The following is a 71,507-nucleotide window of genomic DNA, read 5'->3' as shown; positions in this document are numbered from 1 at the left end:
CCGACGTGCCGCCACCCGTAAATACCCACACTGCCTTGCGCACCGGAACTCCCGCTTCATACCCGAAACGCGAGCAAGCTCTTCCGGTTGAAAACCCAACTAATGTAACACCATTACATCTCCCTTTCCCACAAGAAAAGTAATAAAGTAAAAACAACAAACTAATGTAATACCATCACATGTCTGCAATGTAATTAGATCATCACAACAATAAAATAGAACGGCACACGGTAGAGCACATACCTCCGGCAGGTGAACAGTTTCTTCTGTATCCCACTGAAAGGCCGGATCTGGATTCGGACCTGAACCAAAATCGAATCGGCTTGTTCTTGTCACATATCCAACTCATATAGCCTACCTAGTTTATTCATAACTCGAACATAACGTTTTACCTCCGCCACAAAAGGTGGATGGAGGTTATGTTTTCTCCCCTGTCTGTCTGTCTGTCTGTCCGATTGTGAACAAGATATCTCAAGAAGTTGCGGATGGATTCGGACTACATTTGGCAGAGAGGTAGTGCATGTGACAAGGACGAAATGATTAGATTTTGGTGAAGATCCAGATTCGGATCCGGCTACTGGAATTTTCGAAGTGATTCTTCACCATTGAGTGATTGGGCCAACCAGGTGGAGGTGTGCTCTCTACTGAGTGCCGTTCTAGTTTAAATATCGTTTTGTAGGAGCTGTGCTCCAACGTAAATCGGAAGAATGGACGCGACAAAAAGCTGGAATTCGTCCGAGTTTCTTTATTGTGTCAAATCAACTCGGGTACTCTGAAAAGCCCGTTTATCGGGCGGCAATATATATATACACATTATCCCGGAGCGTTTGCCCGGGAAAGGCGAGACCGGGCGTGCCCGGGCGTCCTGGGCGAACCCTGGAAAGGCGAGTCTGGACATGCCCGGGCGTCCTGGACGAGGCCTGGCAAGTCGAGAGCGGGCATGCCCGGGCGTCCTGGACGAGCCATGGAAAGGCGAGGCTGGGCGTGCCCGGGCGTTCTGGGCGAACCCTGGAAAGGCGAGTCTGGACATGCCCGGGCGTCCTGGACGAGGCCTGGCAAGTCGAGAGCGGGCATGCCCAGGCGTCCTGGACGAGCCCTGGAAAGGCGAGGCTGGGCGTGCCTGGGCGTCCTGGGCGAGCCCGGCATGGTGATCGCTCCGCGTCCTCGGTAGGTGCAAGGCGATTGTGTATACCCAGCGGTAGCCGCTACAGTTTTATATATCATTTTTGACCATAACTCTCAATGGTAAAGAATCACTTTAAAAATTCTCCAAGCTGGATCCAGAACCGGATCTTCACCAAAATTGAATATTGATTCTTCCTTGTCACACACACACAACCTGTCCAACAAGTTTTGTGTAAATCCATCCATCATTTTTTGAGATATCCTACTATATGTTGGTTTTGGCCCTATCTCCCAATGGTGAAGAATCACTTAAGAAAAAATTTCTCATATTGGAATCCATATTCAGATCTTCACCAAAATCGTATCTATTTGTCCTTGTCGGACACCCAACTGATCCACCAAGTTGGTTGTTGGGTTTTTTTTGGTTTTGGTTTTTGTATACAAGATCGAGGCTCATGTAAGAGCTAACATTAATCACATAAAAACAAACTGACACCATAAAACATATGATAAAGGGAGCGGGAGACAAGATCGGGAGAGAGAGGGAAGCACACAATAGACACAGGGCCATAGGGTGGATATCTATTATTTTTTTTGATTTCATGACCTGAACCTAGGGATTTGGCAAGAAGGGTGTGGGATGAAGCCTTATGACCTCCAAAACATCTTGTTTTTTTTCACAAGCGATATCGTGGTACGTTACCGAGAACCGCTGCCCCAAAACACCAGTATACACCAATTGTATGTTACATTTGAAATACCCATTTACACAGTAAAAAAAACAACACAAACTATATGATGTCATGTTCACATTGGTCTTGGCAGCAATATTTATTAATTCAGACCCCCAAAAGTAGTAAAAATGTTGTTTTAACGACTTGGTAAAATAACATGCTGTTGATGCATTTATCAGAAAGTCATGTTTTTGGACCTTAAAACCTGCATAATTTTAAATTTTTGTGCAATATTTGTGATTGGTGTTGCTACTACGATCCATGGTGGTTTACCAATGCTATTTTGAAACTGTTAATAGGTCCAATAAGTGTGTAAGGGGTGATATTTTAACCCATCAAAGACAATTACGCGGCATACAAGCGAACCAGTGCGCATTGACGTCATGATAAACTCGAGATGGGCTAGAGAAGCTCCACCGTCTCAATATATGAACTCCAGAAGCGAAATGTTGGTTTGGTGTCACTTGCTTCTAAGAATTTGTCAAAGGAGGTTTTGAAGTCTTTGAACTTGTCACTGTTGAGAATGACATGGTAGTTTGGATGTGGGAAAGCTTCAGCTGAGTTTGACAAAAGTTCCTTCACTCTACCCGCTTCATGTTCTGGAATAGATTCAAAATATGCATCCAGGAGCATCTGCTGCATCGCGTCTGACATCAGCTTATGGGCTCAAACTGCCCTGTTGTAATGCTTGCCGCTGAACACTCCATTCACAGACCCCACTGCAACAATCTCTGACTCAACCAGGATGTCTTGGAGACCACCATCTCGAAATCTCTTTCCAATACAGCCAAGAAAGGACATTGCAGTGTGGAATGCCCCAAGTCGAATTACCAGTCTCTTCATGAATTGTGCATTCTTCCATCTAATGAGCTGTGCCTTGCAATAGATGGCTTGGTCAACGACAATGACGACTGTGAAGGAGCCGGGGCTCCCACGTCGATCGGAAGAATGGACGCGACAAAAAGCTAGAATTCATCTGAGTTGCTTTAATGAAATCAAACACTCAGGCACTCTGAAAAACCGTTTATCAGTCAGCAATATATATCTATTCCGCCAGGGGGTTTGCCCAGGCCCGGCGCCAGGGGGCGTGGCCCAGCGTCCTGGCTGCGGCCTGGCAAGTTGAGGGCGAGCCTGGGCGTCCTGGACGAGCCCGGCATGGTGATCGCTCCGCGTCCTTGATAGGTGCAAGGCGATTGTGAAAACTCAGCGGCAGCCGCTACACACGTCCCCCCAGAATCGACTTGCACCGGCAGGGTCAATTTGAGGGGGGTCCTGATTACCCGGCCGAAGCGACCCCTGGCGGGTCGTGGGAGGGGGTCCGGTGAGGTGGTGGGCGGTCGAGTGGGGGGCACCGTGGATGGGGGACGGCCTCGCCGCGGCGGAAGGGCCACCCGTGGTGGGTGGTCGACGTCCACGTGCGCCGGCTTGAGGCGGTCCACAGCAATCCGGTCCGACCTGCCGCCGATGTCGATGACGAACGACTTGTCGTCCCGTCGCAGCACCCGGAAGGGCCCGTCGTACGGCGGCTGGAGTGGCCACCGATGTGCGTCGTGACGCACAAAAACATACTCCGCTGTGCGGAGTGCTGGGGGGACGTAGGACTCGGGGTCACCGTGGTGGGATGTTGGCACGGGGGCAAACCGTCGGGCGGCCTCCTGGAGGTCCGAGCGCTGGTGAGCTGCGGACCAGGGACTGGTAGCGTCGGGCACAAATTCGCCCGGGACGCGTAGCACCTGGCCATAGACAAGCTCGGCGGTGGATGCCTGGAGGTCCTCCTTGGGGGCCGTGCGAAGGCCCAAAAGGACCCACGGCAGCCGGTCGGCCCACCCGACGTCTTGAAGGCCGGCCATGAGCGCGGCCTTCATGGAGCGGTGGAATCGCTCGCACAACCCGTTTGCTTGGGGGTGGTAGGCCGTAGTACGGTGGAGCTTGATCCCCAGGTTGCGGGCAACCGCGCCCCACAGCTCGGAGGTGAACTGTGGACCGCGGTCTGACGAGATGTCCGCCGGTGCGCCGAAGCGGGCGACCCAGGTGGCGATGAAAGCCTGCGCCACGTCGGCGGTGGTGGTGGAGACGAGGGGAACGGCCTCCGGCCACCTGGTGGTCCTGTCCACCATGGTGAGCAGGTGTGTGAACCCCCGTGACGGGGGGAGGGGGCCCACCAGATCCACGTTGACGTGGTCGAAACGTCGTTCGGGCACGGTGAAAGGTGCCAGCGGGGCCTGGGTGTGTCGGTGGACCTTGGCCCGTTGGCAGGCCGTGCAGGCGCTGGTCCAATCGCGGACGTCCCGACGAAGGCCGTGCCAGACGAAACGCGCCGACACCAGCTTCTGGGAAGCTTTCCGGCCCGGGTGGGAAAGGCCGTGGAGGGAGGCGAAGATGCGGCGTTGCCAGGCGACGGGCACGATGGGGCGAGGCTGGCCTTGGGAGACGTCGCAGAGCAGGACAGTGTCCGCGCAGGGGATGTCGGCCAGGCGGAGGCCCGTGTCCGCCGCCCGGAGGGCTTGCACCGTGGTGTCGGTGGTTTGGTCCGCCGCCATAAGCGCAAAATCCACGCCCAGGTGGACCGCGTTCGCGCTGGCCCGGGAAAGACAGTCGGCCACGGCGTTGTTTTTGCCGGCGACGTGCCGGATGTCCGTGGTAAACTCCGACACGGCGGAGAGGTGGCGCTGTTGGCGGGCCGACCATGGCTCCGTGACCTTGGCCATGGCGTAAACCAACGGCTTGTGGTCGACGAACGCCGTGAAAGGTCGGCCCTCCAGGAGGTGGCGGAAATGGCGGACGGCCAGGTGTAGACCGAGGAGCTCCCGGTCAAACGTGCTGTATTTGAGCTCGTTCGGCCGGAGCTGCCGGCTGAAAAAAGCGAGTGGCTGCCAAACCCCGTTCACCCATTGCTCATGTACGGCGCCGACCGCGTAGTCGGAGGCATCCGTGGTGAGGGCGATGGGAGCGTTGAGCACCGGGTGAGCGAGCAGTGTTGCGTCGGCGAGGGCCCGCTTTGAGCCTTGGAAGGCCGCATCCATTGCTGCGGACCAGGCGATGTCGTGCTTGGCCGGCATGCCCCGGAGGGCTTCGTAGAGGGGCCGCATGAGCTGAGCAGCGCGGGGCACGAAGCGGTGATAAAAATTCACCATTCCCAGGAATTCCTGCAGGGCCTTTATGGTGCGGGGACGCGGGAACGTGGTGATGGCCTCGACCTTGGTTGGCAGCGGCACGGCCCCGTTCTTGGTGATGTGATGGCCCAAAAAATCAACGGCCGTCGTGCCGAAGTGGCATTTGGCCGGGTTGACGATGAGGCCGTGCTCGCTGAGGCGCTCGAACAGTGTCCGGAGGTGGAGGAGGTGCTCGGCCCGGGACGTGCTGGCGACGAGGATGTCGTCCAGGTAAACGAAAAGGAACGGCAGGTCACGCAGCACGCCGTCCATCAAGCGCTGGAACGCCTGAGCCGCTTTCTTGAGACCAAACGGCATCCGCAAGAATTCGAATAAGCCGAACGGCGTGATGACTGCCGTTTTAGGGACGTCGGCCGCCCTGACAGGTACCTGGTGATATCCCCGTATGAGGTCAATTTTCGAAAAAATGACCCGTCCCGCCAGACGGGCGGAGAAGTCTTGGATATGCGGGATCGGGTACCTGTCGGGGGTGGTAGCGTCATTGAGACGGCGGTAGTCGCCACACGGGCGCCATCCACCCCCCGGCTTTGGCACGATGTGCAGTGGCGAGGCCCACGCGCTATCGGAGCGCCGCACGATGCCGAGGTGCTCCAACGCGTCGAATTCGGCCTTCGCTACGGCGAGCTTGGCTGGGTCGAGGCGGCGGGCCCTGGCGTAGACCGGCGGGCCCGTGGTTGGTATGTGGTGCTCGATCCCATGCCGTACTGCGACGGCCGAAAACGTCGGCCGCGTGAGGGCCGGGAACTCCGTGAGCAGGCGAGCAAACTCGTTCGCCGCCGGGACGGCGCATGCCAGCTCGGTCGGCGCGGAGCTGCTCAATGTGCATACCAGGGAGCTGAAGGTTTCAGCGTTGATTAAACGACGCCGTTGGACGTCCACCAGCAGTCCGTGTGCGCAGAGGAAGTCGGCGCCTAGCAGAGCCACGGGCACGTTGGCGGTTACAAACGTCCAAGCAAAGCGTTGGCCGCCGAAGCAGAGGGTGACGTTGCGCGGGCCGAAGGTGCGGATAGTCGATCCGTTGGCCGCAACTAAGGAGGGGCCGCAAACCGCGGATTGCCTGTCCTGGTCAGAGGCGGGTATGACGCTCAGTTGGGCGCCGGTGTCGCACAGGAAGCGCCGTCCGGACGCTTTATCCGTGATGAACAGTAAGTTGCCCGTGTGGCCGGCGCTCATGGCTGGTAATGAACGCCGGCCCGGCCGTTTCCCGGCCTGCCGAAGGTGCACGGGGGTCGGCATGTCCGGGCCTTCTGTCCGAACCTGGCATGATAGTAACACCACGCTTGGTCAGGTGGAGGCCTCGGTCGTCGTGCCGGAGCTGGTTGGCTCGGTAGAGCGGCCGCCAATGGCGTCGGCAGTTCGGCCGTCGACCGTGCCGGGTGCTCGGGCGCCCTGGGTGTTGCGTCGGACGGCGGTGGGTCCCATGTCGCCGCTACGATGCGCTGTCCTGCGGCGGAGATCTTGTCGGCTTCTCTGGCAAGGGCCCGGGGATCTGTGATCGTCGTGCTTGCCAGGGCGAGGCGTACCGGGTTAGGCAGCTGACGGAAGAACAGCTCCCGGAACAGGAATGCCGGAGAGTGCTCGCCGAGCAGTGAAAGCATGTAGTCCATGCGCTCGGAAGGGCGCGTGTCGCCGAGCTCAGGCAGATCGAGCAGGCGCCGTGCGCGTTCCGCCGATGGGAGGGCGAAAGCATCGAGGAGCAGCTTCTTAATCGCGCCGTATTTGTCAGCGGCTGGCGGGCTTTCGAGGAGGCTCAGGGCGCGGGCCGCGGTAACCGACCCGAGCGCAGCTACCACATGGTGGAAGCGGGTGTCGTCGGCCGTGATGCCTCGCAGGGCGAACAGGGACTCCGCCTGTGCGAACCAAACCGCCGCGTGAGCCTCCCAGAAGGTAGCCAGTTTAAGGGCGACTGCCGTGTCCATGTCGATAGGTCACCAATGAAGGAGCCGGGGCTCCCACGTCGATCGGAAGAATGGACGCGACAAAAAGCTAGAATTCATCTGAGTTGCTTTAATGAAATCAAACACTCAGGCACTCTGAAAAACCGTTTATCAGTCAGCAATATATATCTATTCCGCCAGGGGGTTTGCCCAGGCCCGGCGCCAGGGGGCGTGGCCCAGCGTCCTGGCTGCGGCCTGGCAAGTTGAGGGCGAGCCTGGGCGTCCTGGACGAGCCCGGCATGGTGATCGCTCCGCGTCCTTGATAGGTGCAAGGCGATTGTGAAAACTCAGCGGCAGCCGCTACAACTGCTTCCAACTGTAACTTGTCGGCGATCTGAACACTTCTCTGCAGTATTGTTAGTACCGTATTCATTTCAGTCGGAGTGGCATCAATGACAGGGAGATACCCTATCACGCTCTTTGGTGGAACTTCAACACAAGACAGTAGTTGGTTGAATCCTGTCCAAGATGGCAGAGTCCCGTCAATGTTGTACTTGGTGATGTGGTATGCTAGGTCTATCGTCTTAGGGTGCTGGAGTAATGGGAAGTACGTTGCTCGATCCAATGGAACGCTGGTTGCGAATGGAGCGGGTCCTTCGTTTTTCCCTCCATAATATGTGGCAAGGTTCACTGCAGGTGGCTGCATCGATCTCTCCCGCGTCCTCTTAACTGTAGTGACTGGTGCTGGTTGTACTACTTCATGGGATTGACTTGGTCGCTGTATTATAATCCCATTGGTATTGTGCGTTGTTCCGCGCCCAGACAATGTCTCCTCCCCGAAGTCATTATTGTCCCATACGAGTGTGACATGCTTGCCCACCTGAATGATTGATGGAAGAGCATCCTCTCCACGATGTAGTTCTTGGTTAGCCAGTGCAGTGTCATGATTTAAGACGACAGAGTTTGAGACGCAGTAACCAAACCCATTCAGTAGGCTGATTAATTGGGCTGAACCTGAGAGATGACGTACTGTCATTGCAAGTGACAAATGTTTGGGCATCTGTTTCCTTCCCTTTGATTGGAGGTATATGATGTCCTGTGCAATTGTGAGAATTCTTCTATGTATTGTAGATTCTATCTTTACAAACTCATCAGAATCAGGTTCGTCTGACACTCCCACCATCCATGCAATAAAGTTATAGAGACAGGCAGGTACAATTGCTTCTGCGGCATTTGTTGTCAGGTGCTCAGAGGTTGGGGGCCATGGCATATTTGGCTTGATCTCATCTATTGCATTTCTCAATTGTAGCGCAGTGAAGTAGTGTTCTCTAAGGTTATTCTCAGTATACCCAGGTTGCTTTGGTGGGGTTGGTTCAGAGTCGGATGTTTGTTCTGTCTCTGTTGTGTCATCACCTGAACCATGCATGGTTTCTTGCAACACTTTCTTTTCTTCAACCAGCACTTCAGTGGAGATGTCAGTATCATACACAAGGTGTCCTTGGCAGCACATATACGGGGTTAGAAAGCATAGTTGTGGAAATGTTTTCATCAGTCTTGTCTTGAGAAAGCCACTTTTGTAGTTTGATTCTATTCCATGTGTTGCTTTGATTTGTTTCATGAACATGTCATTAAGTCGTTTCAGTCTGTAGATTTCCTTGTTGTCTATTATAAGATCCTTGACTGTTGCACAAAATAATGTGTATGCTTCTGAGTAGTTGGAGTCTCCTTGTTGCTCTGCATTAGGTGTTGTTGCTAGCTTGCCTAAATACCGGGTATACTCCTTGTAGCAGCGACCATGGTATTTTACCTCTATCGCAACACAATCGCTGTCTTGAATTTGAAGCAGCAGGTTTGTATTGTTGTTGTCTTTAGCGGCTTGCTGCAGTCTTGGTGCCTCAATTGTTGAGCACCTTGTTAGAGGCTCTTTTCTTCGGCCCCTTTTGCCTGTATTGATTGTTCTCTCTTTCTGACAAAGGATGCATATATTAGGCAACACATATTGGGATCTGGCTGAACATTTGGGCTTGCCTAAGCTGGAGCGTAGAGCACGTTTCTTGACTGGTTGTGGGCCTTTATGCACCTTGTCAATGTTGACGTTGATGTCATTGCATGTTGAAGCTGCAATAAATACACATAAAAGAAAACAATTAAAATTATGTGAGTTAAAAATGTCTAGACCTCAAGTCATGGTTAGCCCGACTAGATTCCCTCCCCCCCACCCCCCCCCCCCCCTTCCTCAGACTTCCTTTTAAAAATTTATTTGTTTCACCTCGGCCCTACCTCCTTGCATAAATATTGGACAGTTCCTTCAATTCAAAATCGTTCGACTACACACAAAATCATTTTACATATACCTCACAAAAAAAAAAATCAAACTAAGTTTTGAAGCATTGTCATGATTTATTATTCAAGTTATTCAACCTACCAGTATTGGCTGCATTTTCTTCTCTCTTTTTCATGCTGCTTTGCACCCTGCTCACTCGTTGTTTATCGGTAAATCGTGAATAACACACTTGATGAAACGCTGCATCATGCGGTATAGCTATAGCAGGTATTGTTACCATACTGTTGCCACGTTCGCCGAATTCGTCACCGTGGTTCTTCACGAAATTTCTCGCAATTTCAGCTTGATCACCTTCTAAATTCTGCCACGTAAGAACAAATTGCAAATATCGCGGCCATGTTATATCACTAAAAGGTATTAAACTTGATCTTTTGGCCGGAGAAATGCACATATAACAGCGTTTCTCGCTCCCACCCTCGTCACCGTCGCTGCTACTGGAGGCCGCCATTTTGTTTACTCACAGCCGGAAGCCCAGACATCGTTCGTAGCGCGAATAAGCGCGATCCTCATTGGTCAATACATCGAAATGCGTTCGAGGCTAAACGGAGATTTTGGAAATAAAATTATACATTTCAACATTATATTACAGACTAACGTACCAGAATCTGACTTGTGAAAAGTCATGAACATTATTTCTTAATTTTTTCTATATTATCATGCCAATTTGATGCCCACCCGATTTTCAGGTCACGAAATGAAATGAAAAATTGGAACACCTGGCAGTCTACAAGTACAACAGCAGAGAACAGGGTCATCGGGAGATCTGTGGGAGGGAGAGCGCTTGGGGGGAGTGGGAATGGGAAGGATAACACATGTAAAGAGGACGGGGGGGGGGGGGGGGGGGTGGGAGAGGTAAAAAAAAACACATGGACACTGCTTGGTGTTGGTATTTCAAAAAAGTGGATCTGGGGTGAATTAACGGGGGTAGAAAAGATCAAGGTTTTGGATGGGGCAAGACAAGAGATGGTGGTAACAGTGGTTTTAATGACCTGGAGGGAAGAGTGGGATTGAAGAGAGTGAGGGAGTTTGTTCCAGAGGCGGGAGAAAAGACGAATGAAAGAGTGAAGGTGAGCAGAGAGTCTTGATTTTGGCAGTTTAACCATAAGATGGTTGCTGGCAGATCTTGTGCGTCCTGTAGGAATATTTGGGGGACAGAGCACAAAGAGAGCTGGGGGGGAGGAGGCAGGCCGGAGAGGAGTCAGTAGAAGACAGAAAGACCACGAACCTGCCTGTGGTGAGTGAGTGAAAGGCCCTCGGATTTAGCTTCATCGCAGGAGATTCCAATGATTCTGAAAGCTTTGGTTTCAACAGCATGAAGACGACCTAGGTGTGAGGCAGGAGCACCGGCCCAGACGGGGGAACAGTATTCCATTGAGCTGCGGATGAAAGCCTTGTATGTGGTGAGGAGCTCAGGTGTACCAAGGAAGGACTTCGCACGACGGAGGATGCACAGTGGGTGCCTGGCTTTGGAGGCCAGCTTGGAAATGTGGTTTTCCCAGGAAAGATCATAGCAGAAAGTGAGACCCAAAAGTTTGAGTGACAGAACTTCATGGAGAGGATTGTTCAGAAAGCAGATGGGAGGGTTGTCCAGTCGGTCTTTTCGGAGAGACATAGTGGGAGTGGGAGATTTGTCAGGATTGAAAGACATGATCCACTTGTTTGACCAGTTTGTGATTTTGTCCAGGTCTGCAAAGAGTGAGGCGGCTGCAGACTGCCGATCTGAGGGATGAGTTATGGAGCAGCAGAGCATGGAGTCACCAGCAAAGAGATAGAGAGGATTTTCCAAGAGAGTCAGAGAGATCATTGATGAAGACCAGAAATAGCACAGGGCCCAGAACACTACCTTGGGGGAACTCCAGCCAGAACAGGAAGGGGAGATGAGAGAAACCCATTCAGGGCCACACGTTGACTATAACCAGAAAGGAAGTCCGCAAGCCATGCATGCAGATTTCCATGGATAACATAGGAGGAGATTTTGGTGAGCAGAGCTGGGTGCCAGACCATATCAGAGGCACGTGATATGTCAAGGGAGACAGCTCTGATTTCTTGTTTGACATTGAGGACCTCCATCCATTGTTGAGACAGCAGAAGCAACATGTCCAGAGTAGAGTGACCTGGTCTGAAACCAAATTGATGATCGAAGATCAAGCCATCAGAGAAGAGGAAGGATTTGATATCCGAAGTCGTGGATTCCATGACTTTGCTGATAAGTGGGAGCAGGCTGATTGGTCTGTAGTTGCAAGGATCTGTTTTTGCACCTTTTTTGTGTAAAGCGGTAATGTTTGCTGATTTTGAAGATGCTGGCAGATGACCTTGAGTAAAAGAGAGGGTGAAAAGAACAGAGAGAGGGTGAGATAAAGCGGCAGAGCAGGATTTTCGGACACGTGGGCTGATGCCGTCTGGTCCAGTTGCAGAATCAGAGTCGAGGTTTGACAAAAACTCCTCCACCTTGTCAGGAGAGAAGGACACAGAGTCCAGGAGCAGTTTGGTTCGACTGGGTAAGGTGGGAACAGAGAGAGATGGGTTTGGGACACAAGATTTTGAGGCAAACACAGAGTTGAGGCATCCGGCTTTGTAACGTGCGGTGTCAACTGTGTCGCCATTTGAGGTAAGGGAGGGTATGGAGGGGGAACAAACACCAGAAACGGATTTGACCAGCCGCCACCAGAATTTGGAGGAAGGAGACAGGTTTGAGAGTTCATTCTTGAGTGCGGAGAGGTAGTGCTTCCTGGCACTCCTGAGGGTAGACACACACTTGTTCCGAGCTTGGTGGAAGGAACTGAGATTGCCTTCAGTTGGATTTGCCTTCCAAGAGGCAAAGGCAAGTTGTTTCAGAGCAACTGCCTCACCACAAAACTCAGTGTACCATGGACGGGAGGAAGGGTAAGACAACTGAAGACGAGATGGGATAAATCTGTGCATGAGAGAGAGCAGTTTGCTTTGGAAGAATTCCCAGGAAGAATTAATGTCAGAGGCAGTAGAGATGGGAGACCAGTCCAGATGATTGATGGCTGCTTGCAGACTGTGCCAGTCAGCCTGAGTGAAATGCCAGACTCGTCGGCGCTGAAGAGGCTCTCTGAGAATGGCCAGAGAGATGTCCACTTTAACAAGCACATGATCAGAAGAACCGATTGGAGCAGAAGAAGAGCAGCAGACATTTGCAGGGAAGTTTGTCATAATCAAGTCTAGAAGAGGAGATGCTCCATTGACTGAAATCCGGTTCGGGAAATTGACAGATTGTGTCAGTCCCAATGATTCGCAGAAGTCCTTTGCTGAGGTGCCCTGGCTGGTAATAGAGGAACCCACACCCAGCCAGCTGGCATGATGACAGTTGAACTCGCCACATATGAGGAAGAGAGAGTTGGGATGAGTTGATAGAAGTTGGTCCATATTGTCAGACAGCGAAATGTAAATGGAGTCATCACTGTTTGGAGGACGGTACAGAACACATATGAACAAAAGGTGGGAGTGGAGAGGAAGCCGTAGCCATAGGTACTCCTGGGGGTGGGGTGGAGAGAGGGCAGTGCAAGGAGAGTGAGGAAGAGAGTTTTTGATAAAGATAGCCACCCCAACACCAGGACGAGGCCCAGGTCTATCATACCAGAGGAGGGAGTAACCAGGAAGAGATATTAAGGAATCAGGGACATCCTGAAGGAGAAAGTTTCTGTTAATCATACCCCTTTCGATAAACTCTATTATTTTTATTTTTAACATATGAGATATTTTTAGTGTTAGTTTTCTTTTTACATTTGAGACAATAACTTATGAGAAAGTTATGAGAAACTATTTATGAGAAATATTAACAGACTTACACGGAGAAAATGTTTCTTTTGATTTTTCTATCACCGTTTGTAATATAGCCTTTAATATTGTTGCGGTTGTGGGAATAAAGGATAACCCCCCTCGTAGGTAGTTGCACCACAACATGTAGCTTCGCTTTAGTTAAGTTATTTCCTTATTAAATGTAAGCATAGTCCTTTCCTGTGTTAGTATGCGTTGAGCAGGCCAGTGAGTTAGGTGTTCTTTGGGCTAGAATGCCACGTGCTAGGCCTGGAACAAGTCTGGCAGGCTGAAGGGAGGAGCTGCAGGGGAGTTGCCGGTAAGCGGCGAGCAGCCAATCGGAGCTCAAGGGGAGTGGCCAACAACAGCAGCCAGAGGAGGGGCTTGGAACATTCGGGTAAGACTGGGAGAGGCGATATAAGACCCCGCCCCGAGCCCCCGAGTCAGTCACCCCGAGAGAGCGTTGTGAGTGTGCCCCAGTGAGTCAGAGAGAGAGAGTGCCCCAGTGAATGAGTCAGAGTGAGAAAGAGACGTTGTAGTCACGAGTGAAGGCAATCGGTGGCTTGTTATAGCTCTCTCTGTGCACGAACTATCCCTGTGCCCTGCGCTCTGCGGCTGTGAATAACGCGCTTGTGCAGGCGATCCATCCCGGGGCCACAGACGCACGATCTCCCTGCCTGCGCTCCCAGCACACGTGCCGCGAACATCCCGATAGCCACGCCCGGGAGCTGTCCGGAGTGAATGGTGCCAAGGCGCGTTTGGAGCGCGAACTTGTCCTTCCTTCTTTTCCCTGCGTGAGTGAGTGGGCCCTTGTCCGGGTGTTATGGATTCGGCACTAATTATTGTTGTTATTATTATTATTGTTGGTTCTAAGTATTATGGTTATTGTGGTTTAAGGGAAAGGGTTATTTTGGTTAAAAGGTTTAAAAGCGCTCATGATAAAAATGATACCGGAAATCGGATAGTGCAACGGAAGAGGGCGAGCGAAGAAGAAGAGGGCATGAGGCATAGGTGAAATGACGTGTTTTGTGAAAGCTCCGTACCTAGCGTGGTTGAGCGTACATGGCGAGTGAACTTTGAGTCCTTGAAAGGAATCTCGTGCGATTGTTGTTATCGCTGGAGTTGTGGAAAAGCCTGCGAAGCCAGGTACAGGTGTGAGATTCCGGAGAATCTTCGCCTAGAGGCTGCGGCTCGAGGAAGAGCCGTCCGACATTTCGGGGACCTCGCGCGTCGTTCGCGGAACCTTGTTTAGCCGCGTCCACTGGTCCCGCCCTCCGGTGGTTTGCCGAGGATGTGTGTGTGCGACAGCGGCTTTTGAAGAATATGGTGCGGTTCCGCGACTGCACAGTGTATGTGCACGTTTGGATCGCGGTTGATTGCCACCATTGTTGTACGGTTCTTCTTGTGTGCTTTTAATATATTATTTGTTCGTTGACAACGATTGGTGTGGTTTCCTTATTGATTTGATTGTTTCATTTGATGGTTTCATTAGTGATTGTTTTGACACTGAATAACTATTCTTTCTGCCGTGACTCCTCTCGGGGTTCGGTGGTATACCGAGACCAGAATGTCGGGGAGGAACACGTAACAGAAATTGGGGGCTCGTCCAATTGACTCGTGGGCTCGAAATTGGGTCTGCGTCCGGGATATACAATTCCCTAAATTTAGTCCGGGAAAGAATTCCCTAACATTCCCAGAATTCCCAAATTTGGAACTTTTTCCAACATTCCCAAATTTTCCAAAAAAATAAAAATAAAAAAATACTTTTTTTTTTGAGATTTCTTGTGTGAAGGTTAACAGGTGTTAACAATAGTCACCATGGAGTTTGACGCAGGGAAGTTTGCAGCGACCCCTAGTGAGGCACAGTTTTTGTTTTTTGTTTTTTTTGTATACAAGATCGAGGCTCGTGAAAGAGCGAACATTAATCACACAGAAAGACAAACCGACACATAAAACATATAACATCGGGAGCGGTAGACAAGATGGGGAGAGAGGGGGAAGGACACAAACACAACATTTGAGAGCAGGGACCGAGAGACATGGAGACATCGAGAGATCTGAGAGAGGGCGAGGGCTTTGGGGGGGGGGCATGGGAAGGGGGCGGTGGGAGAGGTATAAAACATATGGACACTGCCAGGACTTCCAGGAAAGAAGTTGGAATTTCAAACAAGGTGGATCTGGGGTGAATTAGCGGGGGTAGAAAAGATCAAGGTTTTGGATGGGGGAAGATAAGAGATGGTGGTGAACAGCTGTTTTAAAGACCTGGAGGGAGGAGTAGGATTGAAGGGAGTGAGGGAGTTTGTTCCAGAGGCGGGAGAAAAGAGGAATGAAAGAGTGAAGGTGAGCAGAGAGCCGAGATTTCGGCAGTTTAACCATCAGAGGGTTGCTGGCAGATCTTGTGCGACCTGTAGGAATATTTGGGGGACAGAGCACAGAGAGAGCTGGGGGTGCAAGGCCGGAGAGGAGTCGGTAGAAGACAGAAAGACCACCTACCTGCCTGCGGTGAGTGATTGAAAGGCCTTCAGAGATAGCTTCATCGCGGGAGATTCCAATAATTCTGAAAGCTTTGGTTTCAACAGCGTGAAGCCGAGCTAGGTGTGAGGCAGGAGCACCGGCCCATAGGGGAGAACAGTATTCCATTGAGCTGCGGATGAAAGCCTTGTATGTGGTGAGGAGCTCAGGTGTGCCGAGGAAGGACTTCGCACGACGGAGGATGCCCAGTCGGCGACTGGCTTTGGAGACCAGCTTGGAAATGTGGTTTTCCCAAAAAGGATCATGGCAGATAGTGAGACCCAAAAGCTTGAGCGACAGAAATTCTTGGAGAGGATTGTTGAGAAAGTAGATGGGAGGGTTGTCCAGTCGATCTTTTCGGAGAGACATAGTAAGAGTGTGAGATTTGTCAGGATTGAAAGACATGTTCCACTTGTTTGACCAGCCTGTGATTTTGTCCAAGTCTTCAGAGAGTGAGGAGGCTGCAGACTGCCGATCTGAGGGAAGAGGAATGGAGCGGCAGAGAGTGGAGTCATCAGCAAAGAGATAGAGAGGATTTTCAAGAGAGTCAGAGAGATCATTGATGAAGACCAGAAAAAGCACGGGGCCCAGAACACTGCCTTGGGGAACTCCAGCCTGAACAGGAAGAGGAGATGAGAGAAACCCATTCAGGGCCACACGTTGACGACGACTAGAGAGGAAGTCCGCCAGCCATGCGTGGAGATTTCCATGGATACCAAAGGAGGAGAGTTTGGTGAGCAGAGCGGGGTGCCAGACCGTGTCGAAGGCACGTGATATGTCGAGGGAGACAGCTCTAATTTCCTGTTTGGCATTGAGGACCTCCATCCATTGTTGAGACAGCAGAAGCAGCATGTCCAGAGTAGAGTGACCTGGTCTGAAACCAAATTGATGATCAGAGATCAAGCCATTGGAGAAGAGGAAAGATTTCATATCCGAAGCAATGATGGATTCCATGACTTTGCTGATAATTGGGAGAAGGCTGATTGGTCTGTAGTTGCTAGGATCTGTTTTTGCACCTTTTTGTGTAAAGCGGTGATGTTGGCTGATTTCCAAGCAGATGGCAGTTGACCTTGAGCAAAAGAGAGGGTGAAGAGAACAGAGAGAGGGTGAGATAGAGCGGCAGAGCAGGATTTTAGGACCCGTGGGCTGATGCCGTCGGGTCCAGTTGCAGAATCAGAGTCGAGGGTTGACAGAAACTTTTCCACCTTGTCAGGAGGAAAGGACACGGAGTCCAGGAGCAGCAGGGTACGACTGGGTATGGTGGGCACAGAGAGGGATGGGTTTGGGACACAAGATTTAGAGGCAAACACAGAGTTGAGGCATTCAGCTTTTTCATGTGCGGAGTCAGCTGTGTAGCCGTTTGAGGTAAGGGAGGGGATGGAGGGGGAACAAACACCAGAAACGGATTTGACCAGACGCCACCAGGATTTGGAAGAGGGAGACAGATGAGAGAGTTCGGTCTTGAGAACGGAGAGATATTGTTTCCTGGCTCTCCTGAGGTTGGACACACACTTGTTTCGGGCTTTGTGAAAGGAAATGAGATTTCCTTCCGTTGGATTTGCTTTCCAGGAGACGAAGGCAAGTTGTTTCTGGGCAACAGCCTCACCACAAGATTCCGTGTACCATGGACGGGAGGAAGGGTATGACAACTGAAGACGAGATGGGATAAATCTGTGCATGAGAGAGAGCAATTTACTTTGGAAGAATTCCCAGGATGAGTTGATGTCAGAGGTGGTAGAGATGGGAGACCAGTCCAGATGATTGATGGCTGCTTGAAGACCGTGCCAGTTGGCCTGAGTGAAATGCCAGACTCGTCGACGCTGAGCAGGCTCCCTGAGGATGGTCAGACAGATGTCCACTTTAACAAGGACATGATCAGATGATCCGATTGGAGCAGAAGAAGAGCAGCAGACATTTTCAGGGAAGTTAGTCATAACCAAGTCCAGAAGAGAAGATGTTCCGTTGACTGAGATCCGGGTCGGGAAATTGACAGATTGTGTCAGTCCCAGTGAGTCGCAGAAGTCCTTTGCTGAGGAGCCATGGCTGGTGAGAGAGGTACCCACACCCAGCCAACTGGCATGATGACAGTTGAAATCACCACATATGAGGTAGAGAGAGTTGGGATAAGTAGATAGAAGTTGGTCCATATTATCAGACAGCGAGATGTAGATGGAGTCATCACTGTTTGGTGGACGGTACAACACACATATGAACAAGAGGTGGGAGCGAAGGGGAAGCCGTAGCCAGAGGTATTCCTGGGGGTGAGGTGGAGAGAGTGCAGTGCAGGGCGAGTGAGGAAGAGAGTTTTTGATAAAGATAGCAACCCCGCCTCCAGGACGAGGCTCAGGTCTATCATACCGGAGGAGGGAGTAGCCCGGGAGAGATACTAAGGAATCAGAGACATCATAAAGGAGGAAAGTTTCTGTTAAGCAGATCACGTCTGGTTTGACAGAAGCAACCTGTATGGAGAGATCAGTTAAGTTTGAACGAAGGCCCCGGATGTTTGAGGTCCATACCGTTAATGAAGAGGAAGGGGGAGCATCAGATACAGAACAGGGGGGAGGAGGGGTAGGGTAAGATGTGGAAGAGGTGGAAGAGGTAGGGAGAGCTGTTGAAGGTGTGTCAGAGATTTCAGAATAGCTCGGAGAAAGGGAAGGATGGGGCGGACAAAATGTTTGATGGTGATTGGGTGAGGCACAATGAGGTGTTATTTGAGGAGGGGGAAGAGCGAGGCAGAAGGTTGGGGGAGATGGAGGTGAGAGTTGGAAGGGGGAAGAAGCGGGGAGGACGCTTTGAGGAGGGGGAGTGAGAGGGGGGAAATTGAGAAGCAATGAGGGTGGGCAGATTTGAAGGGGAGGGGTGAGGGGGGAGTTTGGGAGGGAAGGGACAAGGGGAGGGATTTGAAAGGGATGGGATATGGGGGAGATTTGGAGGGGAGGGGTGAGGCAGGAGTCTAGGAGGGGAGGGGCGAGGGGGCGTCTTGGCGGGGAGGGGTGAGGGGGTAGTTTAGGAGGGAGGGGGCAAGGGGGGAGATTTGAAAGGGATGGGTGATGGGGAAGATTTGGAGGGGAGGGGTGATGGGGAAGATTTGGAGGGGAGGGGTTATGGGGAAGATTTGGAGGGGAGGGGTGAGATTGGATTTTAGAAAGTGTACGATTTATGGGAAACGAACATTTATTGCAAAATGAGTTTCTTGTGACCTTCGAGTTAAAAATACGTTTAAGGACGCTGGATGGAGGATGGAGTGCAGGAGAGTTTAGGGAATGTAGAAAAAAGGCACTATAGGAGATGGATATTTTTTTTGGGATGAATTGATTTGGTGAGCAAGTCGAAAGCAGCCTTTTAAAGAAGAAGAAGAAAAAGGTGTTATAAAATATGACGGAATACATAACTTGAGGGGAAAGTGTAAACATTGAAGGTTAATAATGGTGAAAACTATCTGGGGAAATGGGGGAGAAACACGTGGTCGAAGAACGAACGAACGAATAAGAATGAATAAACGAATGAGAACAGAGAAGGAAATTTTTTTTTTTTTTTGAGTTGAGATTTACACAAGGAAGTAGGCTATGGGTGAAAAGACTGGGAATACAGAGAACGAAAGTTATTGGATCACAAACGACGGACCGCTGAGAGAAAAACAAAGCCTCATGGTTGTACAGTGTGCACTGTACAAGGCCTCAAGACACGACACGAATTAACACGATTTTCAATACAGGTATGAAAGATTTGCACCGAAAAATCTTCGTCGGGACAAAATATACGTACAACACCATAAATAAATACAGTTTTAACGAAAATACAAATGGGAACAATCACTTAACTTCGATTTCAAATCGTTCGCGACGCGGCAAAGGCCTTGCTCGCGACATGGCAAACAGACGATCAATTTATGAAAGATAAACACCGAGAAACAACCAAAGTTGCACACAATAACTTCACACACCGAAAGATAACTACAGTTTCGACAAAATACAATTGTGAACAGACTTAACTTCGAAAAACGTGGAGACCGTGTGGAGCTTCGAAAATCCCTCCCACCGTCTCCCCAACTTGTGACAGTTCAGAGCATTATTAAGATCGGAACTCTTTAAATTGGCCAAACATTTTAGCTTGGAGGTCCGAAGTAATATGAAGAAGGCAGAGATGCAGACAGTGGTGATACAATCTCTGGTGGGATTAGGAACACTAGGGCATTGCCCGTACGTGGGTGCCCGTTCCTTGCCAAAAAAAAAAAAAAAACGCTACCCGTACGCTCTACCCCGCCCGTACGCCCGTAAACAAAAAAAACAACGCTCTTCGCTTCCGCCCTTCGCTCTGACTGAATTGGGAGAAATAATGCGCATAAGAAATCGAATTACGAACCGTAATGGCGGTCAGCTCGTAACGCGCTCAGCTCCGCTCGCTCTCACATCGGCCACGCCTACGCAACAAAGCGTTCTGTGATTGGCTGCCGGAAATGAAGTCCGGAAGTTCGCAAATCGCAGTTACGATGAATCGTTTTAATTTAATCGCAGTTTGAATTCGTTTTAAAACATAGTTTAACGCCAACATAGTTTTCCAACGTGAAATAAATGAATACGCTCTCAAATGTGCCATCCGAGGCAGAGTGTGTCCGCCACGTTCGGCACACGCGATAGTTCGCTGCTCTCTGATTGGTTGAATCGTTTTTTTGGACATAGCTCGGTAAGTAATTGTCCGATTAATATGAAACCTTGAAAAGGCACATCCTCGGGTCCCCAGCAATATACCTGGCAAGTTAAAAGTATATCGGACCCGTGGTTGTCGAGAAACAGCGGTCACAGACAAACGTACAAACGTACAAACGTACAGAGATTACTGGAATTATAGATAGATGGACAGGGGTAGCCTTGGATTGGTTACCGGAGGAACAAGAAGATGTGGAGCTCCGGAAACTGCAGATGCAATTGCAGAGTCAGGAAAGGGTAGAAAAGGAAAAAGCAGAGGAAAGGAGAGCTACAAGAGAACTCGAGGAAAGAAGAGCAGCACAGGAAAGCGAACTTGAGGAAGGAAGAGCAGCACAGGAAAGAGAACTCGAGGAAAGAAAAGCAGAGGAAAGGAGAGTTGAAAGGGAACTCCAGGAAAGGTTAGAAAGGATGAAAGCAGAGGAAAGGAGAGTTGCAAGGGAACTCGAAGCAGAGCTGAAAAAATCTGAAAGGGAGTTAAAGGCACACGAAATGGCGCTCCAGCAGGAAATTAAAGCCAAGGAGCTGGATTTAATGAGAGAACAGGGAGAGGTACCATCCATACTGACTGGTTCGACAACTAGTCAGAACACCTGGGATGTTGGCAGACATGTGAGGCTGGTTCCACCCTTCAATGAAAAGGAGGTAGCCAATTTTTTTGCACACTTTGAGAAAGTAGCTCGACTGCTAAAATGGCCTGAGGAGTCCTGGACCATATTAGTGCAAAGTGTTCAGGTGGGTAAAGCTCAAGAGATTTATTCGGCTTTACCGATTGACCAATGTGTAGATTATGAGATAGTGAAGAAAAACATTCTCAAAGCCTATGAATTGGTCCCGGGAGCTTACCGGAAAAAATTCCGGAATGCCAGGAGAAGGGAGAGTGAGACCCATGTGGAGTTTGCCAGAATGAAAGAAACCATGTACACTGGAACATTCGATGGAGCACCGGCACCGGGTGTGGGCACCAGGTGTGCATAGGTGGTGTGATTCAAAAGGGGTTCGGAAAGACTTTGAACTATTGCGACAATTGATCCTGGTGGAGGAATTCCAACAGTGTGTCCACGAGGACATTAAAGTACATCTGGAGGAAAGGAAAGTACCAAAGTTGTATGAGGCAGCAACCATGGCAGATGACTATGCCTTAACCCACAGGATGGGGTTCCACAAACCTAATTTCTCGCCTAGACCTAGCCAGGGGAGCTATGGTACATCAGGGGCAGAGAACGAAAATTCATGGGGCTGCCTCGAGATGAATATGAGGACCAGTCTGATACCACGACTTCTAGGAAATTTTTTTTTTTGTTTGTTTTTTTTGTTTTAGGAATCCGAATTTTAGGAATCCGAAGACAGCAGTTCCAAGGGAGACTTATTCCCCGGGGGGCTCGAGACAAACCACGAGGTTCTCCTCCGGGCCTACTTGCGCTTTTAGCCAAAAAACCTGGACACTTTATGTCCCACTGTTATGCGCTGGGAAAGGAAAATCAGGAATGGAGTTCGACCAGTACAACTCCGAATGCAATGGCCAATGTGAGAAATCGCCCTCAAAAGGGTTACCAACCATTTATTTCAGAGGGGTTGGTGTCACTGGGTGGAGACCCGACTAATCGGAGACCTGTTAGGGTATTGAGGGACACCGGAGCACATCAATCATTAATGCTTGAAGGCATCTTGCCATTGTCAGAAGAGATGGCAACTGGTGATATAGTTCGTTTACAGGGGATTGGTGGCTGTGTTAGAGCTCCACTTCATGCCATCCATTTGGAGTCCGATGTGGTGTCAGGACCGGTCACCGTAGGTTTACAAGCCACTCTCCTGTAGAGGGAGTATCTGTTGTTATCGGGAACGATTTGGCCGGTGGCCAAGTTTACGGTAACCAGATGGTTGTTAAAAAGCCCAGTAGGGAAAATAACACCAGCCCAGTTAGGGATGGCGACAAATTTAGCAAGTTATTTGTAGGTGGACTGAACTTCAAAACAAAGGAAGATGTTCTGGAGTCTGCCTTCAGCAAATATGGACCGCTTTTGGAAGTGCTGCTGATAAAAGACAGGGAAACACAAAAGTCAAGAGGGTTTGGCTTTGTCACGTTTGAAAACTCAAAAGATGCCAGAGATGCAGAAAAGGATCTGAATAGCAAGGAGTTTGAGGGTCGGACCATAACAGTAGGGAAGGCATTTCATAGGTGTCGTGGGGGCTACAGAAGAGGACAACGGAGTCGTAGTTTTGTTGGTGGCCGCAATCGATATTACTATGGAGGCTTCCAGAGTTATGGCAGCTCCTGAAGGAAGGATTATCAGAGCAGTGGCCGAGAAGGAGACCGCTATTCATGTGACTACAGTGACAATTGGTCCAACCATGATTGTTAGGAAAGTTAGAAAGAGCTGAAGCACTGAATGCAGCGGAGCAGCCGAGCCAAGATTCCTACACGGATTAACCGTGAACTCCACGTTCCTAAAGGCATCCATGTAGTGAATACCTCTCAGGCCTCACCACCCAACCATCATGGAACCTGGCTTTCAGCTCGGCCTCCCGGGAAAAGTGTTGTAGTTTTGCTTGACTTGGGATTTTGATTACTACCCCTTAACCTTCATTCAAAAGAAACGACACTTAGTGTAATGTGTCGTTTCTCATTAGTTAGTTTCTCATTAGTTTCTCATTAGCTCATTAGTGTAATTGGAAGATGGGGAGCACGAGTTTCAGAAGGGAGTAGATAGCTTAGATGATGCTATGTGTTTGGAGTGAGAGTGCTGAAATGAGGAATTGGTATGGAAGTTCTTTGTGGCGAGCATGATGATTGGCATGATATCTAGTGAATGGTCCTGGAGGAGAGGAGGGTGCAAGTGCCACCAGGTGTGTGGGCACCAGGTGTGCAAGTGCAATACAGGTGTGTGGAGAATGGTTGCATGGAATAAATGGTCTGGAGTAAATGGAGTATGGAGTGGATGGTGTGGAGTGAGTAGTGTGGAATACATGGAGTGGAATGGTTGGTGCGAAAGGAGTGGATGGGGAAGGATGGACCCTCCACGAATACCCGGGGAGGGTAGTTTAAAAGTAGGTAGAGGGAGTAGGTAAATTGTGGTTGGATATTGGCATCTGTGGTGTGGGTAGTTGCACAGGAGTGTTGTGTTGGGGTGCATTAGTGTGAGTAAATTGGCTGGGCGTGTGGCCTGTTAGTGTGTGTGATTAAATGGGCACTCCGCTACTGTTAGTCTGTCGGCCAGGTGAGGCTGCAGATAGGCTCTGGAAGCCAGTAGTTGTTCAATGGGGCCCGAGGATCCGGAGGACGGACCCGGGTAGCCCGACGCCAGAGAGGGCGGTAGGGGGTGAGAGTGCCAGAGGGCCTTCCACAGGTAGGTTAGGGTAAGGAGCAGGTAAGCTCAGGAGACAACTGCAGTGGCCGAGGTGTGCAGGTGAGCGGACCTGCTGGGAGCGCCACATGACCCAGCCCTGAAATTGTGCGAGGGCACAGGGAGTAGGATCGGGGGAGTGAGACCCCAAATTGGTGAGCACCACGGTATGTTCAATGGGAGTTCGGTTCTTAGAACCCCATAGTGTAAAATGGCCAATGGTTTGGCAGGGAAAGTACCTGGGTAGTGTAAAGTGTGTTAAAGTCATTTAGAGCATAGTTACGATTGAAAGTCTCTTCGCACCATCCGCATCCACTCACTAAGGTGACAGACTCCACACCACCGTTTTTTGCAAATGTCTGGTATGTAAGACGCATCATGACGTGGGGGTGACATTGTGCTGATATTCCATCTCTTCTTCCTTGGGAGGGATTGATGATGAATTGATTAATGGCAAATTTGGGTTTAGAGGGATCAATGACGAATTTGGTGTTGGGGAGATATGGGAAAGGCAGGACGTTAGCGACGGATTTGTAAATTGTGTAAATACGGGGTAGGGGCAAGGTTAGATTAGGTGATGGGGGGGGGGGGCGGGGGGTGGCGACGTACGCTAGGGATGAGCTTTCTCCGCTCGTTCTCCAGTGCACCTCACTCTGCATTGCCTTGTTTTGCTGTGTACCCTTGCGATCTTGTCCCGCTGCTTGCTTGTCCTCCTTCCCCCACTCACGGATTTGTTTCTTTTGGGCCCGGGGGGAGTGCGCAGGTGTCCGCAGTTGTGTGCCCGCACCCTCGCTGCTGCCTGCCTGGACCGGTACCCCACTTATGGACCGCACGTTGTTGTGGCCGAGCACCACTGTATGGACCACAGGTCTCTGGCCGATCACCACATTCATGGACCCCACATTTTGGGGCCTGGCACCTCTGCTGGGGACCCGCCATTGTGGCCAGGGAGATCTTGCTTGCGGACCACGGTAAAGGTGGCACCTAAGCCATGCAGGTAGACCATCCTTAGTTGGCCCCTGCTGGCCATAATTTTAAAAAGTGGACGCGTTTTGTGCCCTTTTATTACCAACTAGGCAGCAAGCAAGAAGTCATCAGGAACATCGGCCCAGCAGCCAAGAACATCGGCCCAGCAGAGAAGACGTCGCAAGTCGTCTGCTGATTATTATTGAAATGTGATGACTGTGCACCGGATGGTGCTTTTCGTGTTATGGTGCTTTGGGTGCTTTGTGCATATTGGTGCTTTGGTGCTTATTGGTGCTGGTGGTATCGGTGCAGTGCAGTGTATGCCTTTCCTCTTCTCAAAAGATCTTCTTTTTGTTTCCCAAAAGACAGGTCCTGGGTTCGCGTGTAAATACCAAATAGTGTCTTTGTAAATAATGCTCCCCACCGTCAATGTGTAGTTTGAGAATTAATTCCGTGATTCGGTTATCCTGTGGGCGTGATTCAGTTAGATAGAATGCAACGCAGCAGGCGGGACATCCTTAGTTGTTTTAAAATGTCGCACTCAGGGTGAAGTTAATAGTAGAGGGTTACCACACCTGAGTGTCACACTAAGTTAAAGTTCTGTCGGGCCGGGACGGCCCTGGAGGTAATGAGGGTGCAGTGTTGTGGTTTTTAGAACCCTCCACTTTGTAAATATTGTAATATCCCTTCTAAATAATCCCCTGTAAATATTCCCATTTTTGTGAAAGGTCAAAGGTCGCACCCTAGTTAGGCCACAAGCAACACGTAGCACACCATAGGATCTTCTTTAGTTATTTCATTAGTATGTGTTTCGGGTATGGATCTGCTCCCAATAGTTTGACTCTGCATTGCATTAATCAAATAACCTAGGCCCTTTCAATTACCCCCAATCTCTCTCTTTCCAAAGTGCCAGTAGCACCTACAGATGGGGTTTGTCCCTCCCAATGCCCCACGTGATTTTATTAGCAGCGTTTGCTGCATTCAAACGCCATTGAACACAAGGTCGGCTCGAGGAAAGAAGAGGTGGAGCCATGGGAAGAGGTGTGGCCTCGCCCACGAGCCGTCGAGGGTGGAGCCAGTGAGTCCTCGCTGACCAATCGGGGCTGAGGTAAGCTCACTGATAGGCGTGGCTCGATGAAGCGCGGATGGATTTTCGAAGCGCGTTATAAAAACGCAAGCGGGAGGACTGCTTGAGGAGACTGCGTGGAGACGTCTGATTGCAACATTGAGGAGACGAGATCTGATCTGCGCGAGGGTACCCTCTGATACGGACGTTGGGAGAGAGAGAGTTGGCAAGCATATTATGGACGCGGCATCCCAGTCCCTCGCATATCTATAAGGTCCGGTCGTGCGCCAACGACACCAGCTGCCTGCCATTCTTCACGGCGGACCCGGAGCCTGGAACCATCTGCTGGACCCTTCTCTTCCTTCCCACCACCACCACCACCTTTTCATGTAAGTGTGTTTGTTCTGTCCTGGGAGTGATATATAAGACTGTATAAGGCTGCCCTGTGTTACTGCTTCTTCCTCTTCAACTGTACATTCCCTTTCATTTCTTCCTTGGTTTTGGTTTTGTACATAATTAATAAACCTGTGTTCTTCCTTCTTATTCTTTGGGTTTCCTCTCATCCGGTCGCTTTAGTGATTTCTCCATTGATATACGTGGCACGATTTGGCCAACGCTCGGAATCGGGTTAGTCTTTTGTTAACGGCCCGAGTCGCAGCTTGCTTCGGTCGGCGTATCCATTAATGCTGCGGCTCGGGTGGAAATTATCTCCTCGCTCCCGGCCGGTCTTAGTACGCAGGTATTTGGGACTTCATTGACTAATGACCCTGGCTACTGCCGACCGGGAGTGACGTCATAATTTCTAGGATCGGAGACGGCCAGCTTAATAGACGAGGGGATTAACCCCCCCTCGGTAAGGGGAGCGCCATAAGCCGAGATCCGCAACAATATATTGTTGCGGTTTTGTAAATAAAGGCAACCACCCCTTCCCCCATAGTTAGTTACACCACAACATGTAGTCTCACATAGTTAGTTATTTCTTATTAAATGTGAAGTATAGTCTCCTTCCTGGTGTTAGTATATGTTGAGGCAGGCAGGATAATGGTAGGCCTCATTGCAGCCTAAAGTGCCTTGTCATGGGCCTAGGCCAGGCCTTGCAGGCCCGAAGGAGGAGCTAAAGGGCGTGGCCAATGAGCAGCGAGCAGCCAATGGGAGCTGAAGGGAGTGGCCGAGGGTGACCAATAAGGGGCTGTCACGACACGTGACCCCAGGCGGCCAATGGAGGCCCGTGGAACATTCAAGTGGGGTTTCGGGGGGGGGGGCTATAAAACCCGGCCCGGACTCCCCGCTCTCTCTTTTGCTGGGCTCCTGAGATATGCTGAGCTTCTTCTTGCCGGGTTCCTGCTAGCCTCTCCCTCTGTCGCGAGCTTTTTGCCAGAACGCTATACTCTCCCTCGCTCGCTTGGCTCCTGCAGGCTGAGATACGCTCCTCGGGTTCCTGCTATGTGCACGTCCTTGATCAACGCCCCGGCCGCGAACATCTCCGGCTGTGGTGTTCTGGGGTGGAGCGATCCTTGGGGGGTTTCCATCCAACGAGCCCATCCAAGCAAGCTGCACGAAGTGGCTGCGCTTTGTGCGCATTACCCTCTTCCTTCCCTTCCCCAAACGAATGGTAGCCCTTGTCTGGGAACCTAGGTAAGGTAACTAAGATTCTCTGCTTTGTCCCTTTTCTGTGAATACTGTGCATTGTGAATAAATCCTGTGTTTGGTTTCCAACCTGGCCGTCATCGTCCTTTCTACATTGGCCTAGCATTGCCCCGAATTAAAACCGCTCGATCAGGTTCGATAGTGTTAACGGCATGAGTTACGCGATGCACAACTGCTCGGGCATCCAGTATTAGCGTGCCCCGTGCGGGGTTCAATCCCCGTTCTCACAGCTGCGTGTGTCGAAGGTACTCGGGTCGTGACCATTAACCCTTCCGCGCGTAGCTGCGGGCTCGGCGGCTGGAATTGCTTGGCAATCCGTCCACCACAAATGTAGTGTGGTTGGCGGCCTCGTGAACTCGGAGTCCGAGGGGGAGCAGGGCTTAACCCCCCTTAGTACGTCGACGAACCCGAGATCCGCAACAAAATTGTTGTCAAGGAGTGGGATAGAACCCTGGAAAAAAAATTGGTGTCGGGAGCGAGATTTGGACCTGGAGTGCGCTTCACATATTCGAAATTACGAGCGAGTGGAAATTTAGTTCAAAAACAATTTTTTTGGAATTCGGGCAATGGCAGGCCAAGACGACCAGGTGTCAGTGGGAATAGAAAATGTGGACGAATTAATGACCCAGGACCAGCAGGAACAATTGGATGGGGGAGTTGATGAGGGTGCAGCAGGAGGGTGAGAAAATGGCGGTGCTTCGCACGCGGCGGCGGAGGCCGAGCCGAGCCCGTTCAAATTTCAAGTCAATCGGATGAAAATTGAGGATTTTAGAAATCTGCAAAAGTGGTTGACCTTTGGCCTATGTTGACCTTCTGGCCTAAGCTAATCTCAAAAATAGTTGGTGGTTGAATTCAGTTAACTGATATGTAAATCCCATTCAAATTTCAAGTGAATCGGATGAAAATTTAGGATTTTAGAAATTTGAAATGGTTGTTGACCTTTGACCGATAGTGATCTCAAAAATAGTTGGTGGTTGAATTCAGTGAGCGATATGCAAATCCTCTTCAAATTTCAAGTCAATCGGATGAAAATTGAGGATTTTAGAAGAAAAAAAAGTGGTTGACCTTTGGCCTACGTTGACCTTTTGGCCTACGCTGATATCAAACATAGTTGGTGGTTGAATTCAGTAAACCGATATGTAAATCCTATTCAAATTTCAAGTGAATCGGATGAAAATTGAGGATTTTAGAAATCTGAAAAAGTGGTTGACCGTTGGCCTATGTTGACCTTTTGGCCTAAGCTAATCTCAAAAATAGTTGGTGATTGAATTCAGTTAACTGATATGTAAATCCCATTCAAATTTCAAGTGAATCGGATGAAAATTTAGGATTTTAGAAATTTGAAATTGTTGTTGACCTTTGACCTGCGGTGATGTCAAAAATAGTGGGTGGTTGAATTGAGTAAGCCGATATGTAAATCCTATTCAAATTTCAAGTCAATCGGATGAAAATTGAGGATTTTAGAAATCTGAAAAAGTGGTTGACCTTTGGTCTATGTTGACCTTTTGGCCTAAGCTAATCTCAAAAATAGTTGGTGGTTGAATTCGCTGAGCGATATGCAAATCCTCTTCAAATTTCAAGTGAATCGGATGAAAATTGAGGATTTTAGAAATCTGAAAAAACTGGTTGTCCTTTGGCCTACGTTGACCTTTGACCCCAAAAAATATAATGGATTTTGTCGGACCACGAACTCTACCATTTGGTAAAGTTTCATCAAGATCGGTTTAAAATTGTCCTGTCCGCAAGTGAGCGGACAGACAAACAAACACACATACACACACACACACACACACACACACACACACACACACACACACACACACACACACACACACACACACACACACACACACAAACACACACAAACACACACACACACAAACACACACACACACACACACACACACACACACACAAACCAGAGCAATCAATAAACTTGCAAAAAATGTGGTTTTTTTTCCAAGTAACAAACAGACAAACAAACTGGTTGAATACCAGGGGCTATTAAAGTTGCCTCCGAATGTTTTTCCTCGACGCCATGTGTTGTTCCACCCAAAGTACATCAATTCAGCTCAATTCAGAGTGCCTTTCATTGTGTGAGCAGCAAGCACGACGAACCTTCCCAGGCCCGCCCACCAGAAAGTGACGTGTGTGGTGAAATTGTATCCCAGTTGCGACCCAGGCGCCATTACCGCTTCTATCCACTACGTGGCTATTACTAGTACCAACTGCAAAGCCGCAATGAGCCGGCGAGGCCAAAGCCTCTTGCCACTATTTTACCCATCACCATGGCATCAGTAGGTTAGGTAGTTGGTAGTAGGTAGGTGTAGTAGGTACCGTACCTGGTAAGACTTGGTAAAAGAGAAGAGCAGACAGTCCTCCCCAATACCTGCATACAATAAATGTCACAAGAAGCTTAAGGAAGTAACTATACGATGTGCTAGCTTAAGGCCTATTTTAAGAAATTTTAACTGGGCTTAACATACGTTTTCACAGTAGCCCAGCAGATATGTGAAAAAATTGTGCTTTTGGTGATACAAGCATGAAATTTTGAACACTGATAGAGCATACTACTAGGAAGATTTTTGGATATAGGGGCATTCAAACCTTTTCCTAGGGACAAAATGGCGGCCATTTTAAAAATGGCCGTTTACGGATAATAAGATACACAGTACCGATGTCTATAAAACTAGATTTACTTATTGCTCAAGCACACCTATGATGTTTTTTTCACGTAAACAGGTTGTAAGATCATAATTAAATGTCAACAAACTCACATAACATTTATTTGGTCCTTATTCTTTACAAAAATAATTACTTTTTGAGCTATTTTGAGCAAACTCCAGAAACACAATGGAAATGAAGTGAAAATGCCACATTAACGCTGTGGAAGTGACTTTCACTATAAAACAGTCTACAAAACAGTCTTCCACATGTTTGTGTATATGTAACAGGTGTGTTATTCCTCCTGTATACTATCGTGTGCACTCCCCTGCACAGTGACACAGAGCTGAGCACTGGAGTGCGGCCTTAACACACTTGCACTGTTTCCTGCAACCCTTCTTGCATCCACATCTAATCAATTGTCGGCATGCCTCAGTTGCCTCTGTGAGGGTTGTCCAATATATCCCCCAGCCGTTATTACTCTGTTTCCAACCCCATTCACTTGGCGATGGGAGCTCAGGTGCGCAAATCATCATCTGGCCCCAACAAAAGCCGGCTTGGTAGGCAGCTCTCTTGATGTGTTGTCTGAGGGCTTCTTGCGTTGGTGGGATAGCCTCTATTGATCTACCAGTCTGGGTGAAGAGATGCTTGCGGGCATCGTTAACATGTTCCTGGCTGCTTGTTCGATCGTAGAGCAGAACAACAAAATGCTCCAGTGGATCCATGTTGTCATTTGCGGTTGAAATGGTTGGTGTGGCAGCCAGTGCGCAGAAAGCTGAGGTGACCTCATCATAGGCTTTCCATGTTTCCCATGCTGTTTTCTTCCCCCTTCCGCCGAAGCAGGACACGGTGTCACACCCAGTGAAGGCGTGGAAGAATGGCAACCCTCGGCACTTGTTTGGTCCCAGTGCCACAGCCATCTCGTGAGCTGCCAAGTGCCTGAAATTCTTCCCTGTGCCAAAAGCAACCCAGAGTTCATCGATGTCAAGATATCCAGTTGCTGCCACTGCAAGGATCAAAACATCTGTGTCCACTGTGCGGATTGACACCTTGGTATAGCCCTGTCTGACTGCATCTTGGACATGGAGTAGTATCCTTGTATCTGCCTCCTCGTGACTACACGGGGAAAGACCAGTAACATCTCGTGGCTGTGTACAAAAAACTTCTTTGTGGTTTGTGGTGACGATTTGCTTGTCAGTCTCAATGTTTGCTATCCTCGTTGCTAGAAAGTCAAACAACTCCACCTTGTTCTCGTCTATGCGAAGGAAGGCCTGCCAGTTTCGAGGGATGGAACTAGATGGCTCAACTCGTCTCCTGGTGCCTTTACCCCTCGTCTTCCTGGTGTCGGCTTTCAAACTGTCTGGGAAATATTCATCCCAGATAATATCAACCCTGCTCTTATTTTGTATCTGAGATGTGATGTATGGCAAGAATACTAGTGATGCATACTCAGAGAAGGTCTTCGCATTACAAGGCGCCAGCATGTTCACGATGGCTGCTCCATCCAGGATCATGACTTCAACAGGGGGGCTTACATCATCATTTTCCCGTGAGGTGATCAGATCTTCTAAGCACCCAACCAGATCAGACTTGGTTCCAAGCCGGATTTTGCCCATTTGTGACAATGCAGGGGGACAAGCTTGGTTTTCATGTGCAAAGAATTCATCAAGATCTCCATTCTGTGTCTGGGATGCAATAAACAGCCTGGAGAACAGAACGCAGTCATTCTTCAGAGATACCACCTTCAACTCTGTTCTTGACTTCTCTCTGACTGGGGGTCGGCTGAAGAGAGGGAGATTGTTTCTTTTTATTGGGTCAGTGATAGGCTTTGTCTGATGTACAAGCCTCTCGTTCACATATGTGTCATACTGTTCTTTTCCCAGCTTCTCGATCTGGTAAAGGGTGTTGATGACTGCTGGGTCTGCCAGGTCTCTGCTGATCATAGAAGAGAGGCAGCAATGAAGTTAAGGCCACACTACACTCTGGTTCTTCTGGAATAGACTGCTTGCTGGCATGGTATCCAGCCCATGATACTGTCTCGTCTCCCTTAAGTGGTGTGTCAGATAGCACTGTCTTCTCCATCTGCTCCAGCCACCTGTCAAAATGCAAGATAATGAACACAATTAAGAACAAACAAGTCCACACAAGTTAACAAGTCTTGGTTATTTAGGTACACATATAACTGTCCACAGTTCAAACACAATAATCAGTTACCTGTACTCAATCTGCATTGCATCAGGGATGAGTTGGCAGTTGCTTTTGTTGGGACCCGCTAGCTTGGGTACAGGTGGGTCACATTTACCCAGAACAACAGGAGGTACGATGGTGTATGACTGTGGCAGGTGTGCATATGTTGTTGATGTGTCATCTGGGTTTACCCGTTGAACTCCACGGCTATCGCTATTTGGGTGCTGGAAAAGTGAAATGCCAGTGCCATGGAAGGAGTCGTGGGCACTTGTTGAACTGGGGTTATGATCAATGTTATCCACTGCCCCAGTTGTGAAGAGGTCACTTTTTAGCTCAGGGGGGCAAACTGTACCCTCATTTTGGAAGAAACGGCAGATTCTGTTCCCCAAGTCCGTGGAGATGCTAAGCACCCTGTCATAGGAGATCGAGAGACCCAGGTTGAACATAGTATCAACCAGGTCTCTTTTTCGAGTCTTTGTGTGGATAAGGGTGCCCAGGTACACAGGCAGGGGAGTCTCCCGATTGTGACTGTGCCTCGTGGACGTGGTAGTACTGCTACTCTCTCTGCGGCGTGAGTAACTGTTGAACATAAGGAGTTGTGAGATTGTGAGAGTAGGTGTTGATACCGACGAGTGGCTTGACTGCTCTTGGATGTTAGGACCATTCAAGATCATAGAAACTAGTGATACAAGCGAATTAGGTACCGAATGTTCTTGGCAGTGGGCTTCAAATGAACCACTAAATGTTGAGTTCATTTTCAACATGTCTCTACGAACTATATTTGCGGCTCTAGCAAGACAAACTCCATCACTGTCAGTGTCGTGATCACATGCCTTCTGAAGGGCTGAGCCAACATCCTGGTTGAAAGCAAGCAGAATATCTCGACCGGACATGTGCTCCTCTAGGTCTGGAAAATATGTCATGATTCGATCTTTGAGTTTGGTGGAGTGGACACGCCTGGTCAAGACTGTTCCAAGCTGTTCCAGCCTGGTGGTGTATAGTCTTGCTAGGTCTACCAGCTTGAACACTGGTGTCACAAGAGCATCTGTGCGGGCATCATCGATGTAGGACACTAGCTCTCCAAGTGCTATACCGTGATTGATATAATCTTGTTCATTCAGTGTTGTGCTTGTGGCCCTTGCTTTGTTATAAAGTGACCTCAGACACTTCACGTGGTACTGTGCATCTTGTGCTATAAGGTCACCTGCACTCAGTTTAGCAAGAAGTGCCTGATCTCCTAGTTTCAGGGCAGCTGTCCTGACATGTTTATCGAGGTCGAAGGTGGAAGCTTTTCGCAGAGAATTAGTACCCGCTGGTTTGTCACAAAAGAAACACTTTTCAGGCTGTGGCTGTGTGTGGTCTACATGTACTCTGTGACGGGTGTACTTTCTTGAGACACTTGCGGTTTCTTCACTAGACGTTTCTCTTTTTTGTGCCCGATGCAGTTCAGTTTTGTTGTATTTCAGTCTGCATGAATCATGCCACTTAGCCTTGTGGCTCTGGAAGGTTGACTGGATACCTTCACCATCGTCCAGGCGGGACAGTTCTAGAGATTTTGGCAGGCAGCCCATCTGGCTGAAGGTGAGGAGATAATCTGCAAGAGTTTGGTATCCGGACCCTGTGGTTCGCTTGGAATCAGCTGGACAGGCAAGGGCCTCATCGGTGACCTCCTGACATAACACACACTTCTCCCAATCTGTCAGATAAGGCATGTTTGTTCCAGATGTACTAGGGCTTTGGGGGTCTAATAGCTTGAAATTTTTGTTGGCCATTGTCAATTAAGCATTATCCACCACCACCATCCAATCAATATACAAATTGGGAACCAAATCTAGGTAGCTACTACAGTCAATGAGCGAAGGTGCAGTGCAGTCGAGTTATCATCTGAAAAAGAAATACATACATTATTATCATAAATATAGTAATTCGCTTTCGTAACTTTTCACTAGCCTTGCATTGTTCCTTATAGTCACCTAGTCTATGATAGGAAAGTTCATAAAGCTACATCAAAGTTGTTCATATAAAGGTATTGAACCAAAATTACACCCAGGAGAAATCAGATAGTCATGCAAAGTTAAATAATTATTTAACGGTTGCTGTTAACGGTTAACGGTTAACGGTTAACGGTTAAAATAATTAACGGTTGCCATTCATTATAATTAAACCGCTAGACCAGTCCTGTCTATTGCAATGGTAAACCATTTGTTCTGCCCCTTATAGGCCACCGTAGATTCCAATTTTGAACCCAGTATGAAGGTATTGCATAGCATGTACATGACAATTTATAATATGCTCATTACATTGTGTTTCAATAGCAGCACAAATGACAAGTCTGAAATAATAGGTAAATATGTCCTTCTTAGCCGCCATTTTGGGCCAAGGAGAAATCTGGAATGCCCCTACATCCAAATTTCACTGTAAGGGTATGCCCTAACTGTGTGCCAAGTTTCATGCTTGTATCATCAAAGGCACAATTCTACCACAATTCTTCACATATCTGCCGGACTACAGTATGTGTGTAGTCTTCTAACTTCAGTCGCTGTCAGGGCTGGTTCTCTCCGGGCACTGCGGCTTCCTCCACCAGAAGACGTTAGCTTGCAGTGATTAATTCGGTGAATTCCATCTCAACTTCGGATATTTCCGGCCGTGAAAAACTATCCGTATTTCTAAACTAAATATGTAAACCGCTTATACCGTATTTCTGGCCGTGAAAAACGATCCCATACGGCCTCGAGATTTCTAAAAAATAATTCTTCGTCAATTTTAGAATATTTGACGCCGTTTTCACCCTCCGAAACGCATAACAAGCTTTAAAAAAATATTTTTTCAAATGCTCGAATCTCATTGGTTGTGGTGTTTGGTGACGTTTTTCGTTGAAGATAACGAGGTTGGTCTTAACGTATTTTAACTACAAATTAGAGGTTCATTAGATGGTGAATCAAAGAAAGACGGGTGAAACAAAGTCCTATTGAACTTTTTCGCAATTGTTTTATGCAAACTTCCGCATCCCGTCGATGGCGGCCTCCAGTGCGTGATTTGGTTTTAGAAATATTTTTTCAAATGCTCGACTCTCATTGGGTCCGGTGTTTGGTGACGCGTTTCGTTGAAGATAACCAGGCCCGTGCGACCCGAGGTTGGTCTTAAAGTATTTTAATAATAAATTGGAGGTGCATAGGATTGTGAATCAAACAATGACGGGTGAAAGAAACTCCTATTGAACGTTTTCAATTTGTTATGCATACTTCCGCATCCGCAAGATGGCGGCCTCCAATGCGTTTCGGAATTCTCAAGCCAAGGCATAATCAGGTTTTCAACATAATTCGTACGCGTTCATTGACAACACCGGCTTCGCCGGCTATAAGAACTTCGATCCGAGACGTGAAGCGGTCCTGAGACATTTATCATGCTTTATTCACGCGTATGCTTAGAATGGTAAGGGAACTACTTTTCATGTCGCTTGCTCGCGTGCTTGATTATGAATATCTTTCTTGCTCTGTTCGATACAGATTAAATTCACCTTCTGAGACCCCGTTGTGGATCTGATTATTTTACAACAACGTCACATCCGTATCCGCTTGTTATATGTTTTCGAGGGTGGGGCGTAGCTGTCGCATGCATCACAGCGCCAGCATGTCGTGCCACCCAACATGGCACCCGGGGTCACAGCGGTGTGTTTTGTGAATGGCAACGAATCCCAATGATCATTCTATGTCTTTTCAGTTCGGTGGTGAAACGATATAAAGTTTGCCGGAAGTTTTCACTTCCTGCCTAATTGGTCGAGTTGTGGCATATATAGAGCCCCAGGGCTCTGAAAACGCCATTTAAACGATTAAAAAGAAAAAAACAAGAGCAATTTGATTCGATTTGTAAAGACAAACGGGTGTCTGGTGGGATGGTATTTGGAGGTTGGTGTTTGGGGTTTTTGTGTGGTGTTTATAAAACATGATTGATTGTGTTTGTAGCTCCGATAACTTACCGCTGTCCATACTTGTTTGGCTTGGGGATTTAGCGCTGTCGGGTCCGCGGTCCGAGATGGACGACACGGACATTGATTATTCTGTGCATGAAGCTTGGAACGAAGCGACGAACGTGTACATTTTGGCCATCCTGGTGAGCTTCGGCCTTCTGATGTACGCGCGAAGGTATGTATGTACACGCACGTACCATGGACATGGCGTGCAGTGGAGCGGGTTGGGAGTACATGTACGATGGAGGGGGTTGTGGGTAGCCTACATGTACAATGAAGGGTGTTGTGGGTAGCCTACATGTACAATGAAGGGGGTTGTGGGTAGCCTACATGTACGATGAAGGGTGTTGTGGGTACATGCACGATGAAGGGGGTTGTGGGTACACGTACGATGAACGGGGTTGTGGGTAGCCTACATGTACGATGAAGGGGGTTGTGGGTACATGTACGATGAAGGGTGTTGTGGGTACATGTACGATGAAGGGCGTTGTGGGTACATGTACGATGAACGGGGTTGTGGGTAGCCTACATGTACGATGAAGGGGGTTGTGGGTACATGTACGATGAAGGGGGTTGTGGGTACATGTACGATGAAGGGGGTTGTGGGTACATGTACGATGAAGGGGGTTGTGGGTACATGTACGACGAAGGGGGTTGTGGGTACATGGAGGGGGTTGTGGGTAGCCTACATGTACGATGAAGGGGGTTGTGGGTACATGTACGATGAAGGGGGTTGTGGGTACATGTACGATGAAGGGGGTTGTGGGTACATGTACGATGAAGGGGGTTGTGGGTACCTGTTCGATGAAGGGGGGTTGTGGGTACCTGTTCGATGAAGGGGGGTTGTGGGTACACGTACTATGGAGGGGGTTGGGGGTACACGTACGACGGAGGCGGTTGGGGGTACACGTACGACTGAGGGGGTTGGGGGTACACGTACGACGGAGGCGGTTGGGGGTACACGTACGACTGAGGGGGTTGGGGGGTACACGTACGACTGAGGGGGTTGGGGGGTACACGTACTATGGAGGGGGTTGGGGGGTACACGTACTATGGAGGGGTTGGGGGGTACACGTACTATGGAGGGGGTTGGGGGTACACGTTCTATGGAGGGGGTTGCGTGTACACGTACTATGGAGGGGGTTGGGGGTACACGTACTATGGAGGGGGTTGGGGGTACACGTACTATGGAGGGGGTTGGGGGTACACGTACTATGGAGGGGGTTGGGGGTACACGTACTATGGAGGGGGTTGGGGTACACGTACTATGGAGGGGGTTGGGGTACATGTACTATGGAGGGGGTTGGGGGTACACGCACGTCGGAGGGGGTTGGGGGTACATGCACGACGGAGGGGGTTGGGGGTACACACACGACGGAGGGGGTTGGGGGTACACACACGATGGAGGGGGTTGGGGGTACATGCTTGACGGAGGGGTTTGGGGGTACACGCACGACGGAGGGGGTTGGGGGTACACGCACGACGGAGGGGGTTGGAGGTACACGCACGACGGAGGGGGTTGGAGGTACACGCACGACGGAGGGGGTTGGGGGTACACGCATGACGGAGGGGGTTTGGGGTACACGTATGACGGAGGGGGTTGGAGGTACACGCACAACGGAGGGGGTTGGGGTACACGCACGATGGAGGGGGTTGGGGGTACATGCTTGACGGAGGGGGTTGGGGGTACATGCTTGACGGAGGGGGTTGGGGGTACACGTACGATGGAGGGGGTTGGGGTACACGTACGACTGAGGGGGTTGGGGGGTACACGTACTATGGAGGGGGTTGGGGGGTGCACGTTCTATGGAGGGGGTTGGGGGTAAACGTACGATGGACAGGGTTGGGGGTACACATACGATGGAGGGGGTTGGGGGTACACGTACGATGGACGGGGTTGGGGGTACACGTACGTTGGAGGGGGTTGGGGGTACACGTACGATGGAGGGGGTTGGGGGTACACGTACGATGGAGGGGGTTGGGGGTACACGTACGATGGAGGGGGTTGGGTGTACACGTACGATGGAGGTGGTTGGGGGTACACGTACAACGGAGGGGGTTGAGGGGGGTCCACGTCTGACTGAGTAGGTTGGGGGTACATGTACGACGGAGGGGGTTGTGGGTACATGTACGACGGAGGGGGTTGTGGGTACATGTATGACGGAGGGGGTTGTGGGTACATGTACGACGGAGGGGGTTGTGGGTACATGTACGACGGAGGGGGTTGTGGGTACATGTACGACGGAGGGGGTTGTGGGTACATGTACGACGGAGGGGGTTGTGGGTACATGTACGACGGAGGGGGTTGGGGTACACGTACGATGGAGGGGTTTGGGGTACACGTACTATGGAGAGGGTTGGGGGGGTACACGTACGACGGAGTGGGTTGGGGTACACGTACGACAGGGGGTTGGGGTACACGTACGACAGGGGGTTGGGGTACACGTACGACAGGGGGTTGGGGTACACGTACGACAGGGGGTTGGGGTACACGTACGACAGGGGGTTGGGGTACACGTACGACAGGGGGTTGGGGTACACGTACGACAGGGGGTTGGGGTACACGTACGACAGGGGGTTGGGGTACACGTACGACAGGGGGTTGGGGTACACGTACGACAGGGGGTTGGGGTACACGTACGACAGGGGGTTGGGGTACACGTACGACAGGGGGTTGGGGTACACGTACGACTGAGGGGGTTGCGGGGTACACGTACTATGGAAGGGGTTGGGGGGGTACACGTACAATCTTTTTTTTTTTTCTTTTTTTTTTTTTTTGTGTACTGAATCGAGGCTCGTGAAAGAGCTAACATTTGCTTCACAAACAAATCAACCAGACAAACAAAACGCACAGAAAGAGGGAGCGGAAGACAAGGTGGGGAGAGAAGGGGAAGCACACAAACACAACATTTGAGAGCAGGGAGATGTGTGGAAGGGAGAGGGCTTGGGGGGAGGAGGCGTGGGAAGGGGGGGGGGGGGGAAGGGGGTTGCGGGTACACGTACTATGGAGGGGGTTGCGGATATACGTACTATGGAGGGGGTTGCGGGTACACATACTATGGAGGGGTTGCGTGTACATGTACTATGGAGGGGGTTGCGGGTACACGTACTATGGAGGGGGTTGTTGGTACACGTACTATGGAGGGGGTTGGGGTGTACACATACTATGGAGGGGGTTGGGGTGTACACATACTATGGAGGGGGTTGGGGTGTACACGTACTATGGAGGGGGTTGGGGTACATGTACTATGGAGGGGGTTGGGGGTACACGTACGACGGAGGGGGTTGGGGGTACACGTACGACGGAGGGGGTTGGGGGGGTACATGTATGATGGAGGGGGTTGGGGGGGTACATGTATGACGGAGGGGGTTGGGGGTACACGCACGACTGAGGGGTTTGGGGGTACATGCACGACGGAGGGGTTTGGGGGTACGCGCACGACGGAGGGGTTTGGGGGTACGCGCACGACGGAGGGGGTTGGGGGTACGCGCACGATCGAGGGGGTTGGGGGTACATGCTCGACGGAGGGGGTTGGGGGTACACGCACGTCGGAGGGGGTTGGGGGTACGCGCATGATGGAGGGGGTTGGGGGTACACGCATGACGGAGAGGGTTGGGGGTACACGTACGACGGAGGTGGTTGGGGGTACATGTACGAAGGAGGGGGTTGGGGGTACACGTACGACGGAGGGGGTTGGGGTGTACACGTACGACGGTGGGGGTTGGGGGTACACGTATGATGGAGGGGGTTTGGGGGTACACGTACGACGGAGGGGGTTGGGGGTACACGTACGACGGAGGGCATTGGGGGTATACGTGCAGTCTTGGGCACAAATATTGGCACCCTTGCACTTTTTTCAAATACAGACTTGGCATTTAATATGGAATTTTTTTTTTCTCTTGACTTGGGTTTACTTTCTGAACTCAGTATATCAATATGGTGAGTTTCTTTTACGCTTCAGTGATGTCTTTGTTGAAAGAACCATATCACTGATTGTCTTTCGCAGCAAGAAGTCAATAACAGGATTATATCACAGGTGGCGTGACAAAATGTAAGGACAGGTACATTTGATGATTGGCTTCACAATCGGGTATATAAGGGTTGTTGCGTTCTGTATTAGTGGAAAACGACTGCTGCACGTCCACAAAAGTTATTGCCGCTTCCTCTGGAGATGGTCCGTCAACTTGACAATGCTGTTTGTCATGGAGTGGTGGCTTTACGAAATTCTGGCATGAAACAGCATGCTATTGCTCGGCAGTATGGCATCACTCAAGGTCAGGTGTCAAAGATCCTGAAACGAAATGCTCAGAGGGGTGTCCCTACTCCAATACCGAGGCCAGGACGTCCACGCAGAACCACAAGGAGAGATGATCGCCAGCTGCACCGGTTAATCTGCAATGGCCGAACCAAGTCAGCTAATCGGCTGAGGGCAGAGTGGCAGCAACTGACAAATGTGCCTGTATCCAGAAGGCCAGTCAACCAACGACTGGTTCAAGGAGGCTATCGTGCCAGGCGTCCTCTGAGAAAGCCATGCCTGACCAGACAACACAGCCAGCGCCGAATGCAGTGGGCCAGAGAGCACCGTCAATGGCAGCCAGGAAACTGGAATCACGTGACCTTCAGTGACGAGGCTAGATTTCTGGTCTATGGTCAAGATGGCCGCGTCAGAGTGCACATACAAGTGCATGAAGCCCACAACGAAGAACGTATAGTGCCAAGAGTCCAAGCTGGAGGTGGTGGGGTGACCGTTTGTGCTGCTTTTCATGCAGGGAGCAAAACTGACCTGGTTGTTCTGAATGGAAACCTGAACCAGTTCAAGTACAGGGTCATTCTGGAAGAAACATTGCTTCCATTTGCTCGTGCAGCCTTTCGAGGAAACTTTGTCTTCCAAGATGACAATGCACGGCCTCATCGTGCTCGCATGATCCAACACTTTCTTGCTGACCATGGTGTAGAGCAGCGTTTCTCAACCTTTGATGGCCCATGGCCCCCCTACTGAGTCGCTTAACATTCATGGCCCCCTGCCCTTCAATAAAAGATGCAGATTTCGTTTTATGAAATTTATTTACTCAGTCTTAAAAGATAAATCAAAGTAAACATTTTTCTAAGCAATACAATCAATGAGACACTTGCTGTTGGGCTTGTCTGACGAGGCCTCTTATGTCCGGCTCCGTCTTGGACACAGCAAGGCGAATATCGTTCCCAACGTCAAGACGGTTTCTGGACTTCGTTTTAATGGTCGCAAGGTCAGAAAATCCAGATTCGCAAAGATATGTTGTGGCGAATTGAATGAGCATTACGGATGCCTTCTTGCTGAGTAGTGGATACGCATCCTGAACAGACAACCAGAAGGTGGAGAGGTCTTCTTTGTTACTGAAGACCAGCTTCATTGCTTTTGAAACCTTCAACTCTGCCAGCTCCTCTGCTTCGTCTTCAGTAGGTTCAGTTTTGGCGTTGAACGGGTCTTTGTGCCACGGAACATCCAACGGTGCATCGTCGAAATACGATTTGAACTCAGCGGAGAGATTGTCGAGATGTCTAGTGATGCAATCTTTGATGCTGACGGGAAGCTCAATCCTCTGCATCTGCAGGAGCTCGTCCAAGAAAGGAAACGAGGCAGTGGACCCGGCCTTGATTCGTGCCTGCCAGACTTCCATTCTAGCAGACAGTCCGGCAAGCTTGTCTTGAACGTCACTGACTGTCACATCACGGCCTTGCAAGGACTGGTTCATTTCGTTGTCGGCCGAATATATCGGCCAGGTAGGCGAGCATCATGACGAACTCTTCATTGTCGAAGTGGACATGGAGGTTGTTTTCGTTGTCTCGCAGGAAGATTTCCACCTCAACCCGGAGTTCATACAGCCGAGAGAGGCATTTCCCCCTCGATAGCCAACGGACTTTGGTGTGGAACAGAAGTCCAACATGTTCCGCTCCCATTTCGTTGGCCAGGAGTTGGAAGAGCCGATGATTTTTGGCCTTCGCACGAATGAAGTTGATCACTTTGACCGCGACGTCCATGACTTCCAGCAAACGAGGCGGAAGAGTCTTTGACGCAAGAGCGTATCGGTGTAGTGAACAGTGGGAGGACGTCACATGGGGCCATTCGTTCTTCACAAGCGTGACGAACCCTCCTCTGACGCCGACCATCGCTGGGGCACCATCAGTACAAATGTGCTTGAAATTCTGCCAACCGAGTCCGTCAGCTTCAAAAAAAGAGTCCACAATAGCTTTGATATCTGCCGCTGTCGTTGTGGTTGGTAGGGTATTGCAGAACAAGAACTCTTCCTTCATCTTTCCCTTTCTCTCGTAGCGAGCGAAGGCGATCAACTGGCTCTCCAGGGCGGTGTCGGTAGACTCGTCTAATTGAAGGCTAGCCTGGAGCGTGCTTTGTTTGATTTCGGAGCAAACTTGACGGCACACATCAGCAGCCATGTCGTCAATCCGTCGTCGGATCGTGTCATTAGAGAGCGAAACTTGCTGGATCTTCTTTTTCGCCTCTGGTCCGATCATCAATTCCACCATTTTCTCTGTACATGGCTTGATAAGGTCCTCAGCAATAGTGTGCGGCTTCTTGCACTTCGCAATTCGGTATGCCACTTCGTAGCTGGATTGAAGAGCAGGTTTTTCTTCTGGCCGGAATCCAAATTTGGGAAGTGTCGCTTCACGGTCATATCGTGATCGTTTCGCAGACAGAGCGTCGATATTATCTTCCTTCCTTCCGGGATGCATCTTGTCACGATGGTTTGAAAGTTTGGAAGGACGTAGTGACGCATTTGACATCACGACCGAGCAGTGCAGACATTGCGCGCAGTCCACGCCATCTCGACTGACATTCGTGAATCCAAACTTGACATAGCTGTCATTCCATTTTCGAGCCTTCGACATCTGAGAAAAAAATTGCAAATACGAATTAATTACTTTTGTAACGGTAATACAGTAAGGTTGAAAATTAGGTTTAGAAAAGTGCTCTGGAGGGAAGGAGAAGAAAGGAAGTAGAGATGTAAAGAAGCAGAAAGAGATGGAGAGAAACTCATCTACCCTTTTTTAGAGAAGGTTAAACTCATCTACCCTTTTTACTTTGACACTATGATCGGAGACTCGTCACCTTAATTGTACATTACAAGCTTCTGCATTCTGAATCGCAGTTTTTCGGCGTCTGCTCGTGGCCCCCCGGTCGAAGGCCCATGGCCTTCAATCATCAATGTTCTGTCCCAAGCTTTTGGCAGTTTCTGCTATAACAAAAACGGCTTTGCGGTCTGACACTTTTGTGCGATCTAGAGCGGCTGCGAGTTCTTCAGTAACGACAGTTTTTCGCCCCGTCTTTCTTTTTCGTGTCTGAAATGTGATGCCTCCAGCAGCTCCCTCACTTGCATTGTCCCCAGTTTCCATCTTTTCACTATCTTCTGCTGAGCTGTTTTCAGATTCAGAACCAGATGAAATCAGTTCAGCTGTAGAAGCTGCTAACTGTTTCATTTGCTCCATTCGCTGTCGCCTGGCAAGCATTTCCTCCTCTCTTTTGGACGCCGTTTTCTCCTTCGCAGCAAGCTTTACATCTACTCCAGCCAGCGACCCCCTTCTTCCCTTTTCTCGCTGGGCTAACAAGAAATCCTTGTCTTCTTGTAATACTGACGTATTGGTCAGAGCATCAGCGTGAGCGACATCAAAAAGGTCTTCAAGCCTGGAAACAAAAGCCGACTCTCTCGCGAGTTGAGTTGGTGACGTTCGCGCTTTGTTCTTTTTCAGAAGACGCCATTTTTCAAATGTCTGCTCAAGCTTGGTTTGGCAGTTTTGATGAGCTCTCATCGGGATTCTAGCTTTCTTCCAAAAGTTAGCTATTTCCATGATGGTAACATCCGACGATTGTCTTACGGTCTCCTTCAGATCGAGATGGTGATGTAGGAAGAATCCAAGAGCCATACGCAATGATGGCAACTTGCTGCCACTTAATTCAGTCACAGAGTCGCCAAGGAGATACAACTTGGTTTGAGATCTTGTTGCTTTTTCCACAGATGACATTTTCAATCAGATATGAATCTGAAAGAAATAGAACATAGCATTAAGAAATTAAGAATCAAGAAAATTCAAACAGTTCTATTAATAACTGAGCAGTGAGCACAATGCCTCAAGCAATTACACAAACATACTGCTGCAACAGTGTTGCAGCTGTTGCTTAGTCAGCATAGTCAGTCCATTGAGTCCAAACAGTAAACAAGTCTGAACATGTCTGGAATATAAATTCATGGAAAATTTGCATCATCAATTTATCAGCAAAACAATGGGATTCGGATGATTGGTTGGATAATAGATATGAACCAGTTGAACCACAATGATTATGCTTCTATAATCTGTGATAATATTATACCATGTTTATACACCCATTGTGTCTGTGATTCTCTGCAAAGCCTGTGATAACTTCGTTTTTATTTTCAAATAATGTTCTGTGATACACCTATGTACAGTGTTTACTTTTAGATACTATGGTGATAAGCGTTCCCAGGTCAGCGCTACATCTCATTTTAGCATTTATTGTCTAGCAGACTCAAGCTCAACGAACATTTTACTCTTTTATTATAACAGATATTGTGTATGTACAATGTACATATTTCTACTGTAATTATTTATTTAATGGAGCACAGAGTTTTATAACTTAAAGGTTTTATCTGTGTTCCCAGTAATTAATTTTACCACAATGATTGCATGTTGTGTGTATGATGATAGGAGAGAGTGTCAATTTACTTAGTAGTTAAAATTGGGTTCTTAATTTATCAACAGAATTAATCTATTATCAGTAGTATGCGAAATAAAAGGGCGGCCGCAGATTTGGGGTATCAGAAACTTTACCATCATTGAGCTACCCCTAAATATTGTTCAATTGTGCTCATATTTTGCCTGAATTTTTATTTCATATATAGGAACAAATTGCGAGGGTAAGAAGATCATATTTCAAAAGTTCAAAAATAAGCTCCACCCTGACGTACACGTTGAGGCATGCTGTTCACGAGATTTGCCAAGGATTGGACAGGAATTGCTTGCCATGCAGTGAAAATAGCCTGCTGCAGAGGTGGGCTGCTGGTCCAAGTTGTCGATTTGACACGTTAATTCTGCCCACAAGTTCTCTATCGGATTCATATCCGGGGACATGGCAGGCCACTCCATATGCTCGACACCACGGACAGCAAGAAAATGTTGGATCATGCGAGCACGATGAGGCCGTGCATTGTCATCTTGGAAGACAAAGTTTCCTCGAAAGGCTGCACGAGCAAATTGAAGCAATGTTTCTTCCAGAATGGCCCTGTACCTGAACTGGTTCAGGTTTCCATTCAGAACAACCAGGTCCGTTTTGCCCCCTGTATGAAAAACAGCCCAAACGGTCACCCCACCACCTCCAGCTTGGACTCTTGGCACAATACAATCTTCGTTGTAGGCTTCATGCACTTGTCTGCACACTCGGTTGCGGCCATCTTGACGATAGACCAGAAATCTAGACTCGTCACTGAAGGTCACGTGATTCCAGTGTCCTGGCTGCCATTGATGGTGCTCTCTGGCCCACTGCAATCGACGCTGGCGGTGTTGTCTGGTCAGGCGTGGCTTTCTCAGGGGATGCCTGGCACGATAGCCTGCTTGAACCAGTCGTTGGTTGACTAGCCTTCTGGATACAGGCACATTTGTCAGTTGCTGCCACTCAGCCCGAAGCGGCTTAGCTGACTTGGTACGGCCAATGCAGACTAACCGGTGCAGCTGGCAATCATCTCTCCTTGTGGTTCTGCGGGGACGTCCTGGCCTCGGTATTGGAGTAGGGACACCCCTCTGAGCATTTCGTTTCAGGATCTTTGACACCTGACCTTGAGTGATGCCATACTGCCGAGCAATAGCACGCTGTTTCATGGTAGAATTTCGTAAAGCCACCACTCCATGACAAACAGCATTGTCGAGTTGACGGACCATCTCCAGAGGAAGCGGCAATAACTTTTGTGGACGTGCAGCAGTCGTTTTCCACTAATACAGAACGCAACAATCCTTATATACATGATTGTGAAGCCAATCGTCAAATGTACCTGTCCTTACATTTTGTCACGCCACCTGTGATATTATCCTGTTATTGACTTCTTGCTGCGAAGGACAATCAGTGACATGGTTCTTTTAACAAAGAAATCACCGAAGCGTAAAATAAACTCACCAGATTGATATACTGAGTTCAGAAAGTAAACCCGTCAAGAAAAAAAAATATGCCATATTAAATGCCAAGTCTGTATGTAGAATTGTAGAACATTATGTTCATTCATTGTTAGGGTTAGGCTTATAAAAATATGAACAAATAATAGTTTTATTTAAATTTAAAAAATCAGATTGGAATACAAAAATCTGATTTTTAATTAAAAAAAAAACACAAACACTTTGGACCCTGGGGGTGACCTTTTAAAGTTATTCAATCCAAATGATTTTTCAGTCACAAAGTTTTTACTACTAATATAATAGATTCCCGGGGTGAGTATGAAAAATCCAAACTTTACATTTTAGTGACACCCTACTGCGTGCGCAGGTTAAGTATTCTATGAATACCATCTAGTTCCTATGAGTATTCCTAAGCACAGCAAACACACAATTGCTATTACCCATAATGCAGATTGATCAAAGATTTTTAATTGAAGTATTTCTACAGTCACATCTAAATTGGAGTGCTTCAACCACGAGCAATAGATTGAAGATTATAATAACTGGTATCTGTCTTCATCCGTGAGGATTTAAACAATTAGTGGGAAGAGACCTTTATTGGAGGTTTGCCATTGCCTTTAAAAGGACAACAACAAATGACCCTCATCAATCCTCAGAATTAAATTAAGTGAAAAACAAATTTGATGCAAGATGCCGGTGATAGCTCGCCTGCACTCAAGAGAAAGACATCTCATGAACAGTTGGAAGTCCATTCAGACTTCCATATTCGCCAGTTTTTGTCCTTTTCATAGGGGAGAGGCTGGCGGATTTGGCTTGAAGGGTTTGCTGATTCTACCCCGTCAGGAAGGATGAAATTGAGGTGGATGAAATTGAGATGGATGAGATCAAGAGGGAAGAGACCGTATGTACCCGGGAGGCCACTTCGGCACTGGCGGAGAGAGAAACGGAGCACGAATGAGGAGACATGGGTCATGGATCTTTGCTTGGGTGGGGATGGATGCTTTGGGACTGGGGAGGGCTCCGTTTGGTCTTGGGGATTCGCGGGTGGAGATGAGGCCCGGTGGCATTGACACATGCATGCATGCATGCACGTACATGGGTCCTGATTTGCATGTACACATGCACGATTATGGTTTGTACACATGATTTGCATGACATGTTGTCTGTATACAGTGCCTACAGAAAGTCTACACCCCCTTTCAAAATTTTCACCTTTTGTTGCCTTATTTCCTGGAATTAAAATGCATTACATTGAACTTTTTCCACCTTCATTTACACATCATAACCCACAACTTCCAAGTGAAAAACAAATTCTGCAATTTTCAGAAAATTAATTAAAAATACAAAACCAGAATATCTTGGTTGGATAAGTGTTCACCCCTTACTTGTTCACCCCTTGAGTTTATACTTGGTGGAAGCACCTTTGACAGCAATTACAGCTGTGAGTCTGTTGGGATAGGTCTCTACCAACTTTACCCACCTTGATTGGGCAATATTGTAATCAGCTCCTTTCATAGTCCATCTCCAGGCGCTGCATGATGTCTCCGCCGGGCACTGATGGGGGCCTGGCGCTGACGTGCGCTGAAAGGGAGTAACTCGGTTTTAATGCCGGTTTCTTTCTTGTTTTCTTCTTTTCTGGTTTGCTTGTTTGTCCGGGCGATATCTCAACCATCCTTTGAGCTCGGGGAAGCTGACATTTTTGGCACAATCGTGAGCAAGTAATTTGGCAAAAACAGTATTTTTTGTTTCTTGCTTAATCAATTAATTAATTACTGATTAATTAAGTACTTATTTATTTCCTTTCTCATCTGGGCATTATCTCAAGCACGTTTTCAGCCAGAAATAGTCTACTTGCCAGCAATGTGAACCCGGAAATGTTGAGTACCCCAAAGTTTTAAGTTAGAAATGTACAGTATGGGGCCCCAGCACTTAGAAACTGCCGGATGCTAACTTGCATATGTTGGGCAATTAGCAAAATTAGCATTAATAGCATTAACCCTATCAAACATAGGCCTGGGACACTGAAATTTCTGTTTCGCTCTCTTGCTCCACTTTTATTCACAGGTATTAGAGGTAACAAAGGCAAGTACCATACCAAACTAGAATAATATGACTATGGGTAAATAATATCCTCAAAATTAAAACACAAGTATACCCAAAATTATCAGAGCTGAAAAATATGTGCACTAGTTACACAACATAAAACTTCCATCAAGAAAGAGCATCTTGCACTTCCACTACTCTGCACTGTTATAAAGCATATCCTCATCATAAAACTCATCCTCATCGTCTTCATTTTCTTCTCCTGACTCTACATTCTTGTCATATTGCTCTTCTTGCTGTGAGTGTGTGAGTGTGTTGCAACATGTACTATCAGAGCCTTTGCAGAAGCAGTAGCTGGTACAGGCCAGGCCTGCAGCTGCACTTTGCTGTTAAACAGGGCTTTAACCCAGCTTTGCAGCTACAGCTGATCATTTCCAACACGGCAGGAGGAGCAACGGGGCTTGCATCCAGGATGGGCATGATGACTTCCTCTCCCTTCTCGCCTTCCTTCTTATTCCATCCAAACTCTGTTATGTCCACAGCTGGTGGGCCAGGGCAGTCTGCTGCTTTCCAAAGCAGCACCTGTAGATGGGCACGCCGTCCATGGAGGAGAGCGTTGCGCTCTGTAGGAGGCAGTGTCTTCAGTGCTGGGGGGGGGTTTTGCGCTTTCGGTAGATGTCATATCTGGCGACGTTCAGAGATGCCGACTCCCTCTCGTTGTACAGAGCCAGGAATAAACCACTCACTGCCTCTGTAATCTGTAAATCAGTAGCTCCCTCCTCTCCGATGAAGTGAAGCAGGTCACCAGGTACTACTCTCATGGCCTTGAGTGCGGACACCTTCCCTTTCCCCGCAGGATAGGAGGTGGTGTCACATCCGGAGAGAGCATGCATAGCCAGGATGGAGCGACACTGCTCACCGAGATTCTCTACTGTCGAATTGATGTTGAGAATAGTGCCATCCCATCTCCATCTGCAGGTTACATGTGATACCCACCTTCCAGCACCAATAGACCATGAGTACGAAAACATCAGTGTCGTCGCTGAGAATGCGGACAGTTTCAGCTCCGCGACTGGCTGCATCCAACATGTATGAGATGAGGGAGACGTCAGCCTCGTCATGAGTGACAATACTGTCTGCTTTGCTGACCACTTGATGTGATCTCCTATGCTGTGTGTGCACAGGAGCTCACCCAGTCTCCGTTTGTTTGTCTTGTTCTTCATCACTTTGTCGCGGCTAGGTAGAGGGGTTGTCAGTGAGAGTCGGTACTCTGTTGAGCTCTCCCCAGCTCTTCTCTGCCTCTCGTGGTCTTTGGCAGAGACTTGCTCATACCGGTCAAAGATGACAAATGTTTCGGTGATGTAGCGATTAAGCCGGCGCCCCATGATGGCTGCGAGGTCAGCCACAGTGCCTGACGATGGCCACACCACGTGGTAGATGAGCTGCGATGCATCAACGAGTACAACATGTGGTGGGTGGTGATTGGGGGCAAGGATTCCAAGACGCTGGACGATCACAGACTTGTTACCCTTCCTGAGGCATCCATACTCATCGATGATGGATGCAGGGACCGGGCCGAGCTCGTAGTCAAAGAGGGCAGAGAGCTCCATTCTTCTCTTGCTCCCCACCACCAGCAGCCGAGCAAACAACACCTCAAGGTCACATATGATCTTCGCATTGACCTTCACTCTTTTTTTGGTGAATGTCATTGTCACCACCTTATTTGAGATGGGCGCATGAAATCTCTCAGGAAGTGATGAAGAGAACGGTGTGCTCATGTCCTGTCCGATCTTCAATGCATCTTGCACATTCACCTTTTCATCTGCCACCTGGCCATTTATGATATGGTGGAGGGTCGCGGTCTCTATGGTGAGTGGATGGGAGTTTTCCTGTGGCACTCTCAGGATTTTAGCCCGGTCTTCCACGTCAAATTCCCGCCGTCTTTTACCCTCTTCTTTGTGTCTGTTGGGCTTCATTGTCTTATCCGGTTCTTCAGCATCGTCGTAAATCTCATCCAATGACTTGGAGAGATAGGAGTAGATGCCGAAAGATTGGATCCACACGGCGACCTGCTCAGGGTTGGTGGAGATGCCCTTCATGCCTCCTACTCCCTTCCCTTGCTTGATGCATGTCTGCTCCCCAAACATGTCTCCACTCACTGCAGCTGCACCATCAGAGTGGCGGCACACATGGCTTCCAGCGTAAAGGTCATCCTTGGCAGTAGCAGGAAGGTACTGCATGTCGCGCAGATGCCATGTGATCCATCTTGCGTAGTGGTGGTGACCGGCAGCAAAGGAATAGGGCAGCATCTCTTCAAGGCAGTGTTGTCGCAGCATCAAATCACCCTCTCTTTCTGCTCACCAGAACCTGTGAGCTATTAGGGTAGGGGTGATGAAACAATCCACCCATAGCCGGCCTGTGGGGTGCTCTCTGGCTTTCTCCAGGAATGCCGTTATCTGCTCGTGAGTCTTCTCTCCCTCCTCTAAGAAGTCATGAAGAAGAGCAGACACAACCATACGGAAGGCTTGCATAGCCTTGGGCCAGGCCTTCCCGTTGAAGATGGATTTCAGGCCTCCAAATGATGCACCGACTAGCTCCTCCACACCTGTTGAATTCATCAGTTGTCCGATTGAGCCGATGAATGACATGAAGAGTGTGCATCATCCCAGGTCTGAGAACCTTCAGTGTCCCAGGCCTATGTTTGATAGGGTTAATGCTATCTATCTATAATTCCAGTAATCTCTGTACGTCTGTACGTCTGTACGTTTGTTTGTCTGTGACCGCTGTTTCTCGACAACCACGGGTCCGATATACTTTTAACTTGCCAGGTATATTGCTGGGGACCCGAGGATGTGCCTTTTCAAGGTTTCATATTAATCGGACAATTACTTACCGAGCTATGTCCAAAAAACGATTCAACCAATCAGAGAGCAGCGAACGATCGCGTGTGCCGAACGTGGAGGACACACTCTGCCTCGGATGGCACATTTGAGAGCGTATTCATTTATTTCACGTTTGCAAACTATGTTGGCGTTAAACTATGTTTTAAAACTAATAAAACCGAATTTGCGATTCATTCGCTTTCCTGCGCGTTTGTGCACGCGATGGCGATTTCTTTACCAAACTCCGGAAGCCGTTCGCTTTGGACCAAACCATTGCATGTAAATAGAGGGGGGGGATTGTCACCGTACTCGCAAGCCGTTCGCTTTGGACCAAACCATTTCATGTAAATAGAGGGGGGGGATATAATTTTAGATATAGATATAGTACGGGCAATGCCCTAGTTAATGCTAATTTTGCTAATTGCCCAACATATGCAAGTTAGCATCTGGCAGTTTCTAAGTGCTGGGGACCCATACTGTACATTTCTAACTTAAAACGTTGGGGTACTCAACATTTCCGGGTTCACAAGAGGGCTCTATTGGCTTGGCAAGTAGACTAAAAGCTAATATTTGGACATGACAATGACCAAGTGATTTGGCTGTAAAGGGTATTTTTGATTTATTGATGAATCAATTAATCAATTAATGATATTTAATGATTTGATTAATGACTTGATTAATTTTTTTTTTAAGTTACGGATTAGAATGAAACGGTAGTGGTTTAGATATTCTATTAGCTAATTGATGAATAATTTAATTATCTTCCGATTATTATTTATTTATTTTCATTATTAATCACTTATTTATTTTGTTTCTCATCTGGGCAATATCTCAGGCACCTTTTGAGCTTGGAAGCTGATATTTGGACATGACAATGACCAAGTGATTTGTCTGTAAGGGGTATTTTTGATTTATTGATTAATCAATTAATTATTTATTGATTAGTCAATTAATTTAAAAAAAATTCCGATTAATGACTTGTTTAATTAATTTTCAAAATGTTACAGCGTCAGATGAAACACTGGTGGTTGTGGTATGCCATTAGCCAATTGATTTGGAAATTATTTTTCGATTATTATTTATTGATTGTAATTAAGCAATTATTCAATCAATAATTATTGTACACCTCTCCCTCCCAATACAGACGGTACTTTCTTCCAAATTGAAATTGGGAGACTCTCCCTCCCAATCTCTGTGCTGCATGGCAGTATCACCAGGCGCCGAAGGCGCCCCCACAGTGCCATGCTGGAGGATGTTATTATTTATTTGGCATGGGGGCGGTGTACTTTGAATGTATCTGTACTTTTGTCCCTTATTCTGTACAAAACTGTTCAAGTCAGTCAAGTTGTGTGGGGAGCATTTATGAACAGCAATCTTCCAGTCATACCACATTTTCGATTGGATTTAGGTTGAGGCTCTGACTGGGCCATTCAAGGACATTTATATTTTTGTTCCTCAGCCACTCCAGTGATTCTTTGGCTGTATGCTTCGGGTCGTCATACTGAAAGGTGAACGTCCATGCCAATTTCAGTTTTCTTGTAGAGGGCAGCAGCTTTCCTCTCGGATGTTTCTGTATTTTGCTCCATCCATTTTCCCTTCGATCCTGACAAGTGCCCCAGTCCCTGCTGATGAGAAACATCCCCATAACATGATGCTGCCACCACCATGCTTCACAGTAGGGATGGTGTTCCTTGGGTGATGTGCTGTGTTGGGTTTGCGCCAAACGTAATGTTTTGCATTTAGGCCAAAAAGATTCATCGGACCACAAAACCTTTTGCCACATGGCTTCAGTATCGTGTGTTTTTTGCATACTTCAAACCAGACTCAGAGTGGACTTTTTTGAGTAATAGCTTCCTTCTTGCCACCCTACCATACAGTCCAGACTTGTGGAGTGCTTGGGATATTGTTGTCACATGCACACAGTGAGCAGTCTTTGCCATAAAGGCCTGAAGCTTTTTAAAAGTTGCCATTGGCTTCTTGGTGGCCTCTGTGATCAGTCTCCTAGTTGCCTGATCATCCAGTTTCGAGGGATGGCCTAATCTTCGCAGGGTGTTGGTGGTACCACATTCCTTCCACTTCTTAATTATTGTCTTGACTATGCTCCAAGGGATATCCAAGGCCTTTGAATTTTTTTTAGTTTTTATTGTAGTTTTATTTTAAAAAATTATTATATTTTTACATTGAAATATTTTAGTTTTTTATAACCAGAATCACAACAATGTAACACAGGTGGAGGCCAATTAACATGGTGTGTGATTTTGAAGGGGATAGGTTAAAAGTGAGATAATTTACAATTGCTGTTATAAGGAGGGTGGATACGTGTCCAACCAAGATATTCTAGTTTTGTATTTTAAATAAATTTTCTGAAATTTGTGGAATTTGTTTTTCACTTGGAAGTTGTGGGTTACGATGTGTAAATAAAGGTGAAAAAAAAATAAAAGTGGGGTGGGGTGGAGTGGGGTGGGGTGGAGTGGGGTGGGGTGGGGAGGGGAGGAGGGTCGAAGAGAAGGGGTTGGTGTTGGCTTAGCGGTTTTGGTGCCGTCTTGGGATCCTAGGATCCCAGTTGATCGCTGAATTAACACCAGGGGGGTTGACTCATTCTGTCATCCTTCTGAGGTCGGCAAATTGAGTACCAGTTCACTGGTAATTCCCTGTGTGTTGCAAGAGGCGACTAACAGGATTGGCAGCAGGAAGGGCATCCGGCTGTAAAACATTGCTTCAAAAAGGGGACCACTGGTGCCCGAAAAAAGGCCAACTCACGCTCTGCGGGGAAAAATGGCCTCTAAAGGTGGTTCTTCATTGTGTCATGCACATATATTATACGTATATATTATGTATTATATTTTATTATTACCAGACCTGTATTTAGAAGTTGGTGAGACACCTACTGTCCTACCTGTTGCGACTAAGTCTTAGCAATTTTCTTGGGATTTTTTGTAAATGGTTGCCAAGACTGTATCCTGAAATAGCACATCTGAGACAACGTTGGGCCGGTCACTTCAAAATTGTCTGCAATGCTCCCAGTTTCCCAAAACTTTTCAATCGATGCTTTTACACAGTCTTGAGGCAATAATTTTCGCCGAATTTCTCTTGCAACAATCCTGCACCTTCAGAAGTGTACTTCCCATCATATTGAAAAACATGTTGTGCCAAAAACACTCTTTCAATGTTGGGACCATTCTTTATGGGTCGTCTTAGGAATAAACCATTAAGATCCGGCTAGTCGAAGTGAATTTGGTTGTGTCTCAGCTGGTGTGTTCTCACTTGAACAAGTCAATGACACCTCCAAGTAAAGAAGCATTTTACTATTATTCACCAACTGTGTCTGTCTGTCTGTCCATCCGTCCGTTCGAAGGTACCGCAAAAATGGCTGAACCGATCGCAACGATATTTTGGGTGGGTAATCCTGGGATCTGGAGTAAAATAGGCTATATTGTTGTCCCCCGTCGCACAGCGGAGCGAAAGGGGGACTATGGTTTGTCCGTCAGTCCGGGCGTGCGTGCGTGCATGCGTAAGCGAAGGACCGCATTCGAATTTGGTGTGTGGGTGCAACCCACGTCAAAATCCAAGATGGCCGCCGCCATGTATGTCTGATGCCATGTATGTCTGAACCTTGTGAGCTGAATATCTTGAAAAATAAGCGAAGTACCAACTTCTAATCTGGTGTGTGGGTGTCTCTCGGCACAAGGAAGAACGCTATTGAAAATTGGGTCGCCACGTCAAAATCCAAGATGGCCGCCACCATATATATGTCTGAACCTTGTGAGCGAAATATCTCGAAAAATAAGCGAAGTACCAACTTCTCATCTGGTGTGTGGGTGTATCTAGGCACAAGCAAGAACGCTGTTTAAAATTGGGTCACCACGTCAAAATCCAAGATGGCCACCGAAGTAAATAATGACCTTTGCCAAAGTTCAAACTGTCGTGAAAATCAAGCTCAGACACGACTTGACCTCTGGGTAGGTTTAATATCATTTAGATCTGTAGTACATCCTGTAAAAATACATGCATGCAACAGGCATTAAAATCAGAGTATTTCATGAGCAATGGTCGATTCAATATGGCAATGGTCCAACAGAGAGGACAGTCAGCGCAGCATTTAGGGGCGTACATACCATTCAAACTACAGGACTATGTCACAGTGAGTTCCGCTGGAGTGTCCGTGCGCCCCGGTTGTCCCGGGTCTTATAGACGCCCCTTCTGAAGCGAGCACACCCTGGGTTCACCTTGGTATAATTTCACTACATTCTCCCCGCCGTTAGAACTATACTGCCGCTCGGCAGGTTGCAAGCAAGCATCAGCAATAATCGAATGGGTCACGTCAATCCACGTCAGTCGGTCCACCCGTAGCGGTCGGGGCGGCCAACTTCCCTGCCAGTTCGTGTTCGGAATCTACCGGGCACGGCGTCCCCAAGCCCGGAGTCCCCCGCGTCGGAATAGCCGCCGGAGGTGGGAGTCGGAGGGGGCGCCCCTGCGCCTTCGGGCACGGGAGTGGGGAACGACGGGAGTAACGGTGGTAGTTCCATAGGGGAAGCTTCGGTAGAGTCCATAGACTCGTAGACGGGTTCGTCGATATCCCTGTCGTCGTCCCCACATGGGGCGAGATGGCGTACGGAGACAGTAGACTCGCGGCCATCCGCCGTTAACACGCGAGCATGCTCGGGATTAGCCTGGAGGACCTGCACCTTGTCAACAAGGGGGTCGTACTTGCTAGCGCGAACCGCTCGTTTGAGATAGGCGGGCCCCGGTTCAGCGAGCCAGCTGGGTAAAGATTGGATACTGCCGGGGCTTCTAGGGTGGTGGAACAGTCGTTCGTGAGGAGTCTGGTTGGTGGCAGTACATAGGAGAGCCCGGATCGAGTTTAGTGCGGCAGGTAGCGACCACGCCCATTTATCGAGGCCTCGGCCGAGGGTCCGAAGGCTTAGCATGACGGCCCTCAATATAATCCCATTAAAGCGTTCGATCTGCCCATTCGCTTGGGGCCGGTACGGGGTGGTGTTGCTCGAAGCGACATTATGCTGGAGCAAGTAGCCCCTCACCTCCTGGGACAGGAACACCGCACCCCGATCGGTATGCACGTAGGCCGGATACCCGAACATAGAAAACAAATTCTGCAGGCACCGAATAACCGTGGCAGCCGACATATCCCCACACGTGTAAGCAAAGGGGAATCGGGAATACTCATCGACGATAGTGAGCAGATAGCGAGAGTTGCTCGACATTGGCAGCGGCCCTTTGAAGTCCATCGCCAAGCGCTCCCACGGTCTAGTAGCCCTAACGAGTGTCCCCATAGGAGGGTTATAAAAACGCGGTTTGAGTTCCGCACAGATCGCGCAATCACGGCAGATGCGGCGGATGTCCTCAATCGAGTACGGCAGATTGCCCTCGCGCACAAAATGCGTGAAGCGCGTTACCCCGGGATGACACATAGTGCCGTGCAAAGTGCGCAGCCCCTCCAAAGTTACAACCCCCGCGCAAGTGGCCGGCCTCGATAAGGCGTCAGCGACCAGGTTATCCTTCCCCGGGCAGTATTTGATGGTGTAGCAGAAGTCGGCGAGTTCGATACGCCAACGGGTGATTTTCTCATTCTTAATGCGCTGAGCATGTAAGGTGTCGTACATAAACGCAACACTCTGTTGGTCCGTGACGATTTGGAAACTCCGCCCAAGCAGATACGGCCGCCATCGCCGAATTGATTCGACGATCGCGTTCGCTTCCTTTTCGACAGACGAATGCCTCCGCTCGGCGGAGGTGAGAGTCCGCGAGAAGAAAGCCACAGGGCCGCCACCTTGGGAGAGAGTCGCCGCTATCGCATGATCCGAGGCATCACTCTCCAAAACGAAAGAGGCACTCTCGTCAATCGTCACGACAGCGGCGCCAGCGATGTCGACTTTAAGGCCCTCGAAGGCCGCCAGGGCGGCCGGGCCCATGGGGAAAGTGTCGCAGGCCACGAGGGGGCGGAGCTTCGCGGAGAAATTTTGCACCCACTTTGAGTAGTGGGCGAACAGCCCTAGAGCGCGTTTCAGCGAAGCCCGATCACTAGGCGGAGCCATATCGAGCAAAGGGCGCAGACGCTCCTTATCCGGAGAGACGGAGCCATGGGTCACGGTGTACCCCAAAAGGTCTACCGTGCGTAGAGAGTATAGACACTTAGCCGCATTCATGGTTAGGCGATATTTCCGCGCGACCTCGAGGAAGCGTTTCAGATTAGCGTCGTGATGCTCCTGGTCATACCCACAAACCGTAAGATTGTCCAGATAGACAAAGACATCGGTCAAATTCTCCTTCGCAACGAAGTCATCCATAGCCCTCTGAAAACAAGCGACTCCGTTAGTTACCCCAAACGGAAGTCTCGTGAACTGGTACAACCGCTGACCCGATTCAAAGGCTGTAAAGACGCGATCAGCCCTAGAGATGGGGACTTGATGATACGCACTACGCAGATCGAGAGTGCTATAAACGGAATACAGGGCCACCTGGCGTACCAGGGCGTCCATCCCCGGTAAGGGGTAGGCATCCAGCTGTGTAAAACGATTAATCGTCTGCGAATAGTCGATTACCATGCGCCGGCGGTGGGCCTCACTCCGCACCACTAAGACTTGGGCCCTCCACGGTGACCTACTGTGTTCTATAATACCGTCCTTTAAGAGCAGGGCCGTTTCTTCCGCAATGAATTGCGCGTCCGCGCGAGAGTAGCGCCGCAATTTGACGGCTACAGGGGTACAATCAGTGGTCAGGTTGGGGAACAGTGAGAGAGGCTCCATGTCCATTTGAGCGAGGGCGCACACAGCGAGCGTGTCCGGCCCACCGAAGTCTATTTCCAAACGTCAATGCCGCTTAAGGAAATCAAGTCCTAACAGAACGTCAGCACATAAAGCAGGTAATACCATGAGATACACGTCCGGGAACGTGCGTCCCTTTATCACAAGTTTCAATCGACACGCCCCTTTTGTGCTCAACCAAAGTCCCTGAGAGGCCATGAAGATCCGGCGGGTTGTCCCGAGAACCGGCCACCCATGTTGATGCACGAGTCGCTGATCGATAAAACTATCCGTGGACCCCGTGTCAATCAAAGCTTGCGCAAAAACACCCACGACCGTGAGCGGAATGATGGCCTGCGCAAGACCGGCAGACCCGGCAGGTATTGTACCGGCCGGGCGAGAAGATCGCGCCTCGCGGGTGGATCCCACGCCGGCTGCAATCCTTCGGGCAGCGTCGGCAGGTTGGGCCTCAGCAGGAGCATTGAAGTCAGTTGGCTCATCAGCAGTTTCATTTGCCAGAGTGGGTGTGTGTAGGTCGTAAGAGCAGCCGCCAGATGGCGCTCGAGTCACGTGAGAAAGATCTCTGCCGTCTGCAGATTCATATGCCAAAGTGGGTGCATGTAATTCGTAAGAGCCGCCGCCAGATGGCGCTCGAGTCACGTGAGAAAGATCTCTGCCGTCTGCAGATTCATATGCCAAAGTGGGTGCATGTAATTCGTAAGAGCCGCCACCAGATGGCGCTCAAGTCACGTGAGAAAGATCTCTGCCGTCTGCAGATTCATATGCCAAAGTGGGTGCATGTAATTCGTAAGAGCCGCCGTCAGATGGGGCTCGAGTCACGTGCTGCGTTTGCCGCACATCGAGAGGAGTTTCCAAAGCAGGAGCATGTCGCTTGTTTGATGTAGGCGTTCGAACGCCAGTCAAGGTCGGTCGCGCTGCGGCCGGTCGCGTTCGCGCCATTTGTTTCGGCGGCCCGGTGTATCTCACCAAGGTCGGGCGTGCAGCCAGAGGCCCGCGAGGAGAGCGGCTCTTCAAAGCCGAGTGAGGCGCCCCGTCCGGCGCTCGATCCGTTGGCTCCGCGATGAGCCCATTCAAGGTCGCGCGGGGACGTGTGCCCCGAGCGGCCTTCCTGCAGACCTTTGCAAAATGGCCCTTGGTGGAGCACAGGGGGCATGTAGCCTCCCGGGCCGGGCATTCAGAGCGAGGGTGCTGCCGATTCCCGCAAAAATAACATTTTGCATACCGGTCAGGCCGTGGCCGGGCAGCGGCGGCAGCAGTGAGGCCGGAAGCGGAGTCCGCTTCAGGAGCTCCTGGAGACTCGGCCGTAGTGGTCGGGTCCTCCTCCGTGTTCTCGGCGGTAGCCCTCTCCGGTCGCGCGAGTTGCGAGGTCCCCGCCACGACTCGTGGGTGATCATATGCGGTGGATTGTTCTCGGGCATCTGTATATACGTGTGCCAGCCGTAGAGCCTCTGTAAATGTCAGATCCGTGACCTCCAGGAGTCGGAGCCGCAAGACTCCAGAATTAATTCCGGAGATGAATGAATCTCGGAGCAAGTCGTCCTGCACTTGTTCGTGGGTCCGGACGTCCTGCACGCAGTCCGCCAACAGGTAGCGCAACTCCTGCGCGAAGCGATCGATCGATTCAGATGGTTATGGTCCAACAGAGAGGACAGTCAGCGCAGCATTTAGGGGCGTACATACCATTCAAACTACAGGACTATGTCACAGTGAGTTCCGCTGGAGTGTCCGTGCGCCCCGGTTGTCCCGGGTCTTATAGACGCCCCTTCTGAAGCGAGCACACCCTGGGTTCACCTTGGTATAATTTCACTACATTCTCCCCGCCGTTAGAACTATACTGCCGCTCGGCAGGTTGCAAGCAAGCATCAGCAATAATCGAATGGGTCACGTCAATCCACGTCAGTCGGTCCACCCGTAGCGGTCGGGGCGGCGAATAGATGTGGGTTTAATCTCTACATGAGAGAATTCCACATAGCTATTTGGGCGGTGTACATTGTGTACCCCGGTGTGTACCCCGATTTAGAATAGGTACACCGTATCCCTGCGCATCGTAAGAGCGTGACCAAGGGTTGGCATCAGGAAGGGCATCCGGCCATAAAAACATTGCCTCAAACAGGGAACCATGATTGTCATGGGGCCCGCAAGGCTAACCTCTGCTCTAGCGGGGAAAATGGCCTTAAAACGATCATTCATTCATACGCAAACAGATCGCTGTGTCCATCGATCTTGCCGAGGCCGTAACACCTATCGGCTCAAAATCCTTTTAACTGTTGACTTGGTAGTTTTTACAATGAAGGAAACATTAACAATGTTGTTTAAAGTTTATTTTGGGATTAATTTGTGATTTGAGATATGTTGTTTGGAATGAAAAAAGAGATATCGAGGTCAAGTAAATGACGACATGCTGTGATGGCTTCTACTTTCTGAACGTGAATTTCACGGATCGCCATATGCAGATCCGCCACGTACCCACGATCGATGTATCTATACGTGAACGTACCCGTTTGTTTGCGAACTGGTACGTTTTTCATGGAAGTCCTTCATGAACTTGCTGTCCATGTCTGACGTGCGACTGAGGGTGCCACAGGAATGTGGAATTTATTGATTTCATGCTTTAGCATTCGCCGTATCTGCATTGCCTGTTTGCTTCTGGCCTCCCACCCATGCGTAGCATGGGTATCTCACTAGTATATTTAAATTTTAAGATTAACAAGCACATGAAACAAGTATATTATTCAGTGCATGGTTACTTTTGATACACCCTGTACAAATGGTGAATTAAAACCTTTTCTTTCTGGGATGCAGGATTTGTTGATGTTTTTGAAATCGTTTTCTCTCCAGTACCACCATTATCATGTGTCTGACATTTGTGATTCAAAAAAAAAAATTATTGCAATAAGATTTTATTTGAACTTTTTTTCAGGAATAAACGCAAAATCATGAGGATTTTCCATGTTCCTCAAACTGTTGGCAGTGAGGATGAAAACTTCTTCAGTGACTTACCCAGCGTGCGGCTGCGTCAGCAACTGGAAATGCAGTACCTTTGTATGTCCTATTCCTTGGCCATGCTGCCCTCAGTGTTGACTCTAAAATGTTTGAAACTCCATAATTCTAGCTTGACTGCTCACCTTAACTCCTTCATTCCGCTTTTCTCCCAACTATGGAACCTCTTCACTCATTTCACTCACCTTTGTTCTTCCAGGACCTCGAGTTGGCATTGTACCACCTCAGGTCATGCTCCAATCCTACCTGAGATTTTATACCCCAAGTTACCTCTTCCCACCCCCACTTGTAAGTTTGCTCGTTGCATGTTGTTGCAGCCATGGGGTTTGTCCAATTGACCAGTCCGAATCCCGACGAACCATGTCAAATCGGCTGCTACAGTGGACTGATACGATTGTTCCGACTCGGATCACAGGCCTGTTTACCATGATCCTGTACTCCAATGGAACCACCAAACCAGTTGATGTGTCATACTGATTGGAGCTGTGCAACCGTTACATCGATGGCGACGGAGCGAATTGCCGAATGTCGACATTCTTTGTTTTCACCCGTGTTGTACACCGCTCCTTTCCTATGCCATCTCCAGGCATTGCAAATCGTCATTGCTGGGCACCGAAGGGGGCTCGGCAGTGACGCACGCTGAAAGAGAGTACTCAGTTTTCACTCTGGTTTCTTGTTTGTTTTCTTGCTTTCTTTCTTGTTTGTTTGTTTTCTTTCTTGGTTGTCCGGACGATATCTCAGCCATCCTTTGAGCTAGGAAGCTGAAATTTCGGCACAGTAGTGAGAAAGTCCTTTGTCAAATACGGTATTTTTTTTTTTTTGATTAATCAATAAATTAAGGAGTTATTTAATTATTAGCGATTAATTAAGTTCTTATTTAATTAATTAAATTTCCTTTCTCTTCTGACCATTAACTCAGGCACCTTTTGAGTTAGGAAGCTGATATTTGGACATGCCAATGACCAGGTGATTTGGCTGCAAATGATATTTTTGATTTATTAATTAATCAATTAATCGATTAATTATTTAATTATTCGATTAATGACAAAAAAATTTTTTTTTTTTAAAGTTACAGATTCTGATGAAATAGTGGTAGTTTATGTGTTCTCTGACCAAATTGATTAATAATTTAATTTTTTTATGATTATTATTTATTTATATTCATTATTAATCATTTATTTATTTTCTTTCTCATTTGGCCAATATCTCAGGCACCTTTTGAGCTGGGAAGCTAATATTTGGACATGAGTGACCAAGTGATGTGGCTATCAAGGATATTTTTGATTTATTGATTAATCATTTCATCTATTAATTATTTATTGATTAATCGATTAATTATTTATTGAGTAATCAATGAATTTTTTATAAATGACTTATTTAATTAAATTTCTAAAAGATACATCTTCGGATGAAGCACCAGTGGTTTAGTTATGCGATTAGCCAATTGATTATGAAAATATTTTGTGATAATCTTTTATTGATTTTAATTATACAATTAATCAATCAATTAGTGTACACCTCTCCCTCCCAATGCAGCCTCAATGAGCTGCACTGCGGTATTGCCGGGCGCCGGAGGCGCCCCGGCAATGCCGCGCTGCAGCATATTTAATTATTTGGCATGGGGCGGTGTACTTTGAATGTATGTGTACTTGTTTTTTTTTTTTTTTTACTTGGCTATTTTTTTGACAAGTATGTTCATCACTCTGGTGTTTGTGTTTGTGTGGTTGTTACATGGCAAAAACATTTTTTTTGGACAAGTTTGTTGATCACTCAGGTTTGTGTGTTTCTTTGCCTGTCCGCTCACTTATACTTGCATACAGGTCACAATTTTAAACTGAACTTCATCCAATGGGGTGATTGTGTGATTGTGTGATTGTGTGATTAATGTTCGCTCTTTCACGAGCCTCGATGTTGTATACAAAAAAAAATAAAAAAAAATGGGAGAGTTCATGGTCCGCCAAAATCATATATATTTTTGAGGTCAAAAGGTCAACATAGGCCAAAAGGTCAACCACTTTTCTTCAAAATTCTAAAATCCTCAATTTTCATCCGATTGACTTGAAATTTGAATAGGGTTTTCATATCAGCTAACTGAATTCAACCATGAGATCAGCATAGTCCAAAAGGTCAACATAGACCAAAGGTCAACAACAATTTCAAAATTTCTTTAATCGATTTTCATTGGATTGACTTGAAAATGGAATGGGATTTACATATCAGCTTAGTGAAACCAACCACCAACTCTTTTTGAGGTCAACATAGGCCAAAAGGTCAATATAGGCCAAATTTCTAAAATTGTTAATTTTCATCCGATGAAGTTAAACTTTAAAGACTCTTTGCATATCAGGTCACTGAATTCAACCACCAATTTTTTTTGAGATTAACATTGGTCACAAGGTCGGCATAGGCCAAAGCTCAACCGCTTTTTTTCAAATTTCTGAAATCCTCAATTTTCATCCGATTGACTTGAAATTTGAATGGGATTTTCATATTGGCAAACTGAATTCAACCAACTATTTTTGTGATCAGCATAGGCCAAAAGGTCAACAAGCCAAAAGTCTACGACCATTTCAAGTTCATAAAATCATCATTTTTCATCCAATTGTCTGACATTTGGTCAAATCTGACAATTGTCTGACATTTGGTCTGGTCAAATCCGTTTCTGGTGTTTGTTCCCCCTCCATCCCCTCCCTTACCTCAAACGGCTACACAGCTGACTCCGCACGTGAAAAAGCTGAATGCCTCAACTCTGTGTTTGCCTCTAAATCTTGTGTCCCAAACCCATCCCTCTCTGTACCCACCATACCCAGTCGTACCCTGCTGCTCCTGGACTCCGTGTCCTTTCCTCCTGACAAGGTGGAAAAGTTTCTGTCAACCCTCGACTTTGATTCTGCAACTGGACCCGACGGCATCAGCCCACGGGTCCTAAAATCCTGCTCTGCCGCTCTATCTCACCCTCTCTCTGTTCTCTTCACCCTCTCTTTTGCTCAAGGTCAACTGCCATCTGCTTGGAAATCAGCCAACATCACCGCTTTGCACAAAAAAGGTGCAAAAACAGATCCTAGCAACTACAGACCAATCAGCCTTCTCCCAATTATCAGCAAAGTCATGGAATCCATCATTGCTTCGGATATGAAATCTTTCCTCTTCTCCAATGGCTTGATCTCTGATCATCAATTTGGTTTCAGACCAGGTCACTCTACTCTGGACATGCTGCTTCTGCTGTCTCAACAATGGATGGAGGTCCTCAATGCCAAACAGGAAATTAGAGCTGTCTCCCTCGACATATCACGTGCCTTCGACACGGTCTGGCACCCCGCTCTGCTCACCAAACTCTCCTCCTTTGGTATCCATGGAAATCTCCACGCATGGCTGGCGGACTTCCTCTCTAGTCGTCGTCAACGTGTGGCCCTGAATGGGTTTCTCTCATCTCCTCTTCCTGTTCAGGCTGGAGTTCCCCAAGGCAGTGTTCTGGGCCTCGTGCTTTTTCTGGTCTTCATCAATGATCTCTCTGACTCTCTTGAAAATCCTCTCTATCTCTTTGCTGATGACTCCACTCTCTGCCGCTCCATTCCTCTTCCCTCAGATCGGCAGTCTGCAGCCTCCTCACTCTCTGAAGACTTGGACAAAATCACAGACTGGTCAAACAAGTGGAACATGTCTTTCAATCCTGACAAATCTCACACTCTTACTATGTCTCTCCGAAAAGATCGACTGGACAACCCTCCCATCTACTTTCTCAACAATCCTCTCCAAGAAGTTCTGTCGCTCAAGCTTTTGGGTCTCACTATCTGCCATGATCTTTCTTGGGAAAACCATATTTCCAAGCTGGCCTCCAAAGCCAGTCGCCGACTGGGCATCCTCCGTCGTGCGAAGTCCTTCCTCGGCACACCTGAGCTCCTCACCACATACAAGGCTTTCATCCGCAGCTCAATGGAATACTCTTCTCCCCTATGGGCCGGTGCTCCTGCCTCACACCTAGCTCGGCTTCACGCTGTTGAAACCAAAGCTTTCAGAATTATTGGAATCTCCCGCGATGAAGCTATCTCTGAGGGCCTTTCACTCGCTCACCGCAGGCAGGTTGGTGGTCTTTCTGTCTTCTACCGACTCCTCTCCGGCCTTGCACCCCCAGCTCTCTCTGTGCTCTGTCCCCCAAATATTCCTACAGGTCGCACAAGATCTGCCAGTAACCCTCTGATGGTTAAACTGCCGAAATCTCGGCTCTCTGCTCACCTTCACTCTTTCATTCCTCTTTTCTCCCGCCTCTGGAACAAACTCCCTCACTCCCTTCAATCCCACTCCTCCCTCCAGGTCTTTAAAACAGCTGTTCACCACCATCTCTTATCTTCCCCCATCCAAAACCTTGATCTTTTCTATCCCCGCTAATTCACCCCAGATCCACCTTGTTTGAAATTCCAACTTCTTTCCTGGAAGTCCTGGCAGTGTCCATATGTTTTATACCTCTCCCACCACCCCCTTCCCATGCCCCCCCGCCCCCACAAAGCCCTCGCCCTCTCTCAGATCTCTCGATGTCTCCATGTCTCTCGGTCCCTGCTCTCAAATGTTGTTTGTGTCCTTCCCCCTCTCTCCCCATCTTGTCTACCGCTCCCGATGTTATATGTTTTATGTGTCGGTTTGTCTTTCTGTGTGATTAATGTTCACTCTTTCACGAGCCTCGATCTTGTATACAAAAAAAAATAAAAAAATAAAAAATATTGACTTGAAATTTGAATGGGATCTTCATGTCAGTGAACTGAATTCAACCACCAACTATTTTGGAGATCAACATAGTCCAAAGGGTCTACAACCATTTCCAATTCATAAAACCTGGTGTTGGGCTAGCGGCTAGGGTGCCGGCTTAGGATCCCAGGATCCTGGGTTCGAATCTCGGTCGATCGCCGAATTAATGCCAGGGGGGTTGACTCAGCCTGTCATCCTTCCGAGGTCGGCTAATTGAGTACCAGTTCACTGGTAATTCCCTGTTTGTCGTTAAAGGCGGCAAAAAGGGTTGGCGTCAGGAAGGGCATCCGGCCGTAAAACATTGCTTCAAAAAGGGGACCAAAAAAACAACAACGACCACGGTCCCCGAAAAGGCCAACCCCCGCTTTGCGGGGAAAAATGGCCTCTAAACGGTGGTTTTTTTTTTTAAACCCTCATTTTTCATCCGATTGACTTGAAATTTGAATGTCATTTTCATATCAGCAAGCTGAATTCAACCATGATGCCGGAAGGACAACAGTCTCTGCAGCACTTCATGATGATGCTTCATAACAAAAAGTGAATTGGTTAAAATGCAAGTGCAATTCGTTATTTGTTGCAAAAAAGGGTGTGATTACACAGAGTGCTCTACATCTATCTATCTATAATTCCAGTAATCTCTGTGTGTGTGTGTGTCTGTCTGTGTGTTTGTTTGTCTGTGACCGCTGTTTCTCGACAACCACGGGTCCGATATACTTGAAACTTGCCAGGTATATTGCTGGGGACCCGAGGATGTGCCTTTTCAAGGTTTCATATTAATCGGACAATTACTTACCGAGATATGTCCAAAAAACGCTTCAACCAATCAGAGAGCAGCGAGCTATCACGTGTGCCGAACGTGGCGATCGGACTCTGCCTCGGACGGCACATTTGACAGCGTATTCATTTATTTCACGTTGGAAAACTATGTTGCCGTTAAACTATGTTTTAAAACGAATTCAAACTGCGATTAAATTAAAACGATTCATCCTAACTGCGATTTGCGAACTTCCGGACAGTGACGACTGTCCGGCAGCACGCTTTCCGGCATCCAATCACAGAACGCTTTGTTGCGTAGGCGTGGCCGATGTGAGACGAGCACGAGCGGAGCTGAGCGCGTTACGAGCTGACCGCCATTACGGTACGTAATTCGATTTCTTATGCGCATTATTTCTCCCAATTCATTCATCTCCCAATTTCTCCCAATTCAATTCGTATCACTAATAAAAACGAATTTGCGATTCATTCGCTTTCCTGCGCGTTTGTGCACGCGATGGCGATTGCTTTACCAAACTCCGGAAGCCGTTCGCTTTGGACCAAACCATTGCATGAGGGGGGGGTTCTGTGGTCGTTGCGAATGGACCAAACCATTCATGTAAATAGAGGGGGGGGATTGTCACTGTACTCGCAAGCCGTTCGCCGTTCGCTTTGGCGTTGCGAATGAACCAAACCATTTCATGTAAATAGAGGGGGGGGGATATAATTTTAGATAGATATATAGTACGGGCATATATATAGTACGGGCATGCCCTAGTTATAATAAAACCGAGTCATACTGTTAAACTTTAGTGTTATTGGCCTAATTTTTGTCTCTAATAAACCTTTTGCTGTGCTGAGAAGATGAAATGTTTTCTTGAAAACCACTGTTTTGCAGCCAGAAAAGTTGAATTGCAACAGCACCACCACCACCAACAACAACATCAACAACAACAGCAGAAGCATCAGGCAGGAGCCAAACTTGAAAGTGTAATGCTCTTGGTGGAATGACTTGCTGAAGCTGTGGTGCTACGTATGCTACTTGCTTGGATCGAATCTGTTTTTACTGCTGTTCGGGCCAATATTGAGAGCATTCATTTTTCATTGTTGGCATTTTGATGCCCATCTCCAGTTATCTTGTCAAGGATAATGGGTCGATTATATGTGCTCCGGAAATGTTAAGCTAACTTTTTTGTGACAATATCACAAACATGGTAACTCTCCGTCGACAAGGTCAGGTTCCAAAATCTTGGAATGCAAATCTTTAATACCATTGCCTTCAGCTGGTTTTGTACCTGCAATTTCAAGATTGCATCGTCCCTTGCCCTTTCCATTGTCATCGCAGGGACAACACCCAAGGATTGTGATGTTTGTGAGTGCATGAGTTCCCATCATGCCTATATTTGACTTTGCATTGGTTTCTTCTACTGTGCCACAATTTATTTTTTTTAAACTGCAAATACTGTTCAAAAATAAGCTCTCAGAGATAAGAATTCGACCAGAATAGTAGTGATGCTGAGAATAAGTTGATTCACCCATGGCCTCTCACTCAGAGTTTGGACAATGTAGAAAGTTATTCAGTGAATTATTTGATCAGGATGCAGAATTTGTGGTGCATTTTAATTCACTTGTAAGTTGATCACACTTGATGAGTAAAACTTACTCGTGAAAGACACAAGAGTCTGTGTGATGTATCTCCTCCTTCACCGGGGCACCCCGCCGACTGAACACACCTGCACTAATGGAGATCTCCCCATGATGTGTTGTGCAGAGCTGTTGTGGTACATTGATGTTCATGTGAATATCCCAAACCTACCCTGGTTGGGAGGTGGGGGGAAGGGAAGGTTGGTGTGCACCCCCGTCAGATTTTCGTTGATACATTATATGCTATGGCATTGGATGCAGTCCAGTGGCAGATACAGACTGGTGCACACCATTTAACTTTCTCCATGTGTGCTTACAGAGCACGTGGGTGATAAGTGTCGTGTTGATCTTTAAATAGTGCATTAAAATGTGTTCCAATCATACTGCTCATATTTTAATAGTGCATTAAATGTGCATTTCCCAATCCCACTGTTCATCTATTAATATTGCATTAAATGTGCATTTCCCAATTGTACTGTTCATCTTTTAATAGTGCATTAAATGTGCGTTTCCCAATCCTACTGTTCATCTTTTAATAGTGCATTAAATGTGCGTTTCCCAATCGTGCTGTTCATCTATTAATGCATTAAATGTGCATTTCCCAGTCCCTCTGTTCATCTTTTAATAGAGCATTAAATGTGTTTCCCAATCATGCTGTTCATCTATTAATAGTGCATTAAATATGTTTCCCAATCCCACTGTTCATCTTTTAATAGTGCATTAAATGTGTTTTCCAATCCACTGTTCATCTTTTAAATGTGCGTTTCCAAATCACGCTGTTCATCTATTAATAGTGCATTAAATGTGTTTCCCAATCACGCTGTTCATCTTTTATTAGTGCATTAAATGTGCGTTTCCCAATCGCGCTGTTCATCTTTTAATAGAGCATTAAATGTGCGTTTCCCAATCGTGCTGTTCATCTTTTAAATGTACGTTTCCCAATTCATTGTTCATATTTTAATAGTTAAAAGTGCGTTTCCCAATTGCACTGTTCATCTTTTAGTAGCACATTAAATGTTTCCCAATGTGCTGTTCATCTTTTAATTGTTAAATGTGCGTTTTTCCAATCCGCTGTTCATCTTTTAATCGTGCATTAAATGTGTATTTTCAAATCGCACTGTTCATCTTTCAATAGTGCTTTAAATGTTCCCCAATCATGCTGCTCATCTTTTAATAGTGCATTAAATGTGTTTCTCAATCATGCTGCTCATCTTTTAATAGTGCATTTCATGTATTGTCCTGTTCCTAGGGATTAAAATCCTCCAAGGAAATGGATAGCCAAAGGAGCTTAACACTCCAAGTTGTTCAGTCAAAAATGACGGTGTTCTTTACACGCGAGGGAAAGGAGAATGACGAACTCACCTTCACGGGTCCCACCGGACGTCTTCGGACCTTTCACTTGTTGCCACCTCTGCTTTCTTTGTTTCCTCCTCCTTCATCTTCTCCAAGGCCTCCTTTATCTTCTCCCAAGTCCTCCATCATCTTCCATTCCTCCTTCATCTTTTCCTCCTCCTCCTCCTTCACCCTCTCCTTCTCTCTCTCTCTCTCTCTCTCTCTCTCTCTCTCTCTGTCTTCCTCCTCCCTTGTTACCCTTAGAACATCTCCCCAAAGTACATTATACATATTGTCGCGCAACTCCGATTAACAGCAGAGTCGTGGATAGCCTAAACGGTATTATTGGAGGCAACTACCCAAACACGGATTCGGCTATGGCTGCGCGGGAGGAAGAAGGAAGATGGAGGCTGCGGCGAAAGCACTTAACTGCAGCACGCCGGCGTAGCTCCGGTCCTTTAAGAGGAAATTAACTCAAGCGGGCACAGGTTTGAATGTGGATGCAAAATAATACAAGGGTTTATTCAGGAAAAGGCAAGGACAGGAAAAGCACGTGCCGGTAATGAATATCCTAAATCGGGATCCTGCACACCAGACCTCAAAAACAAGACGGGGGGGGGGATGAAATACGAAAATAACACGTTTTTTTTGTGGTGTATTCGCGGATGTGGCCTTATCTCGTCTTTGTCGTCTTGGTGGCTGCCGTCCAACACCGCTCCGTTCTGCCTTGATCGCACACCACGAGGTCCCTCGCTCCAAGCACCACGCGTCCAACGCAGGGCAGCAGCTCCACACGAGGTCGATCTCCACACGAAGCATGGAAAGACAGGAACGGAGAGAACGCAGGTGTGACTGCACGTCTCGTCCTTCCAGCTCGCTTCTCAAAACCCAACTCGTGCTGCACAACTCACTCACTCGAACCAGAGTCCTCATCTCTGCGAAGTCAACACTCTGGATCAAAACCAACTGCGTGAAAATGGCGTTCGGCTCTCGTTCATCTGGATCTCACTCGCTCAGGTTCTTTCATCTCTGATCTCCGAACTGCCCAGGATCTCTGAACTGCGCTGATCTGCTCAACTCAACTCCGGCTCTCTGAACTGCTCTCAGGATCTGGGAACGACTCTTGGGATCTCCGATCTCCTCTCAACTCGGGCTCTTCACTCGGCACTCGTTCATATGACCTCTGATCTCAGGATCTGCGAACTGCGCTGCTCAACTCAACTCGGGCTCTCTCTTATCTCTGAACTCTGGACCGCGCGCTCTTTTTTTATAGCCTTGGCCGGTGACGTCAGCCCTTGCGCGCTGCCAACCAATCAGAGCCTCCACCGGCTCACCCAGGTGCACGCCCACTGCGTCACTCCCACTCCAGCTCCTCCTCCTGGTGTCATAGCACGTGCTATTCAAGGTGCATCGGCCTGTCGGAGGTGTAAATGGCGGCGGCCATGTGGCGGTGTCCTGGCCTGATTTCTTCCTAAGTCATGTCAGGGGGGAGGGCGTTATTTAGTGTTGTACTAAGGATCGGTCAATGTCTATGTGTTGTGCGGTGCCAAAAGGGACAGAGGTTTGGCTAACCAGGTGGGGACACACACAGGGGCGCTACTCCTTAAAGTGCAAGTAAAGTGACAATGTATATTGGGCCTTGTTAGGGAGAATTATGTTCATTTTTAACATTTATTTGGCAATACACAATATTTAGTGATTATAGTTAACATAATTAGCATATTTTTGCCATTTTTCAACACATATCTTCATATGCAATAAACCGGAAGCGTTCGGCATTTTCCGGAATGTGACGTCACAAAAAGACCGCCTGCGAACAGATGATTTATCGCCATCACAAAGCAATCGCGTTGATTTGCCGTGTGATGTTTACCTGATTATTTTTGGGTGTATGTGTATATATGTGTATATATATGTGTGGGTGTATATATATGTGTGTGTGTGTGTGTGTGCATGTGTATATATGTGTGTGTGTGTATGTGTGGGTGTATATGTGTGTGTGTGTGTGTATATGTGTGTGTATGTGTGTGTGGGTGTATATGTGTGTGTGTGTGTGTGGGTGTATATGT

At 48.3% G+C, this 71,507-nt stretch overlaps 2 protein-coding genes across 4 annotated transcripts; one reads left to right on the top strand and one right to left on the bottom strand.

Annotated features, from left to right (window-relative positions):
- Positions 1-1,926: 1,926 nt before the first annotated feature.
- LOC144894196 (uncharacterized) lies at positions 1,927-9,763 on the bottom strand. Its single transcript, XM_078786289.1, has 3 exons — positions 9,715-9,763; positions 7,274-9,027; positions 1,927-2,770 (listed from the first exon to the last, which is right to left on the bottom strand). The coding sequence occupies exons 1-3, from the start codon at positions 9,761-9,763 to the stop codon at positions 2,699-2,701; spliced, it is 1,875 nt and encodes a 624-aa protein (XP_078642415.1). The 3' UTR covers positions 1,927-2,698.
- Positions 9,764-35,361: 25,598 nt separating this feature from the next.
- SMIM19 (small integral membrane protein 19) lies at positions 35,362-69,305 on the top strand. 3 transcript variants are annotated; one of them, XM_068131526.2, is made up of 4 exons: positions 35,362-35,553; positions 36,131-36,263; positions 60,890-61,011; positions 67,361-69,305. In XM_068131526.2, exons 2-4 carry the CDS (start codon positions 36,154-36,156, stop codon positions 67,471-67,473), a joined length of 345 nt encoding a protein of 114 aa, XP_067987627.1. In that variant the 5' UTR covers positions 35,362-35,553; positions 36,131-36,153; the 3' UTR covers positions 67,474-69,305. The 3 variants fall into 3 exon arrangements, with proteins under 3 accessions (XP_067987627.1, XP_078642950.1, XP_067987626.1); XM_078786824.1 differs by lacking the exon at positions 35,362-35,553 and adding an exon at positions 35,712-35,789; XM_068131525.2 differs by lacking the exon at positions 35,362-35,553 and adding an exon at positions 35,712-36,026.
- Positions 69,306-71,507: the final 2,202 nt, after the last annotated feature.

The sequence above is a fragment of the Myxine glutinosa genome, chromosome 11, assembly GCF_964187855.1.
Source record: "Myxine glutinosa chromosome 11, kmMyxGlut1.1, whole genome shotgun sequence".
NCBI lineage: Eukaryota > Metazoa > Chordata > Myxini > Myxiniformes > Myxinidae > Myxine > Myxine glutinosa.
The sequence above is the reverse complement of the archived record's forward strand: the minus strand, read 5'-3'. Positions and strand labels throughout refer to the sequence as shown.

What these genes read in the sequence shown, in the direction of transcription:
- LOC144894196 (XM_078786289.1), bottom strand. Translation starts at nt 9,763, where the DNA reads ATGAGGATCGCGCTTATTCGCGCTACGAACGATGTCTGGGCTTCCGGC. An exon ending in CGATGTCTGGGCTTCCGGCT is followed by an intron (nt 9,028 to 9,714) that starts GTGAGTAAACAA and finishes TATTTATTGCAG; the next exon opens with CTTCAACATGCAATGACATC. An exon ending in AGTTACAGTTGGAAGCAGTT is followed by an intron (nt 2,771 to 7,273) that starts GTAGCGGCTGCC and finishes GCTCCTTCACAG; the next exon opens with TCGTCATTGTCGTTGACCAA.
- SMIM19 (XM_068131525.2), top strand. An exon ending in CTTCTGATGTACGCGCGAAG is followed by an intron (nt 36,264 to 60,889) that starts GTATGTATGTAC and finishes ACTTTTTTTCAG; the next exon opens with GAATAAACGCAAAATCATGA. An exon ending in ACTGGAAATGCAGTACCTTT is followed by an intron (nt 61,012 to 67,360) that starts GTATGTCCTATT and finishes ACTGTTTTGCAG; the next exon opens with CCAGAAAAGTTGAATTGCAA.